This window comes from Choloepus didactylus (genome assembly GCF_015220235.1).
Source record: "Choloepus didactylus isolate mChoDid1 chromosome 25 unlocalized genomic scaffold, mChoDid1.pri SUPER_25_unloc2, whole genome shotgun sequence".
In the NCBI taxonomy this organism is placed as follows: Eukaryota; Metazoa; Chordata; class Mammalia; order Pilosa; family Megalonychidae; genus Choloepus; species Choloepus didactylus.
The window spans coordinates 5786296-5858384 of record NW_023637607.1 but is presented as its reverse complement, the minus strand read 5'-3'; the positions used below and the strand labels follow the sequence as shown (position 1 = coordinate 5858384).

At 37.6% G+C, this 72089-nt stretch overlaps 1 protein-coding gene across 1 annotated transcript; it reads left to right on the top strand.

Annotated features, from left to right (window-relative positions):
• Positions 1-12029: 12029 nt before the first annotated feature.
• Positions 12030-62026, top strand: LOC119525555 (vomeronasal type-2 receptor 116-like). Its single transcript, XM_037824327.1, is given in 8 exon segments — positions 12030-12064; positions 47251-47542; positions 47933-48419; positions 48422-48737; positions 49056-49092; positions 49489-49720; positions 58918-59780; positions 61931-62026. Coding segments are annotated over 8 exon segments (2358 nt in total).
• Positions 62027-72089: the final 10063 nt, after the last annotated feature.

The following is a 72089-nucleotide window of genomic DNA, read 5'->3' as shown; positions in this document are numbered from 1 at the left end:
TGCTACAGATTTGCTCTCTGTCCTACAGGTATAATTAGGGATCTTCTTGCCCAGCCCTGATTGCCAATTGATGGTACTCTTCACTGTCCTCTGCTTACTGTGTAGGGCATTATAGGGATCATATCCCAGAGAAATATTGGGTAAAAGATGAGGTTCCTTTTGATCTCTTTCATAGCAAAAACCAAGGCCAGAACTTACTGGTAGTTCTTGGTCAGAAACTTGAACAGTGGGCACAGGGATATTTAGACAAAAGTCCCAAACCATGATTATCTTCAAATCCAATACAATAACCCAGTCAGCTCATTCTATCTGTGCCAACAGTTGGCTCTCCTGAGGCCTTAGAATTGTAGCTAATATAAGTAACATAACTTGGGCTAAGGAAGGCCATGAGAGAATTGTACATACATGGAGAAAAATGACACTATTTACAAAGGAAAGTGTAATGAATGGAAAAGCAGACAACCACCATGGAGTGATTTGTTATTTGTTCTTTGATTCAGGGACCAAAATGCTTTTTTTATATTGGCACATTATTAACTGCTCTGTAGAATGCCAGTAATGTTAACCTGAATATGAAGATTACAGATTTCTCCACATAAACCATGGAGGCAAGAAGGCAGTGGTTTGATACATTTAAGATACTGAAAGAGAAAAACTCTCAACCAAGAATTCTATATCTGGCAAAACTGTCCCACAAAAATGAGGGAGAGTTTAAAATATTTTCAGACATTGAGAGTTTGTGAACAAGAAACATGCTCTACAAGAAATTCTGTATGGATTGCTACAGGCTAATAGAAAAAGACAACAGAAAGATATTTGGAGATAACTGTAGAAATAAAGATTCTCAGGAAGAGTAAAAGGAGTAAGAGAAAAAATATGATATGATGCATAAAATCCAAAACAAAATGTTAGATGAAATATATTAAAGATCTTGTCATAGGAGGTGGTTTCCCAGACCTTACATTCATAGCATGGGCTTTGAAAGAAATACATAAATAGGATCTCCTCAAAACTGGACATTTTTGTGCACTGAAGGACTTCATCAAGAAAGTATATTTGCAGCCTACAAAATTGAAGACAATATTTGGAAACCACATATCAGATACTGGTTTAGTATCCAGAATAAATAAAGAGAAACTTCATCTCAACAACAAAAAGAAAAATTAAAAACAGGCCAAAGACATGGACATTTTTCTGAAGAGGAAATACAAATGGCTCAAAAACATATGAAAAGATGCTAAAGTTCACTGGGAATTAGGGAAATGCAAATCAAAATCACAATGAGATATCATCCCACACCTACTAGAATGGCCATTATAAAAAAAAAAAACAGAAAAATAGTGCTGGAGAGGACATAAAGAAAGAGGCACACTTATTCACTATTGGTAGGAATGTAGAATGGTGCAACCACTCTGGAAGGCAGAGTGGTGGTTCCTTAGGAAGCTAAGTATAGAATTGCCATACAATCCAGCAATTCCATTACTAGGTATATATGTCAGAGGAACTGAAAGCTCAGACATGAACAGACCTTTGTAATCCAATATTTATAGTGGCATTGTTCATGCTTGCCAAGAGATGGAAACAGCCCAAATGTCCATCGATGGATGAGTAGATAAATAAACTATGGTATATACATATGGTGAAAAAGTACACATTTGTAAGACAAAATTAAATCATGTAACATATAAGAATGTGGATGAACCATGAGGATATTATGTTAAGTGAAATTAACCAGAAACAAAAGGACAAATACTTTATGGTCTCGCTAATATGAACTAACATTAATGAGCAAACTTTGAGAATTAAAGCTGAGAACACAGTTTACCAGGAAATAGAAAGGGGGTAAAAAATCTTTCATTTGATGCAGAAGGAGTACAGAATGTTCAGCATTGATTGTATAGATCCAGAAATGAATAGCACAATACTTTTATATTATGGACCTCAAAGTGGTCAATGATGGTGATTAAATGTACAAATATATGGATATTTTTACATGAGGGAGAACAAATAAATGTCAACTTTATAAGGTGTTGAAAATGAGATGGTATTCGGGAAAAATATGATCATTGCAAACTAGAATCTATGGTTAACAGTAACATTGTATTATGCTTCCATTAACTGTAACAAAGGCAATATACCAAAGCTAAATATCTATGAGAGGAGTATATAAGGCAGCAATATGGGGTTCTTGGCGGTAGTGGTGTTGTCTGACCTTTTATTGTATTTTTCATTTCATTTCTTTTCTTTTTCTTTTCTTCTTTTTCCCTTATTCCTCTTTCTTTACACAAGAAATGGAAATGCCCTCATATAGACTGTGGTGGTGAAAGCATAACTTTGTGACTATACCTAGAAGCATTGATTGTTTAATAGAATGGAATGTATGGGTGTGAATAAACTGCTGAAAAAATAAAGTGTGCTTGTTCCACAGGAAGCTAAGTATGAGGTTACCATATGGTCCTGCTACCTTGTTATTGGGTATATACTTGGAAGAACTGAGAGCAGGGACACAGATGGACATTTGCACACTGGTGTATATGGTAGTGTTATTCATGATTCAAAATAGACAGAGGTGGCCTAAGGATACATTGACTTATGAATGGAATGGTGAACTGGGATTTATATAAAAAATGGAATATTGGGTGGCCACAAGAAGGAATGAAGTTGTGAGGTATGCAACTAGGTGAATGGACCTTGAGGACAGCATGTTAAGTGAAATGAACCAGAAGTGAAAAGACAAACATAATGCCTCACTAGTATGGACTAACTATAATGTACAAACTCTGAGAATGGAATCTGAGAATATAGGTTATCAAGAGACAGTTTATTGTAAAGATTCCTACATTGTAAGCTCTTAAAGCAGTCACATCTATTCTGGAGTTGTAAAGTTTATCTCTAAATTCTGAGATTCTGAGCTCTTTGTGTAAGTTCCATGGAACTTTGGGTATCTGTGTGATACATGAGACTCAGAACTACAGTTCTACAGCTATGAAAGTCAGTATTAATCCATTCAGCAAATGTTAAAAAAGCTGAAAAAGACTTCAGATTTCAATTAGATCCCATTGGATCTACATATGTTTTTATGGAAATACAGTTTTTAATCAATATAGCAATCAAAAACAACTATCAAAATAAACTGAACTTTGAACCACTATATTTAAAAAAGTTGTCAAGTTTTAAAAAATAATGGAATATATTTAATCATATTGCAAAAATAGGCTACTTATTTTCATTTGTTCCATTAATAACTGCAAAGAAGAGGCTAAGCATGCTTATAATTGTGCCTAGGATTCTTCTCCTGAATCCCTCTTAGTTGCTCAGATGTGGCCCTCTCTCTCTAGCTAAGCCAACTTGGGTGAAATCACTGCCCTCCTTCCTCCCCCCCTACATGGTATCTGACACCCAGGGTTGTAAATCTCCCTGGCAATGCAGAATATGACTCCCAGGGAGGAGTCTAGACCCAGCATCATGGGATGGAGAACAGCTTCTTGACCAAAAGAGGGATGTGAAATGAAGTGTAATAAAGTTTCAGTGGCTGAGAAATTCCAAATGGAGTCAAGAGGTCACTCTTGTGGGAACTCTTATGCACTATATAGATAACTCTTTTTGGTTTTAATGAATTGGAATAGTTAGTAGTAAATATCTGAAACTATCAAACTACAACCCAGTAGCCTTGAGTCTTGAAGATGATTGTATATCAATTTAGCTTACAAGGGGTGACAGTGTGATTGTGAAAGCCTTGTGAATCACATTCCCCTTTATCCAGTGTATGGATGGATAAGTAGAAAATGGGGGCAAAAACTAAAGGAAAAATAGGGTGGGGGGACAATTTGGGTGTTCTTTTTTTACTCTTTTTTATTCTTATTTTCATTTTTTCTGGCACAAGGAAAATGTTAAAAGATTAATTGGGGTGATGAATGAACAATTATATGATGATAATGTGAACAATTGATTGTATACTTTGGTTGATTGTATGGTGTGTGAATAAATCTTAATTTTAAAAATGAGGGATAGATTAAAATATTTTCAGACAAACAGACACTGGGAGAGGTTGTGAATAAGAGTCCAACACTACAAGAAATACTAAAGGGAATGCTACAGGTTGATAGGAAAAGACAGGAGAATGAGGTTTGGAGAAGAGTGTAGAAATGATTATTAGGAAGGGTAAAGTAGAGAGAGAGAAAAGTAAGATATGACATATAAAATCCAATGGACAAAGTTGTAGAAGAAAATACTGCCCTTACAGTAATAACTCTAAATGTTAAGGGATTAAACACCCCAATAAAAAGACATAGACTGGCAGAATGGATTAAAAAGCAGGACCCACCTCTATGCTGTTTGCAAGAAACTCACCTTAGACACAGGGACAAAAATAGGCTGAAAGTGAGAGTTTGGAAAAAGATATTTCATGCAAAGAACAACCATAAAAAACAGGAGTAGCTATATTAATATCAGACAAATTAGACTCCAAAAGTAAAACAATTAAAAGAAACAAAGAAGGACACTATATATTAATAAAAGCATCAATCCATCAAGTAGTAATAAGAACCATAAATATTTATGCACCAAGCCAGAAGGCCCTAAATACATGAGGCTAACACTGAGGGCACTGAATTGAGAAGTAGATACCTCTACAATAACGGAGATTTCAATGCAGCACTCTCATCAATGGATAGAATATCAAGAAAGTGGACCAATAAAGAAATGGAGAGGTTGCATTGCATGATAAGTGAATAAGACCTGACAGACATTTATAGAGCACAAAACCCCAAAACAGCAGGTACACATTTTTCTCAAGGGCTCATGGAACATTCTCTAGGATAGACCACATGTTGGGTCACAAATCATGTCTCAACAAATTTAAAAATATTGATGTTACACAAAACACTTTCTTGAATCATAACGGAATGAAGTTGGAAATAAATAACAAGCAAAAGGCCATAAAATTCACAAATATATGGAACCTAAACAACACACTCTTAGAAAACCACTGGATAAAGGAAGAAATTACAAGAGAAATTAGTAAATATATTGAGGCAAATGAAAATGAAAACACAACATATCAAAACTTATGGGATGCAGCAAAGGTAGTGCTGAAAGGGAAACTTATAGACCTAAATACCTATATTAAAAGCAAAGAGAGAATAAAAGTCAATGATTTAACTGTTCATCTTGAGGAACTAGAGAAAGAACAGCAAACTAACCCAAAGTAAATAGAAGGAAAGAACTAACAAAGTTTAGAAGAGAAATAAATGAAATTGAGAACAGGAAAACAATAGAGAGAATCAACAAAACCAGAAGTTGGTTCTTTCAGAAAATAAAAAAAAAAAATGCTGGAAATTTAGCTAGGCTAACAAAAAAAGACAGAGAGAGAGACAGCAGATGGAAATAAATACAATCAGAATGGGAAAGGAGATATAACTACTGACCCTGCAGAAATAAAGGAAATAATGAGTAGATACTATGAGCAACTATATGCCAATATACTAGACAACATAGATGAAATGGGCAACTTCCCAGAAAAGCATAAACAAGCAACATTGACTTGAGAAGAAATAGACAACCTCAATCAATCACAAGTAAAGATATTGTGTCAGTCATCAAAAAGCTCTGAATAAACCAAAACTCAGGACCAGGTGGCCTCACATGTGAATTCTATCAAGCATTAAAGAAAGAGTTACTACCAATCCTGCTCAAACTCTTCAAAAAAGTTGAAGAGGAGGGAAAGCTACCTAACTCATTCTATGTTGGTTTCATCACCCTAATCCAAAGTCAGACAAAGATACTACAAAAAAAATTATAGACCAATCACTTTAATGAATATAGATACAAAAATGGTCAACAAAATTCTTGCAAATTGAATCCACCAGCAGATTAAAAGAATTATACACCACGACCAGTTGGGATTTATCCCAGGTATGTAAGGCTAGTTCAACAGAAGAAAATAAACTTATGTAATATGCCACATCAATAAATCAAAGCAGATGAACCACATGATCCTCTCAATTGATGCAGAAAAGGCATTTGACAAAATCCAAAATCTTTTCTTGATGAAAACCCTTCAAAGGATAGGAATAGAAGGGAACTTTCTCAATGTGATAAAGGCAATTTATAAGAAAACCACAGCTAACATCATACTCAATGGGGAAAGACTGAAAGCTTTCCATCTAAGATCAGGAAAAAGACAGGGACACCCACTGTCACCAATGTTAATCAACATTGTGCTGGAAGTTCTAACTAGTGCAATTATGCAAGTAAAGGAAATAAAAGGCATCCAAATTAGAGAGGAAGAAATAAAACTTTCACTGTTACAGATGTCATGATTCTGTATGCAAAAAATCCAGAAAAATCTGCAGCAAAGCTAATAGAACTAATCAATGAATACAGCAAAATGGCAGGATACAAGATCAACATGTAAAAATCCATAGTGTTCCTATACACAAGTAATGTGCAACAAGAGGAAGAAATCAAGAAAAAACGTCATTTACAAAGCAACTGTAAGAATCAAGTATTTAGGAATAAACAACCAAGGCCACAAAAGACATACACAGAGAAAACTACAAGAAACTGCTAAAACAAATCAAACAGAGCCTTAAAAAATGGAAGAACATACAGTGTTCATGGATTCGAAGAGTGAATATAGTTGATATCAATTCTACCTAAACTGATTTATAGATTCAATGCAATACCAATTAAAATCCCAACAACCTACTTTAAGAAATAGAAAATACTAATAACCAAATTTATTTGGAAGGGCAAAGTGCCCCAAATAGCCAAAAATATCTTGAGAAACAGGAACAAAGTGGGAGGTCTCACACTACCTGACTTTGAAACATATTACAAAGCTACAGTGGTCAAAACAGCATGGTACTGGCATAAGGAGAGATATACCAACCAATGGAATTGAATTGAGTGTTCAGAAATAGACCCTCACATCTATGGACAATTGATCTTTGATAAGGCAGTCAAGCCAAAGCAACTGGAACAGAGCAGCCTCTTCAGTAAATGGTGTTAGAGAACTGGATATCCAATTCCAAACTAATGAAAGAGGACTCCTGTCTTACACCTTATACAAAAATTAACTCAAAATGGATCAAAGACCTAATCAGTAGTTCCAAGACCATAAGAGTCTTAGAGGAAAATGTAGGGCAATATTTTAAAGATATTGTGATAGGAGGTGGTTTCCTAGACCTTACACCCAAAGCATGAGGGACCAAAGAAGAAATAGATAAATGGAATCTCCTCAAAATTAAACACTTTTGTACATCAAAGGACTTTATCAGAAAAGTAAAATGGCAGCCTATGCAATGGGAAACAATATTTGGAAACCACATATCAGATAAGGACTTAATATCCTGAATATATAAAGGGATCCTAAACTCAACAACAGGAAGACAAACAACTGAATTTAGTAATGGGCAAAAGACATGGACAGACACTTTTCTGAAAAGGAAATACGAATGGCTCAAAATCACGGAAGAAGGCTCAACTTCACTTGCTACCCTGGAAATGCAAATCAAAACCACAGAGAGATACCATCTCACACCTACCAGAATGGCCATTATCTATAAAACAGAAAAATACAAGTGCTGGAAAGGATGTGGAGAAAGAGGCATGCTTATTCACTGTTTCTGGGAATGTAGAATGATGCAGCCACTCTGGAAGGCAGTGTGGTGTCTCCTCAGGAAGCTAAGTGTAGAGATGCCATATGATCAACTAATCCATTACTAGGTATATTCTCAGAGGAACTGAAAGCTAAGACATGAATGGACATTTGTAAACTGATGTTTATAGTGGCATTATTCATGTCTGCCAAGACATGGAAATAGCCCAAATATTCATCAGTAGACCAGTGGACAAACTGCTGTATACACACAGGATGGAATGTTATGCCACTGTAAGACAGAACAAAGTCACAGAACATATAATGTGGATGAACCTTGAGGACATTATGTTGAGTGATGTTAGCCAGAAACCAAAGGACAAATACTGTATGGTCCCACTAATATGAACTAACATTAATCAGCAAACTTTGAGAGTTTAAAACTGATAACACAGGTTACCAGGATATAGAAAGAGGGTAAAGATTAGGCATATGATGCTGAAGGACTACAGAATGTTCAACAGGAATGATTGTATAAATCCAGAATAGATAGCATAATACTGTGTGATGGTAGGACAATATTGTAATTACACTGAACAAAGATGTCTGTGAGTAAAGCTGAAAGAGGAGGACTAGGGATATGTATGACACCAGAAGTAAAGATAGATGATAAAGACTAGAACTGTGTAACTTAGCAAACACTAGAGTGGTCAATGATTGTGACTAACCGTACAAATATAAAAATGTTTTTACATGTGGGAGAACAAATGAATGTCAACCATGCAAAGTGCTGAAAAAGGGATAGTATTGGGGAAAAAAGTAATCAAAGCAAACTGGAGTCTATGGTCAACAGTAACATCATAATATGCTTCCATTAAATGTAACAAAAACAATATAACAAAGCTAAATGTGTATGAGGGGGCATATAAGGGAGGGATATGGGATTCTTGATAGGGCTGCTGTCTGACATTATTATAATGTATTGTATGATATTTATTTTTTATTATATTCTTTATTATTATTTAAAACAATTTTTCATAGTAATCAATATGTTCAAGTGCTGTCTGTGGTGATAAATGTGCAACTATATTATGATATCTTGAGCAATTGATTGTACACTGTGGATGATTGTATGGTATGTGAACACATCTCTATAAAATTATAGGAGAAAATATGTTGGAATTAAAGTGCTGGAGAAAACACGGAGAGAGGAATGTACCTATTTACTGTTGGTGGGGAGGTAGAATGGTGTAGCCTATCTGGAGCACAGTGTTGTGGTTCCACAAGAAACTAAGTATGTCGGTGCCGTAAGAACCAGCAAGTATATGGGGTATATACTTGGAAGATCTGAGAGCAGGGACATGAATGGAAATTTGCACAGTGGTGTTTATGGAGGCAGTATCCATGAATTGCCATGGATGGAGGTGGCCTACGGGTACATTGACTGATGAACAAAATGGTGAACTCTGGTGTATACATACAATGGAATAATGAGCAACTGCAAGAAGAAGTGAAGCTGGGAGACACACAATGAGATGAAGGGATCCTGTAGGCATCATTTTGAGTGAAGCACACCAGAAATGAAAAGACAAACATTACAATGGCTCACCAATATGGACTAACTACAATGTGTAAACTCAGAATTGAATCTTAAAGCACAGTTTATCAAGGGTATGCTTATTATAATACTGTGTGATGGTAGAACAATATTGTAAGTACACTGAACAAAGATGTCTGTGAGTAAAGCTGAAAGAGGAGGGCTAGGGGCATGTATGACACTAGAGGTAAAGATAGATAATAAAGACTGGGACTGTGTAACTTAGTGAAAACAAGAGTGGTCAATGATTGTGACTAAATTTACAAATGTACAAATATAAAAATGTTTTTACATGTGAGAGAACAAATGAATGTCCCTAGATTGTAAGCTCTTACAGCAGTCACATCTATTCCTGAATTGTAATGGCTATCATCAAATTCTGAGATGCTGATCCCTTTTTGTATAACCTGCTTGGTCTCTGGAACTTTGGGTATCTGTGTGATATCTGAAACTCAGAGCTAGAGCTCAGCAGATATGAATGTTAGTATTAGCACATACAGCAACTGTTAAAGCTAAAGAAGAGTTCAGAAGTCAATTAGAGATATGAATGAAGTGGATATGGTTATGACCAAAGCAAATAAGGCCAAAGAGTAAAGGATGATACTGACTGTGAGTCACTGGCCTTCATGTGAGACCAAGGGTGGAGATGTTTGTTTGGTTCAGGATCTATATTTTCTCAAGTACACTAAATAATTTAACTTATATGTTCAGTTTATTCAAACACCATAATTACATGGAACTTTGAATAGGAAGTGAGATCTTTTAGGTTTGTGCAGGCTAGTAATTTGGACAGAGAATTTGGACAGAGAATAAAAACATATATGCAGGGTCTCACTGCGGAGCTCAGGGAAAATACAGAAATGTCGGACTTCCCCACATGGGTTGTGGTTGATGTTCTCAGAAACATTGAGGGCTGATAGTTTGGTATGCTGAGCCCTCTATCTTGGGTCTTGCCCTTATGAAGCTTGTTACTGCAGAGGAGAGGCTAAGCCTGCTTATGATTGTGCCTAGGAGACTCTCCCAGAGAGCCATTTTGTTGCTCAGATGTTGTCCTCTCTCTCTAGCTAAGCCAACTCACCAGGTGAACTCACTGCCCTACCTACTATGTGGGACCTGACTCCCAGGGATGTAAATCTCCCTGGAAACACAGGATATGATTCCTGGGGAAAATCCTGGGCCCAGCATTGTGGGGGAAGTGAAATGAAAAAAATTAAGTTTCAGTGGTTGAAAGATTTCAAATGAAGTTGAGAGATCACACTGGAGGGCATTCTTATGCACTATATAGATACCTATTTTTGGTTTTTAGTGTATTTGTATAGCTAGAAGTAAATGCCTGAAACTAACAAACTGCAATGGTCGTATAACCAGGTAGATTACATGGGGTGATATTGTGATTATGAAAACCTTGTGGATCACACTCCCTTTGTCCAGTGTATGGATGGATGAGTAGAAAAATGAGGAGAAAAACTAAATGAAAAATCGGGTGGGATGGGGGGATGATTTGGGTGTTTCTTTTTTACCTTTATTTTTTTTCCTATTTTTATTCTTCCTGGTGTAAGGAAAATGTTCAAAAATAAATTGGGGTGATGTATGCACAACTATATGATGGTACTGTGAACAGTTGATTGTACACCATGAATGACTGTATGGTATATGAATATATCTCAATAAACTGAACTTATTTAAAAAATAACAATTTATAGATGGCTATTAATGTTTCCCAATAATTTTTCTCAGGAAAAATATGGGAAAATCCCAGTGGTAACAAATTTAATATCTGAAGTGAATTTTTGAATACTTCACAGAGGCAATCAAATATTTAGCATGAATCAAAGGTGTCCTCAACTGAGATACAGAGAAAAGGAAAATTTGCTCACAAAAAATTATATCAAAAGTTATTTTTAAAGGGAAAACAAATGATAGGGTATTTGCCTTATGTGTTACCAAAATCATATAAAATTACATCAGTTAAACCAGTTTGTTTCTGTAGGGAATTAAGAAAGTAGGTGAAATTAAGAGGCCAGAAGGTAAAGGAATTTACTTCATGTTTATATGTGGTTGCCCACCTCCAGGGTATTATGGGGCAACCATCCCCCCAGATACTCAGAAGCATATACAAAGATGTTGTTTCTTTTAAATTTTTGTAACAAACTTTTTATTTCAGAATCATATTAGATTTCCCAATAACTTGTAAAGATGGTACAGTGTTCCATACACACTTTTTCACCCAGTTTCAGTTGTCATTTTTCATTTTAAAATGAGATATTTTGAATTAGCAGGTATCAAATGAATAGTTCAATAGTCAATGGTTAGGACCTTTGATGTGCTTTTGGGAAAAAAAATTGATTTCTACTTCACAATTCCAAATAGTCAAAGGTAAGTTACAAGTGATGTAAGTATATGTTATTACTGTCCTTTTCATGACCACTACACAATATCATGATAGGACTAAACCTACCTGGACTTCAAAGTTTCTTGAAACTTTCATTGCCAAACTGAGAAAAACTAAGTTTGATTTCTAAGAATGAAAAGAAGAGCGGTTAGAGAGAGATTTACTTTTCAAGGCTTGAAAGTATTTGACATAAAGAGATGAAAAAATTCTCATTTTCCATATCAAATTCCTACTGCATCAAGTATCTCAAAATGAAATAGGAAAATGTCCCCTTCCAAAGTTTGGAGACCCCAGAACACTGAATATCTTTAATAAGGGTGGTTGTCTCCAAAAATTCTAAGCATTTCTCAACAAGGACTTGTATCATCTCTGTAGACTATTCCCTACATAAGTCAAGGTCTCTGTTTTTTATATAAAATGAAGACCCATCACCATAACTCATGGGCAAGAACATTCTTAATATGATGCTGGAGTGGTAAGTACACTTGCCTCATTTTTAGACTATTGATGTATGTTGGCCTACCTGGAGAGCCTTCCACAGTTTACTGGCCCAATTCAGAGCAATTTTGATTCAGTAGGTCTGGGGTGGGGCTTGGGAATGTTTATTTCTAAAAAGTTCCCAAACATTTCCTTCTTGGATAATGAGTGGCCCTGCTTCTTTACAAAGAACAACTTAAACCCATTTCACTCCTCCTACCTCCTAACTAAAAGTCAAGAAAACCATTCATCAAATTTCCTGTTTCTTGACATCAGCCATTATGAAAAAGCTTTACTTTCATATTATATATAAGAATATGCATATCTATTAATTTATTATATAAACATAAAAATATTATTTTTGCAACATTGAGATGATCTAAAAGTTATATTTAATTTTTGCTCAGTAATAGACTGAACTGTTTTCCATATTGATATATAATATTTGATATTTGAAGGTGTTTGAGTTTATCATAATTTCTTTCAACAGAATCCTGTTACTAAACACTTAGGTTGGGGAAATTTATAATATTGTAAATAATATTCTGATGAACATCTTCGTCCCTGCATCTTTGCTCATTTTGGGGGTTATGTTCTTTGGAGAAGCCATAAGAAAAGGAATTGCTAGAGTGTATGCATATTTTGACTTCTGAGAAATATTTCCAAATTATCTTCCAAAATTTCTACTCTATTTTATATCACCATTAGTAATGAAAGACAGTAGCTATTTACACATCCTTTCTCATTCAGAGGTTATTACTATTGTTTTTAATATTTGAAAATGGTTGAAGAATGCATTTATTTGAGTCTGGATATATTTTTACACAGACTAGAGTTGGGTATTTAATCATGTCCCCCCAAAAAAGGCATATTCAGGTCCCAATCCCTGGTCCTATGGGTATGAACTCAACTGGAAATAGGACCTTTGAAGACATTGTTAGTTAAGTTGTGCCCAATCTGTATGAAGGTAGTAATTAGTCCAATATGTTTGAAGGCCTTAGATACAAAGGAAATTGGACTCATGGAGGAACCCATGGGGAGCAGCCAGGAACTGGAAGTCAACAGAACTTGGAGGAAGGAGAAGACATCACTATGTGCATTGCCAGGTGACAGAAATCCAGAATCCACAAAGATTGCTGGCCAACCAGAAGATAATGATCCTGGGAGAAAGCACATTTTCTCACCCCTGAAACCATGAAACTGTGAGCCAATAAAATCCTTGTTAGGCCAACCCATCGTGTGGTATTTGTTTTAACATCTGGGAAACTAATACAGGTTAGTTGTATTCCTCTTTGTCCATTTTTTTTGGAATCTTCAATGTGCTCTTTTTTATTTGTAAGAGTTCATAAAACACATTAAACCTATAAACTTTACTTTTTATGTTTGACAGATGTAATTTCTTTGTTATATTATTTTATCAAGAGGTTTGGGACAAAGGAAGTCTTTGATTTTTATGGAATCAAATTTTGCCCATATTTACCTCTATGGCTTATGGATTTCATGCCATGCTTACAAAACCCATGTTTAGAAACTTGAAGATCCATTTCTTTAATTTGAGTTTTAATCTGGAATAGAGTTGTAATTGTAGTACTTTACAATGGGAAATTACCACAATATGAAAACCAGGAAAATTACATACAATAAAGAGATGGACCAAAAAGGGTCACTGAAATCATAATAGGAAATAGAATCTGTGAGTATATGCCAGGTTACAGGAAATTTGAAGACCTGAATTAAATGAGAAACAAAAAGGTAGTTTATGGAAAAAGCAAATAAATTGGAAAGTCCACAAAACAATGTGAAAAAGATGAAAAAGTAATCACCATAATCTTACTCTTCTTTAGGAATAAGGGAATCAAGACCTTAAGAGTTGAGCAATTTCAATTAATTGGGATTCCAGCATGTGTTTTTGTTCCTCTATCATGCTGCTTTTGCATACTGCTTCATCTTTTGCAAAGCAAATACAAATCTGTAACATCTTTTGAGTAAAACAATAACCTTTCTTGGTAAGTAGTCAAATATCAGCTTTCCAAATTGTATATATGATGAAGCTTAGCCATAAAACCCACATTTTTTTTTTATCATCATTTTATTGAGATATATTCACATACCACGCAGTCATACAAAACAAATTGTACTTTCGATTGTTTACAGTACCATTACATAGTTGTACATTCATCACCTAAATCAATCCCTGACACCTTCATTAGCACACACACAAAAATAACAAGAATAATAATTAGAGTGAAAAAGAGCAATTGAAGTAAAAAAGAACACTGGGTACCTTTGTCTGTTTGTTTCCTTCCCCTACTTTTCTACACATCCATCCATAAACTAGACAAAGTGGTGTTTGGTCCTTATGGCTTTCCCAATCCCATTGTCACCCCTCATAAGCTACATTTTTATACAACTGTCTTCGAGATTCATGGGTTCTGGGTTGTAGTTTGATAGTTTCAGGTATCCACCACCAGCTACCCCAATTCTTTAGAACCTAAAAAGGGTTGTCTAAAGTGTGCATAAGAGTGCCCACCAGAGTGACCTCTCGGCTCCTTTTGGAATCTCTCTGCCACTGATGCTTATTTCATTTCCTTTCACATCCCCCTTTTGGTCAAGAAGATGTTCTCCGTCCCACGGTGCCAGGTCTACATTCCTCCCTGGGAGTCATATTCCACGTTGCCAGGGAGATTCACTTCCCTGGGTGTCTGATCCCACGTAGGGGGGAGGGCAGTGATTTCACCTTTCAAGTTGGCTTAGCCAGAGAGAGAGGGCCACATCTGAGCAACAAAGAGGCATTCAGGAGGAGACTCTTAGGCACAAATACAGGGAGGCCTAGCCTCTCCTTTGCAGCAACCGTCTTCCCAAGGGTAAAACTTATGGTAGAGGGCTCAACCCATCAAACCACCAGTCCCCTATGTCTGTGGTCATGTTAGCAACCATGGAGGTGGGGTAGGCGAATACCCCTGCATTCTCCACAGGCTCCTCAAGGGGGCACTACATCTTTTTTTTTTTTTTTTCCCTTGTTTGTCTTTTTTCTTTTTTTCTTTTTTTTTTTTTTTAACTTTCCCTTCTTTTTTCAAATCACCTGTATGAAAAAAAAAGTTAAAAAGAAAACAAACATACAATAAAAGAGCATTTCAAAGAGACCATAGCAAGGGAGTAAGAAAAAGACAACTAACCTAAGATAACTGCTTAACTTCCAACATGTTCCTACTTTACCCCAAGAAAGTTACATAATATAGCAACATTTCAGTGAACTTGTTCCTACTACAGCCATCAGAAATTAACAGACCATAGTCATTTCTGGGCATCCCCAGAACGTTAAATAGCTTATCTGTTCTTCTTGGATTATTGTTCCCCCTTCCTTAATTGCTCTCTACTGCTAGTTCCCCTACATTCTACATTATAAACCATTTGTTTTACATTTTTCAAAGTTCACATTAGTGGTAGCATATAATATTTCTCTTTTTGTGCCTGGCTTATTTCACTCAGCATTATGTCTTCAAGGTTCATCCATGTTGTCATATGTTTCACCAGATCGTTCCTTCTTACTGCCGCGTAGTATTCCATCGTGTGTATATACCACATTTTATTTATCCACTCATCTGTTGAAGGACATTTGGGTTGTTTCCATCTCTTGGCAATTGTGAATAATGCTGCTATGAACATTGGCGTGCAGATATCTGTTCGTGTCACTGCTTTCCGATCTTCCGGGTATATACCGAGGAGTGCAATCGCTGGATCGAATGGTAGCTCTATATCTAGTTTTCTAAGGAACTGCCAGACTGACTTCCAGAGTGGCTGAACCATTATACAGTCCCACCAACAGTGAATAAGAGTTCCAATTTCTCCACATCCCCTCCAGCATTTGTAGTTTCCTGTTTGTTTAATGGCAGCCATTCTAACCGGTGTTAGATGGTATCTCATTGTGGTCTTAATTTGCATCTCTCTAATAGCTAGTGAAGCTGAACATTTTTTCATGTGTTTCTTGGCCATTTGTATTTCCTCTTCAGAGAACTGTCTTTTCATATCTTTTGCCCATTTTATAATTGGGCTGTCTGTACTATTGTCATTGAGTTGTAGGATTTCTTTGTATATGCAAGATATCAGTCTTTTGTCAGATACATGGTTTCCAAAAATTTTTTCCCATTGAGTTGGCTGCCTCTTTACCTTTTTGAGAAATTCCTTTGAGGTGCAGAAACTTCTAAGCTTGAGGAGTTCCCATTTATCTATTTTCTCTTTTGTTGCTTCTGCTTTGGGTGTAAAGTCTAGGAAGTGGCCGCCTAATACAAGGTCTTGAAGATGTTTTCCTACATTATCTTCTAGGAGTTTTATGGTACTTTCTTTTATATTGAGATCTTTGGTCCATTTTGAGTTAATTTTTGTGTAGGGGGTGAGGTAGGGGTCCTCTTTCATTCTTTTGGATATGGATATCCAACTCTCCCAGCCCCATTTGTTGAAAAGACCATTATGGCTCAGTTCGGTGACTTTGGGGGCCTTATCAAAGATCAGTCGGCCATAGATCTGAGGGTCTATCTCTGAATTCTCAATTCGATTCCATTGATCTATATGTCTATCTTTGTGCCAGTACCATGCTGTTTTGGCAACTGTGGCTTTATAATAAGCTTCAAAGTCAGGGAGTGTAAGTCCTCCCACTTCGTTTTTCTTTTTTAGAGTGTCTTTAGCAATTCGAGGCATCTTCCCTTTCCAAATAAATTTGATAACTAGCTTTTCCAAGTCTGCAAAGTAGGTTGTTGGAATTTTGATTGGGATTGCATTGAATCTGTAGATGAGTTTGGGTAGAATTGACATCTTAATGACATTTAGCCTTCCTATCCATGAACATGGAATATTTTTCCATCTTTTAAGGTCCCCTTCTATTTCTTTTAGTAGAGTTATGTAGTTTTCTTTGTATAGGTCTTTTACATCTTTGGTTAAGTTGATTCCTAGGTACTTGATTTTTTTAGTTGCTATTGAAAATGGTATCTTTTTCTTGAGTGTCTCTTCAGTTTGTTCATTTCTAGCATATAGAAACATTACTGACTTATGTGCATTAATCTTGTATCCCGCTACTTTGCTAAATTTGTTTATTAGCTCTAGTAGGTGTATCGTTGATTTCTCAGGGTTTTCTAGATATAAGATCATATCATCTGCAAACAATGACAGTTTTACTTCTTCTTTTCCAATTTGGATGCCTTTTATTTCTTTGTCTTGCCGGATTGCCCTGGCTAGCACTTCCAGCACAATGTTGAATAACAGTGGTGACAGCGGGCATCCTTGTCTTGTTCCTGATCTTAGAGGGAAGGCTTTCAGTCTCTCACCATTGAGTACTATGCTGGCTGTGGGTTTTTCATATATGCTCTTTATCATGTTGAGGAAGTTTCCTTCAATTCCTACCTTTTGAAGTGTTTTTATCAAAAAGGGATGTTGGATTTTGTCAAATGCTTTTTCAGCATCTATTGAGATGATCAATTGATTTTTCCCTTTCGAGTTTTTAATGTGTTGTAATACATTGATTGTTTTTCTGATGTTGAACCATCCTTGCATGCCTGGAATGAACCCCACTTGGTCATGGTGTATGATTTTTTTAATGTGTCTTTGGATTCGATTTGCAAGTATTTTGTTGAGGATTTTTGCATCTATATTCATTAGGGAGATTGGCCGGTAGTTTTCCTTTTTTGTAGCATCTTTGCCTGGTTTTGGTATTAGATTGATGTTAGCTTCATAAAATGAGTTAGGTAGTGTTCCATTTTTTTCAATGTTTTGAAAGAGTTTGAGTAAGATTGGTGTCAGTTCTTTCTGGAAAGTTTGGTAGAATTCCCCTGTGAAGCCATCTGGCCCTGGGCATTTATTTGTGGGAAGATTTTTGATGACTGATTGGATCTCTTTGCTTGTGATGGGTTGGTTGAGGTCTTCTATTTCTTCTCTGGTCAGTCTAGGTTGTTCATATGTTTCCAGGAAATTGTCCATTTCTTCTACATTATCCAGTTTGTTGCCATACAGTTGTTCATAATATCCTCTTATAATTTTTTTAATTTCTTCAGGATCTGCAGTTATGTCACCTTTTTCATTCATTATTTTGTTTATATGGGTCTTCTCTCTTTTTGATTTTGTCAGTCTAGCTAGGGGCTTGTCAATCTTGTTGATCTTCTCAAAGAACCAACTTTTGGTGATATTTATCCTTTCTATTGTTTTTTTGTTCTCTATGTCATTTATTTCTGCTTTAATCCTTGTTATTTCTTTTCTTCTACTTGGTTTAGGATTGGTTTGCTGTTCATTTTCTAGCTTCTTCAGCTGATCCATTAGTTCTTTGATTTTGGCTCTTTCTTCCTTTTTAATATATGCGTTTAGTGCTATAAATTTCCCCCTTAGCACTGCTTTTGCTGCATCCCATAGGTTTTGGTATGTTGTGTTCTCATTTTCATTCGTCTCTATATATTTAGCAATTTCTCTTGCTATTTCTTCTTTAACCCACTGATTGTTTAGGAGTGTGTTGTTTAACCTCCAGGTATTTGTGAATTTTCTAAGTCTCTGATGGTTATTGACTTCTAATTGTATTCCATTGTGGTCAGAGAATGTGCTTTGAATAATTTCAATCTTTTTAAATTTATTGAGGCTTGTTTTATGTCCCAGCATATGATCTATTCTGGAGAAAGTTCCGTGAGCACTAGAAAAGTATGTGTATCCTGGTGATTTGGGATGTAATGTCCTGTAGATGTCTGTTAAATCTAATTCATTTATCAGATTGTTTAGGTTTTCAATTTCCTTATTGGTCTTCTGTCTGGTTGATCTATCTATAGGAGAGAGTGATGTGTTGAAGTCTCCCACAATTATTGTGGAAACATCAATTGCTTCCTTTAGTTTTGCCAATGTTTCTCTCATGTATTTTGTGGCACCTTGATTGGGTGCATAGACATTTACGATTGTTATTTCTTCTTGCTGAATTGCCCCTTTTATTAGTATGTAGTGGCCTTCTTTGTCTCTCAAGACATCCCTGCATTTGAAGTCTATTTTATCTGAGATTAATATTGCTACACCTGCTTTCTTTTGGCTGTAGCTTGCATGAAATATTTTTTTCCATCCTTTCACTTTCAATTTCTTTGTGTCCCTGTGTCTAAGATGAATCTCTTGTATGCAACATATTGATGGTTCATTTTTTTTGATCCATTCTGTGAATCTATATCTTTTAATTGGGGAGTTTAATCCATTTACATTCAACGTTAAAACCGTGAAGGCATTTCTTGAATCGGCCATCTTATCCTTTGGATTATGTTTGCCATATTTTTCCCTCTCTCTATTAATATCCTTTATTGTACCCATACCGAATCTCTTTAGTACTGAACCTTTCTCCAAGTCTCTCTGTCCTGTCTTTGTTTCTCTGTCTGTAGGGCTCCCTTTAGTATCTCCAGTAGGGCAGGTCTCTTGTTAGCAAATTCTCTCAGCATTTCTTTGTCTGTGAAAAATTTAAGCTCTCCCTCAAATTTGAAGGAGAGCTTTGCTGGATAAAGTATTCTTGGCTGGAAATTCCTCTCTCTCAGAATTTTAAATATATCGTGCCACTGCCTTCTCGCCTCCATGGTGGCTGCTGAGTAGTCACTACTTAGTCTTATGCTGTTTCCTTTGTATGTGGTGAATTGCTTTTCTCTTGCTGCTTTCAGAACTTGCTCCTTCTCTTCTATGTTTGACAGTGTGATCAGTATATGTCTCGGAGTGGGTTTTTTTGGATTTATTCTATTTGGAGTTCACTGAGCATTTATGATTTGTGTATTTATGTTGTTTAGAAGATTTGGGAAGTTTTCCCCAACAATTTCTTTGAATACTCTTCCTAGACCTTTACCCTTTTCTTCCCCTTCTGGGACACCAATGAGTCTTATATTTGGACGTTTCATATTATCTATCATATCCCTGAGGTCCATTTCGAGTTTTTCAATTTTTTTCCCCATTCTTTCTTTTATGCTTTCATTTTCCATTCTGTCATCTTCCAGGTCACTGATTCGTTGTTCAACTTCCTCTAGTCTTGTACTATGAGTGTCCAGAATCTTTTAATTTGGTCAACAGTTTCTTTAATTTCCATAAGATCATCCATTTTTTTATTTAGTCTTGCAATGTCTTCTTTATGCTCTTCTAGGGTCTTCTTGATTTCCTTCATATCCCGTACTAGGGTCTCATTGTTCATCTTTAGTTCTTTGAGTAGCTGCTCTAGGTGTGTCTCTTCTGGTCTTTTGATTTGGGTGCTTGGGCTTGGGTTATCCATATCGTCTGGTTTTTTCATATGCTTTATAATTTTCTGTTGTTTTTGGCCTCGTGGCATTTGCTGACCTTGATAGGGTTCTTTTAGGGTTTGTAGACCAGTTGAAGTCCTTATCTCTAATTTATCAGATCTACAGCTTCATGGAGTACACTTTCTCTAACTAACCAGCAGGTGGCGTCCACGAGCCACCTGTTCTCCACAAGCCAGATCTCCCCTGCTTAGCCTTTTTGGTGAGTGGGGGAGTGAGTCTTGTGGGGCCCAATTGGTGTCCCAAGCTTGCGTGTGTAGTTGTTGTTGCCTGCCCTGTATGTGGGGCGTGTTTCTGGGCAGTCGGGGAGGGGGGGTGTCCCTAACAATCAAATCTCCCTGATGATCCTAGAGTTTTAAAGCTACTGCAATAGTCTAATCCTTCAGTTCAGTCCTGCCACAGTTTGTCTCTGCCACTGACCCACAAGTCTTTGGTATTGGCGTATGGCTCGTGAGACTTGCAAGTGGGCCCCTCTTCCAGGCTGTGCACCCCGGGTCCTCTGTTGAGGGATGACTGTGCTATGTCACAGGTGAGTGCCGTCCCCCCAGGGCAGTTCTGGGCTGCTGGGCTGTGTTGGGAGGCTCCCAGTCTGCTCAAATGATGGCTGAATGGGGCTCTGTTAATTCACACTGCTCCCCCTTCCCAGCTCTGGGACATTCAGCTGAGGTTGCAGGGAAGGCTAATGTCCACGCCCAGTTTTGTGGTGTGTGCCTGTTATTTGAAGCACTTCCGTCACACTGGGTTGTCTGGGGCAGCTCTGGGCTATGGGGCTGGCGATGGGCAGGAGTGTTTCCTGTCCACCAGGATGGTGGCTGTGAGCGGACACCCCCCTTTTCTTGGGAAGTTGTGTTGTTTAGTGAATTTTCTCAGCCACTGGATTATTGCCTTTTGTCTCAGAGCTCTCTTAGTTCTGCTCTTGACTTGACGTGCCCAAATTTCAATTCTTTGAAGCTTTCTGTATTGAGCTTCTTAGAGTAATTGTTTTAGAAAAAGCAAAAAGGATTTAAAAAAAAAAAAAAAAAAAAAAAAAACGGCCCTCCTCAGAGATCTAATGGGTTATTGAAATGCTAATAGACAAAGCAACCAGGGCCATTAAGGAAAGGTGCCCAGGGCAGAGAGATCAGCCTTGCTTCGGGATTTGCATATGCGCCTCAAGGCCTGATCTCCGCCCTTTCCCTTTCTGTGTTCACCAGAACTCCAAAAATCCTCTGCTTTTACTTTGGAGCTTCTCGTGTTGTTTTCCTTCTATGCCCGTCTCCTCTCTGCTGGGCTGGCTGCTCTCAGAGTCTCTGGTGTCTGGCCTCAGTCTATCTATGGTTGGAGTTTGAATCAGTAGAATGAGTTTCCGATAAGAGCAGCCACTGCAATTCTCCCTTCTCCTTCCTGGAGCTGACAGCTCCTCCTCCCCCGGGACTGAGCCTGGCAGGGAGGGGCGCGGGTCCCCTGGCCGCAAAAACTTACAGATTTCGCTGATCTCAGCAGTTCCACGTTTTCATGAGTGTTGTATGAAGTATGCCCAAAGACAGATTGCTCTGTGGTGTCCAGTCCACGCAGTTCCTGGCTTTTTACCTACTTTCCTGGAGGAGTAACTAAAACATACAGCTCACCAGTCTGCCATCTTGCCCCGCCCCCAAAACCCACATTTTAATTCACTTTGGACATATAGGAGGATACTATTTTTCTCAATTCTTTATTTTTAGAGCAGTAGTATGTTTACAGAAAAATTATTCAGAAAGTACAATGTTCCCATATAACAATGCTCCCAATGCACACACAGTTTTCCTTACTATTAACATTTTTAATTAGTGCAATGCATGCATCACAATTGATGAACCATAATATTAGAATTATATTACTGGAAAAGTCCATAGTGTGCATTAAGATTCACTTACATTCTATGGGTTTTCTTGGTATTGCTATTTTAATTTTTTGTTTGTTTTAATATTTTTGAATTTTAAATTTTTCTGTGTGACATACATACAACATGTTTTCCCATTTTAATCAATTTCAATTGTAAAATTCAGTGATGTTAACTATATTCACAATTTTGTGCAACCGTCACCATGAACTGCTACCAAAACTTTTTATTTTTAATTTAATTTATTTAATTAGTTTAAACAAACCTTTGAATTTTTTGAAGTTTTTTGTTTGTAATAGAAGTTTAGCCAGAAGTTAGGCAAAACAAAAAAATAAAGGTATTCAAATTGAAAAGTAAGAAGTAAAACTTTCTCTATTTGCAGATAATATAATCCTATATAGAGAAAATTCTGAAAAATGTACTATAAACCTTCTAGAATGAATGAACAGATTCAGCAATGTGATAGGGTACAATATCACATGCAAAATTCAGTAGTGTTTTTATAAACTAATAATGAAATAACTAAAGTGAAATAAGGAAAAAATATTGTATTTTCAAAAAAAAAAAAACTAAAAGAATCAATTATCTAGAAATAAATTTAACCAAGGATGAAAAGGACTTGTATCCAGAAAACAACAAAACATGACTGAAAGAAATTAAAGATGATCAAAACAAATGGCAGGATATTCCATGTTTTTGGATTGGAAGACAAACTACTGTTAAGATGTCAATTTTTACACAAAATGGTTTACACATTCATCACAATCCCAATTGATCTTCCAGCAGCATTTGCAGGTAGATATCCAGTTCTTGTATCCCCAGTTGTTGAAAAGATTATTTGCTCCTAAATAATTTAGTCTAAAATCAATTGTCTACAGATGTATGGGTTTATTTCTGAACTCTCAATTCTATTCTATTGATCTATATATCTATCATTCTACCATTACCAAAATTATGATTACTGTATCTGTGTAATAAGTGTTTAAATTAGGAATTGGGAGTCATCCAATTTTATTCTCTGTTTTCAATTGTTGTATCATTTTGGGCCTTTTTGCAATTCCATATGTATTTGAAGATCACCATTTCCATTTCTGAAAAATAAAATACAGAATATTGATTGAGATTTCATTGAATGAATAGACTGCTTTGGAGTATAGTAATGTCTTAATTCTATGAAGTCTTCTAAATCTTAAGCATGGGATATCATATAATAATTTCCATAAAAGAGAATAACAATAGGAAACTACTCTTTTTATGCAGTCAGATAAAGACCCTGGGAAATTTAAGCTGGGATAGAAAGGATAATCATAAGTTACCAACATGAAAAGTGTAAAAAATATCTGAAGCTCATGGAAAAATCATGCAAAAGATCCTGGTGAGAAATATCTTGGTGGGGATGGAAAACTGAAATAAAACCCATCTGTTTGAAATGTAGTAGTGAAGTGGGAGAGGCATTAAAGACAAGGCTTGAAAGGTGGGCAGGGTCTTACTGGTTATGTTAGCAATTAAATTTATCCCAAGAGAAATGGGGAAGCACATTAATACTTTATCAGGAGAATCATGTGATCTAATTGACATTTCTGAAAGATTATTCTAGCTGCTGCATGAAGAATTGATTGGGAAGGGTCCAGATTAGATGTAGGGAATCCCAGAAAGAAGCTGTTGCAGATGTTCAGGTGAAGATGATGGTGGCTTGGGCTATGGAAATAAATGTATTAATTCATGAGAAATTGATAATAGGTTGGATGTCTGAGTATTAAGACCCTGGGATGAAGCCCGGGGAGGACTCAAGGATGACTTAAGTCCTGGTTTAAGTAGCAGGGATAATGACACTATTTTAAGATTTGGGATCTATTCAAAGGAAAAGAAGTTCTACACTGGGACCAGATCCTAAGTTTTTAATGCTGGCCTAGGAGGTATATATTTCATCTGAAAGTCATTAAGTCATGGCCTTCATCTGGATGCCTTGTATGGCTTAAAGCAGAATGAGCTCAGGACTTAGTGGTCAAGGTAAAAGGAAAGCAAACTGGGTGATTGGAAGGCTGGTGTAGAGAAAAAAATTGTCTGTAATTCAGCAGCTCCTTCAGGGTTCTAGCTTCAGTAGAAGGCCAAAATACATGATTCTGAAACATGGATGGGAACAGCATTATCCAGAGCAGCAGGGGAGGAGAGGGGAGAAGGATTAAGCAACAGAATAATAGGACAAATGATTTATTCCCACTTCAAGGAGAGAAAGCATGATTGACAGAGAAGTGAAACAAATTCCTAGTCTGTGTCACTTCTAGCATTTAAGGTGAACACCATCACATGACTGTCTTCTTCTACAGTACCTTAGTAATCTTGTGTTTCTGTCAATTCACTAGCTCCTGAACCCAATGCCAACTTTTTTCTATTTTTCATTTTGTTATCCTTTGACACTTTGTAAGTAATGTGATCTCTGTTTGTTGCAAAAAAAAAATAAAAACTTCAGTCTTCAAAGTCAACACAAAGTATCTCTGGGTGGACTGGTTTTATGTACTCTATTTAACACACATTGGACACTTCTAGAGTGAAAAAATTCTAGCGTACATTTTGGAAATATCTCCCCCACTATTTCTTGAAATTTGGATTTTCTGTTATTCACTCTATTGTTTCCTTCTGAAACTTCTTTTAGTAGCTGGAATCACTCAAGATAACCTCTATAACTCATTTCTTTTGTATTTTTCACTGATTTCTCTCTCTGTTCTGTGTTCTTGGTAAATTCCACAGTACTATATCCCAATTGCCAATACCCTGATGATGCTGTTTAATCCAGGTCTAAGAATTAGTTCTGCATATTTAAATTATTTAATTTATTTCAATTAGTCTATACATTGTTTTCATGAATTATAATTTTTCTTTTCTTTATCATATCCATCTGCTCTTGATTTGTATATGCCTTTTGATTTCATAATATTTAGTTCTTTTTTACATACAATATTCTTCCTTGAGGAGCTTAAACATACTTAATTTACATTCTTTTTGAGATTCACCTGCTAGTTCTATGCTTTCCTGAGTGAGTTTTCATCTCCCATTTGTTAACTTTTTGGCTCTCTTTATTGTTAATAAATTTCATCATGTGCACTGGAATTTTAACATGCTATCTTAATTTGAATTAAAGGGCTCTTCTCTCTCTTTCTAGGTGTGAGAAACAAGCACTATTCCTAAAAGGAATAAATGGTCACCCAATTGTGGAAAAGAAAAGAATTTATTCACAATCTTGCAAGAATGGGCACCCAACCAAAATGTGGGGCATTGGTACTCAGAACAATAGACCCAGCAGTATTTATTCCCTACACTTAACAGCAAGTCCCTCCCCTGTTTCTTCAGTGGCTGGATACTCCAGAGGTTACATTCTATTTGACAAGCCTAACTAGCCCACACAAATTTGAAACAAGTAGCCCACTCAAATTGGAAACATTTGAAATAAGTTTCCCAGAGCTAATTTGCAACATTTGAAAGGTTTGGAACAAATATCCACCCCTGACTATAATGGTTATGCCCAGGCCTCTTTAGAGCCAGTCTGGGCTAGTTTGGTAACAAGTTATGAGGCTATTTTGGGAACCTCTAACCTTGAGTCTCTACCTTGCAAGGATAGTAGATAGTGGGTGGATAAACAGGGGGACCAACTGTGGACTGCAGTTTGTCTTTTTAACCTTCTGCCAATTCCTTTACTGCCCCACCCCACCAAGCAAACCTATCCTGTGTGAAAGCTAAACTTAATCTTATTCTCATGTAGGGATAACCCCAGTCTGCTTCAACCAGCCCCCAGGAACCTCTAATCCAGAACTGGGACTTCCATAAACATTCAAGAATAGTTTCTGAAACTCTAAGCTCACACACTTAAATCACTAGCTCATAGCAGATTCAAAAGACCTCAAGATTTAGGTCTTCTCATCAAATTCTGAGATCTACCACCTGTCAGACCAAATGCAATGTTCCACATCCACACAACCTTTTCACAGTCCATGCATGGAGTCCTGATCCCTCATCCCACCCTCATCCACCTACACCTCCACTAGCATATTTAGGACCCAGCAATTATTTCTCATTAGGAAAGTAGAAAAAGCAAAATTTCAGCCACCAAACCAGGAATTAAGAAGAGAAAAATTCAGCTATTTAGGAGGTCTTTTTGGAATCACCGGGAATTAGATAAGGAGACATTGTCCCTTGAAATGCCACTGTGGAAGGTCCACCTAGAACTGATTCTAGTTCCCTTTTGAAATCTTGCTCCAATTTGAAACCCTTGTTTCAAAAACATCCCCCTAATCTTCAATGTAATATTCATCCCCAAGTACTATTGTTTCTATGTCCTCAAATACTGAAATAACTTCAGCAGTACCTATGACTGAAATAAAACCACACTAGAGCACAGTGTGCTCTAGTGTGTAGGATCTTCATGCTACCTGGGAGAGAATGAAGACTGTGTTGTCAACTTATGCTGTCTGGTTGTTTCTTCTGTTACATGAGCTCTTCCACCCTTAGCCTCAGGGAACACTGACTGCCCCTAACCAGAGGACATAAGCTCAATTGTGGGAAGCCATAAATTTCTGTCTTATTCCCAAAATATAAATTCATTGCCTTGACCATTGACTAACTTGTGTGTGTGCATTGCATGACGGACACATCTTTCCATTCACTGCAAGTTAGTTGTCATAGCCCTTTATTTTTTACTCCAGAGCCATAGAAATCTGTTGCTATTTCCCATATCATAGATGTTATGGGTGGTGGAGAGTATATAGGTTGCTTTCCACTACTGTTGTCTGCCTTACAGTGAGAAAAGAAGACCATTGTCCACATAACCCCATGCTCCCATAAAAGCACAAGCACTAGAGGAAATCAGTCTGTAGGTGTAGAAATGGATCAGCACAATTTGCTGATCTATGGTTTTAGCATGCTTTACAAGGACTCAGGAGTAGAGAAGGGTGGCAAATTTTAGGAATTCAAAATGAACCTTTATTTCTGCTTTGACCTTAAACTACTGATTTGTAGTTTTTCAATTTAATGTGATTGTTGCTTACCCAGACAGTGACACAATGGCTTGTGGATGTTTCTGATAACAAGAATAGTATTCAGACCTACATCTGCCATACAGGGCATATTGTGTGTATATCCTAGGACCTAGGTGTGTAAGGCTGCCCCTCTCTATGTTCAGTAGTGGAGGGCATGATGCCAGGATGTTCTTTGGTAAACTCTGACTGGCATGAGCCCTTCTTGACACAGAATGGCTGATGCAATAAATGCCAGTTCATTGAATCTGCCTGGAGAGGAGTGGTCCCTGGAGACTTGCTATCCATAGACTTGGATGAAATCATAGCACCTAGGGTGAGGAGGACGGTCTTCAAACTTATTTTTCAACTTTTGTTTTTCACCTGGGCTTAGGACCTCAGATGCAAAGCCCCAGGGCAGAAAGTTTTCCAAATTCCCCTATTGTCTGAGAGGAGATGGGGAAAAAAAGAGGTCATTAGAGCCATCAGGGCTGCTTCTCTAGTTCACAACAATATCATAGACACATATATCGATGTATATATCTGCTTGAGGCTGCAGGTTCCATTTCAGCTCTGCCTGCCCCATGCCTTGCACACAATTAAGGCTTTGCTGAAATTTGTGGAGCTACCTGTGAGATGCTTCAATTGATTTTTATTTTCCTGCTCTTGCAGCTTCCTCTCTCTGTAGGTAATTTAGATTATCCTAGCTGCTTCTTCAGAATGAAACCCAGTGTATTTAAGGATGGAGATCTGGTTATTGATGGATTTTTCCCCTTTAAACAGTTATAATAGACAACAGGATCACTAATCCAATCAAGGAAGTCTATATCCAACAGTAAATGCCTTTTTCATTTTATTTTCTGCCTTAATATTATGAATGCTGCCTAGGCAATTTGAAGATGGCTTGATCAACATACTCCGTATCACTTGCCCTCCCCTTCCCATGTGCACCACACTCATCCCATAATGCCCATAATTTATTTTTTCTCCTCCCACTGGATTTTTTTCTTTCAAAGGGGAATAAGAGTATTACATTTTTCTTCCTTTCAGTTCCCAAGACTTTCTCTTTTCCAGTGCTGAAATCTAAAAGAAACAACCTTCTCCACAAAACTCCACTGTCCTTGCCTCTCCTCTTGCCTAAGATGCCACAATCAGTGGATCTAGTGATATCCCTTAGAAAGACAATTCACTGGTGCTAGGATTGTGCTAAGAGATTACAGAAAAATATATCTTCCCCCAAATCAAGGGACTGCTAATCCCTCTTTCCTCAAGTATATAATTACTAATATTCCTACAAAGATTCCACTGGTATTGAGAATCCCACTTGCATGGCCAGATTTTCTACTGTAGACATCTGGTTACTCTTTGAAATATCTCTATATCATAGTCAGCCAGGGATTCTCCATGCCTGGTTCAGCTGCAAGCCAGGCCAGGAGTAGGAAATGGATAATCTGTGAGATATTTCCCACTCCAATTTGATTCTGATTCACTTGGACTTTTAAACTACCTCTGTTTTTAGATTTCTCTAATGCCAATTCTGTATCTGGTGGTCTAATTAATAAGTTGATGGAGTAAAATATCAGGGGATTCCAGCTGATAGTTTCTGAGTTTCTGCTTGTGGGAGAAGAGGGGATTCACTGAATGACTGCTAACTGCTTTTTTGAAAGGGCCAAAGGCACATATTTTGCTAGTAGCAGTGCACATTTGTGACTGGGGATGGCAGGGTTAGGAATTTTTGGCTTCTTCCTGTTATAGAAGGAGTCTGTACCTATTTTTTATAACTTTTTATTTCCTGATGTTTGTCTGGTTATCTTTTTCATTCTTTGATACTCCTCCAATGTTTCTCTGCTTATTTTCTTTCCATAGCTTTCCAAAATGCATTTGCAATGTTGTTATCAATTTCTGTAATGCACACACTTTATCCTGACAGCTGCTGCTGAATGTTGTCTCAGCAGTGTCAGGGCTGCAGGAGTGGAGTGTGGTTGATTCAGAGACATTCTTTTCTGAATCTCCTGGAGCAGAAGGCAAGTTTGACTCACAAGTTCCAGTTTGCTTTAAGGACCATGTAAGGTAGAGGGAAAGAGTTGTACTGTCATAGAAGGATAAACTAAATGCTTTTATTCCTGTCCTCTGCTCTCCACTCAAACCACCTCAGGGAAACATGCACCTTAGTAGATCTGCTCTTTTGAGACAGGTAGATACAAACCCTGTCTGACACTTAATAGACATACTTGTAATTTTATAAGGCTTTCTTATCTGGGCTGACTTATCCACTAGGCTCAGAAGGCAGAGTGCCCAGGGCTCACAAGATTTTAGGGGATCAAGAAAACATTTTCATGTCCTTTAAAATCAGAAGAAAAAATGATTTTTTGGTCAAAGAAAATGTTTTTATATATAATGTTAATATATTTGTCCTTTTACCAACTCAGTCATGAAATAAAATGTTTAATGTTTATTTATGGAAAAAAAAGCTGATGCAGGTAAAAGTGTCTTGTGCCCTGAAAGATATAATGAAGCCTTGATCATATGCTTTACTTTTCTGTGCACAAATATGAGTATATTACAAGGGTGAGATCATTTTAACTCCATTCCTCTTTAACCTGGTTTTCCTATAAAACAAGATGTCATAAAAATGTTTCAAATAAATAAATTTCTAACATGGCAATTCTTGTGCCTACCTAATATTATAATATTAGGGCTAACATAATTTTAATCCAACACCAATTTTTGTAATTTTATTGGTTTTAATATTTTATTACTATAATTAAGAGTATAATGAGCAGGTCTTTATTCTCTACACTGAAAAACACAAATGAAATCTTTGGAGAAAATGGTTGCATGCAAGGCTATGTATATTTTACAGACTTTTTAAGCATATTGTGAAAGAACCCTCCAGAAATACACTAATTGATACTTTTACTCTCCATGAAGCAGAGTATCTATTTCATTCATGTTTTTTAAATAATTGGACAATTTGATACATAAAAATGATCGCACATTAGCTATATTTGCATTTATTTTATTAATAGGTGGATTGATATTTTCCTGTGCTAATTAATCTTAGGAATATATTTTTTGATGGTTTGCCTTTTATGCCTTTGCCAGTTTTCTTTTTGATTATAGGCCTTTTCATTTTTAAAAAACTTTTTCCTTATAGAAAATAACAGGTATTTGGTTATTAAAAATTTTATTTTATCAGGCTGCTGATTCTTTTAAATATATTTGCACAAAGCATGTTTAAAAGCAAAAACAACATGAAATTTCATGTAGAGTAAAACCTAATCTTTTCTCATATTCTTATTTTTGCTATGCCTCCCCAACATACAATTGGACAAATAAATGTGTTAAATCTTGCACTTTGTTTTTCTCTCTAAACTGGAAAATTTTGGCCTCAGGTATGAAGTAGTTTACCTTGATTTAATATTACAAAATGATTTACCTTCACCACTAATTAAACAATTCATTATTCCTCTACTGGATTTCAATACTGTCTTTATGATGCTTGAAACATTTACATATACACAGATCATTTCTCTAGTTTCTATTCTTTCCTAGTGATATACCCATCTTCTCTGGTGCCATTACCACTCTATTTGAAATATTGTGGCTAATTAATAGCAGCAATTATTTGTTCTGCTAAGTCAAATTCTCCCTTTATTTTCCTGAACCTTCAATGTGTCAAAATACCTCTAAAGCTGTTTTACCACTATCTTAAAAAAAAACTCCCTGAAACTTCTTTTAACCTTTTATTGTTAAAATACATACAACTCAAAATTTTCCATTTTAAGCACTTTCAAGTGTACAGCTGAGCGGTATTAATGACATTCATAATATTTTGCCACCCAACATTTCATCACCTCAAACAGAAACTCTGCACACACTAAGTGTGCCGGTTTGAAAGTATTGTGTCCCCCAAATGCCATTTTCTTTGTAGTCTTGTGGGGGCAGATGTTTTGGTGCTGGTTAGATTTGCTTGAAATGTGCCCCAACCAGCTGTGGGTGATGATATTGATGAGATGTTTCCATGGAGGCATGGCCCCGCCCATTCAGGGTGGGCCTTGATCGGTGGAGCTATATAAATGAGCTGACTCGGGGGCAGGGGGAGGGGGAGGAAAGGGAGTGCAGCTGGGAGTGATGTTTTGAAGAGGAGCAAGCTTGCTAGAGAGGAGCATCCTGGGAGAAAGCCGTTTTAAGGCCGGAGCTTTGGAGCAGACGCCGGCTGCCTTCCCAGCTAGCAGAGGTTTTCCGGACACCACTGGCCGTCCTCTGGTGAAGGGGCCCAGTTGCTGATGTGTTGCCGTGGACGCTTTGTGACCTTAAGACTGTAACTGTGTAGTGAAATAAACCCCCATTTCATAAAAGCCTATCCATCTCTGGTGTTTTGCATTCTGCAGCATTAGCAAACTAGAACACTAAGCAATAATTCCCTCTTCCCTGTACCCTGGTAACCTATAATCTACTATCTGTGTTAACTGTCATAGAACTTTTTGTAGACTATTTACATCTTTGCAATATTGGTTTTAATGTTTTTAAGTTCATCAATAGAGCTTTATAGTCTTGGCCACAAGAGGCAGAGCAATTTTTATGTCTATTGTTATGCATAATTCCCATAAAGATTTCATAAGTTATTGGTGTCATATTGAAAAACCATTGACAATTGTATGTTTGGTTGACTACCTCCTTATTAATTTCAATTCCTTTTCACATTTTCTCTTGGGCTTCTCATGTGGACAGTCTTATTCCCAGCAAAATACCAGACCTGTTCCTTCCTTTCCACTTTTTTTGGCTTTTATTTATTGCATAATCTGAGAGGCTGGCAATTCCAGTAAGCACTAATTAATTCTGGCACCAACAGTACTTATTTTTAATCTTGATTTTAATGGAAATACCTCATGTTCAGGGATTCTTTAAGTTATTTTCATCCCACAGTACCTGACAGAGATGACACTGTGCATCAACAAATTTGGATAACAGTGTTGGTACATTGAGATCTGGAAGAGGGAGAGGATCCAACTGGGCAAATTAACCCCTGGGTAGGGAAGCTTCTACCATGTCTGACCCTCACCTATATCCCATTGTGATTCAGTCTTTGCATTAAGCAAAGTCTGCGTTCTCACTTTGAGAGGGTTTTTGTTTTTGTGTTTAATCATAATGAGGGAAGTCCCCTCTCCTAAACTAGTATACTCAGTTAGAAATAGATGTTGAATTTTATGAAATGCTTTACCTAATTAAATAAGCATATTTTTTTATCCTTGCAGAAATGTTAGGGCCAATAGTAGACAATGATCTAATTTGCTAGTAGTCTCTTTATGATGGCTTTTCATTCACATTTTCTACATCCTCTTGGTCAAGCTTATGGTGTTTCATCTTTTTCTATAATTTGGAGGAGTTTCCCAGTGGAGTCAAAACTAATCCTTCAGTTTTAGAAACAACTCATCCATGAATCTATCCAGGCTGTATATTTGGAATTCTATTTCTTATAAAATTCTCTGTAGGGGGGCAGGGCAAGATGGTGGATTGATGAGGTGTATGTTTTAGTTACTCCTCCAGGGAAGTAGGTAGAAAGCCAGGAACTGTGTGGACTGCACACTGCAGAGCAATCTGACTTTGGGCACACTTCATACAACACTCATGAAAACATGCAACTGCTGAGATCAGTGAAATCTGTAAGTTTTTGTGGCCAGGGGACCCGCGCCACTCCCTGCCAGGCTCAGTCCCGTGGGAGGAGGGGCCGTCAGCGCTAGGAAGGAGAAGGGAGAACTTCAGTGGCAGCTCTTATCGGAAACTCATTCTACTGATCCAAACTCCAACCATAGATAGACTGAGACCAGACACCAGAGAATCTGAGAGCAGCCAGCCCAGCAGAGAGGAGACAGGCATAGCAAAAAACAGCAAGACAAACTCAAAAATAAAAGCAGATTCTTTTTGGAGTTCTGGTGAACATAGAAAGGGAAAGGACAGAGCTCAGGCCTGCAGGCTCATTTGCAAAACCTGAAGAAAAACTGATCTCTCTGCCCCCTGGATCTTTCTTTAATAGCCCTAATTGCTTTGTCTCTTAGCATTTCAATAATGCATTAGATCTGCCCTGAGGGCCCTTTTTTTTCTTTTTTCTTTTTATCTTTTTTTCATTTTCTAAAACAATTACTCTAAGAAGCCCAATACAGAAAGCCTTAAAGACTTACAATTTGGGCAGGCCAAGGGAAGAGCAGAACTGAGGGCTCTGAGACAAAAGGCAATAATCCAGTGGCTGAGAAAATTCACTAAACACTACAACTTCCCAAGAAATGGGGGGTGTCCTCTCACAGCCATCATCCTGGTGGACACGAAACTCTCCTGCCCATCACTGGCCCGATAGCCTAGAGCTGCCCCAGACAACCAAGGGTGACGGAAGTGCTTACAATAACATGCATACACCACAAAATTGAGTGTGGACATTACCCTTCCTTGCACCCTCAGCAGGTTGTCCCAGACTTGGGAAGATGGAGCAGTGGGAATTAACAAGCCCCATTCAGACATCATTTCAGCAGACTGGGAGCCTCCCTACACAGACCTGCAGCCCAGAACCACCATGGGAGGGGGCAGCACTCACTGTGACATAGCACAGTCATCCCTCAACAGAGGACTAGGGGGTGCAAGGCCTGGAAGAGGGACACACTCACAAGTCTCAGGGGCCACACGCCAATACCAAGGACTTGTGGGTCAGTGGCAGAGACAAACTGTGGCAGGACTGAAATGAAGGATTAGACTATTGCAGCAGCTTTAAAACTCCAGGATCACCAGGGAGATTTGGTTAGAGCCGCGCCCCTCCCTGTCCACCCAGACGTATGCCCCTTATACAGGGCAGGCAACACCAACTACACACGCAAGCTTGGTACACCAACTGGACCCCACAAGACTTACTCCCCCACTCACCACAGAGGCAAAGCAGGGAGAACTGGCTTGAGGAGAACAGGTAGCTCATGGACACCACCTGCTGATTAGTCACAGAAAGTGTACTCTACAAAGCTGTAGACCTGACAAATTAGAGATAGGAATTTCAAATCGTCCACAAATCCTAAAAGAACCCTATCAAGTTAAGCAAATGCCAAGAGGCCAAAAACAACAGAAAAATTTAAAGCATATGAAAAAACCAGACAATATGGATAACCCAAGCCCAAGCACCCAAATCAAAACATCACAAGAAATACAGTACTTAGAGCAACTAATTAAAGAACTAAAGATGAACGATGAGACCATGGCATGGGATATAAAGGACATCAAGAAGAGCATGGAACAGGATATAAACAACATCAAGAAGACCCTAGAAGAGCATAAAGAAGACATTGCAAAACTAAATAAAAAAATAGATGATCTTATGGAAATTAAAGAAACTGTTCACCAAATTAAAAACATTCTGGATACTCATAGTACAAGACTAGAGGAAGTTGAACAATGAATCAGTGACCTGGAAGATGACAGAATGGAAAATGAAAGCACAAAAGAAAGAATGGGGAAAAAATTGAAAAAAATCAAAATGGACCTCAGGGATATGATAGTGTGCCGGTTTGAGTGTATTGTGTCCCCCAAATGCCATTATCTTTGTGGTCTTGTGTGGGGCAGAGGTTTTGGTGCTGGTTGGATTTGCTTGGAGTGTGCCCCACCCAGCTGTGGGAGATGATTCTGATGAGATGTTCCCATGGAGGCATGGCCCCGCCCATTTGGGGTGGGCCTTGATCGGTGGAGCTATATAAATGAGCTGACTCGGGGGGGAGGAAACGAGTGCAGCTGGGAGTGATGTTTTGAAGAGAAGCAAGCTTGCTAGAAAGGAACATCCTGGGAGAAAGCCATTTTGAGGCTGGAGCTTTGGAGCAGACACCAGCTGCCTTCCTAGCTAACAGGTTTTCCGGACACCACTGGCTGTCCTCTGGTGAAAGTACCCGATTGCTGAGGTGTTACCTTGGATGCTTTGTGGCCTTAAGACTGTAACTGTGTAGTGAAATAAACCCCCGTTTTATGAAAGCCTATCCATCTCTGGTGTTTTGCATTCTGCAGCATTAGCAAACTAGGACAGATAGATAATATAAAACATCCAAATGTAAGACTCATTGGTGTTCCAGAAGGAGAAGAAAGGATAAAGGTCTAGGAAGAGTATTCAAAGAAATTCTTGGGGAAAACTTCCCAAATCATCTAAACAACATAAATACACAAATCATAAATGCCCAGTGAACTCCAAATAGAATAAATCCAAATAAACCCACTCCGAGACATATTCTGATCACACTGTCAAATATGTAAGAGAAGGAGCAAGTTCTGAAAGCAGCAAGACAAAAGCAATTCACCACATACAAAGGAAACAGCATAAGACTAAGTAGTGACTACTCAGCAGCCACCATGGAGGTGAGAAGGCAGTGGCACACAATATATTTAAAATTCTGAGTGAGAAAAATTTCCAACCAAGAATACTTTGTCCAGCAAAGCTCTCCTTCAAATTTGAGGGAGAGCTTAAATTTTTCACAGACAAACAAATGCTGAGAGAATTTGCTAACAAGAGACCTGCCCTACTGGAGATGCTAAAGGGAGTGCTACAGACAGTGAAACAAAGAAAGAAGAGAGAGACTTGGAGAAAGGTTCAGTACTAAAGAGATTTGGTATGGGTACATTAAAAGATATTAATAGAGAGAGGGAAAAATATATATGACAAATGTAAACCAAAGGATAAGATGGATGATTCAAGAAATGCCTTCATGGTTATAATGTTGAATGTAAGTGGATTAAACTCCCCAATTAAAATGTACAGATTTGCAGAGTGGATCAAATAAAGAACCATCAATATGCTGCATACAAGAGACTCATCTTAGACACAGGCACACAAAGAAATTGAAAGTGAAAGGATGGAAAAAATATTTCATGCCAGCTACAGCCAAAAGAAAGCAGGGGTAGCAATATTAATCTCAGATAAAATAGACTTTAAATGCACGGGTGTTTTGAGAGACAAAGAAGGTCACTACATACTAATAAAAGGGGCAATTCAGCAAGAAGAAATAGCAATCATAAATGTTTATGTAACCAATCAAGGTGCCACAAAATACATGAGAGAAACACTGGCAAAATTAAGGAAGCAATTGATGTTTCCACAATAATTGTGGGAGACTTCAACACATCACTCTCTCCTATAGATCAAAAAGACAGAAGACAAATAAGGAAATTGAAAACCTAAACCATCTGATAAATGAATTGGATTTAACAGACATATATAGAACAATACAACCCAAGTCACCAGGATACACGTACTTCCCTAGAGCTCACGGGACTTTCTCCAGAATAGATCACATGCTGGGACATAAAACAAGGCTCAATAAATTCAAAAAGATTGAAATTATTCAAAGCACATTCTCTGACCACAATGGAATACAATTAGAAGTCAATAACCCTAAGAGACTTAGAAAATTCACAAATACCTGGAGGTTAAACAACACACTCCTAAACAATCAGTGGGTTAAAGAAGAAATAGCAAGAGAAATTGCTAAATATATAGAGATGAATGAAAATGAGAACACAGCACACCAAAACCTATGGGATGCAGCAAAAGCAGTACTGAGGGGGAAATTTATAGCACTAAATGCATATATTAAAAAGGAAGAAAGAGCCCAAATCAAAGAACTAATGGATCAACTGAAGAAACTAGAAAATGAACAGCAAACCAATCCTAAACCAAGTAGAAGAAAAGAAATAAAAAGGATTAAAGCAGAAATAAATCACATAGAGAACAAAAAAAAACAATCGAGAGGATAAATAACAACAAAAGTTGGTTCTTTGAGAAGATCAACAAGATTGACAAGGCCCTAGCTAGACTGACAAAATCAAAAAGAGAGAAGACCCATATAAACAAAATAATGAATGAGAAATCTGACATTACTGCAGATCCCGAGGAAATTTAAAAAAATTATAAGAGGGTACTATGAAAAACTGTATGGCAGCAAACTGGATAATGTAGAGGAAATGGACAATTTCCTGGAAACACATGAATAACCTAGACTGACCAGAGAAGAAACAAAAGACCTCAACCAACCCATCACAATCAAAGAGATCCAATCAGTCATCAAAAAGCTTCCCACAAATAAATGCCCATGGCCAGATGGCTTCACAGGGGAATTCTACCAAACCTTCAAAAAAGAATAGACACCAATCTTACTTAAACTCTTTCAAAACATTGAAGAAAATGGAACACTACCTAACTCATTGTATGAAGCTAACATCAACCTAATACCAAAACTAGGCAAAGATGCTACAAGAAAGGAAAACTACTGGCCAATCTCCCTAATGAATATAGATGCAAAAATCCTCAACAAAATACTTGCAAATTGAATCCAAAGACACATTAAAAAAATCATACACCATGACCAAGAGGGGTTCATTCCAGGCATGCAAGGATGGTTCAACATAAGAAAATAAATCAATGTATTACAACACATTAACAAATCAAAACGGAAAAATCAAACGATCATCTCAATAGATGCTGAACAAGCATTTGACAAAATCCAACATCCTTTTTGATAAAAACACTTCAAAAGGTAGGAATTGAAGGAAACTTCCTCAATATGATAAAGAGCATATATGAAAAACCCACAGCCAGCATAGTACTCAATGGTGAGAAACTGAAAGCCTTCCCTCTAACATTAGGACTGAGACAAGTATGCCCACTGTCACCACTGTTATTCAACATTGTGCTGGAAGTGCTAGCCAGGACAATCCGGCAAGACAAAGAAATAAAAGGCATCCAAATTGGAAAAGAAGAAGTAAAACTGTCATTGTTTGCAGATGATATGATCTTATATCTGGAAAACCCTGAGAAATCGATGATACAGCTACTAGAGCTAATAAATTTAGCAAAGTAGCAGGATACAAGATTAATGCACATAAGTCAGTAATGTTTCTATATGCTAGAAATGAACAAACTGAAGAGACACTCAAGAAAAAGATACCATTTTCAATAGCAACTAAAAAAATCAAGTACCTAGGAATAAACTTAAGCAAAGATGTAAAAGACCTATACAAAGAAAACTACATAACTCTACTAAAAGAAATAGAAGGAGACCTTAAAAGATGGAAAAATATTCCATGTTCATGGATAGGAAGGCTAAATGTCATTAAGATGTCAATTCTACCCAAACTCATAAAATCGTATCGTCTGCAAACAATGACAGTTTTACTTCTTCTTTTCCAATTTGGATGCCTTTTATTTCTTGGTCTTGCTGGATTGTCCTGGCTAGCACTTCCAGCACAATGTTGAATAACAGTGCTGATAGCAGGCATCCTAGTCTTGTTCCTGAACTTAGAGGGAAGGCTTTCAGTCTCTCAACATTGAGTACTATGCTGGCTGTGGGTTTTTCATATATGTTCTTTATCATATTGAGGAAGTTTCCTTCAATTCCTAACTTTTGAAATGTTTTTATCAAAAATGGATGTTGGATTTTGTCAAATGCTTTTTCAGCATCTATTGAGATGATTATTTGATTTTTCCCATTCAAATTGTTAATGCGTTGTAATACATTGATTGATTTTCTTATGTTGAACCATCCTTGCATGCCTGGAATGAACCCCACTTGGTCATGGTGCATGATTTTTTAATGTGTCTTTGGAGTTGATTTGCAAGTATTTTGTTGAGGATTTTTGCATCTATTTTCATTAGGGAGATTGGCTGGTAGTTTTCCTTTTTTGTAGCATCTTTGCCTGGTTTTGGTATTAGATTGATGTTATCTTCATAAAATGAGTTAGATAGTGTTCCATTTTCTTCAACGTTTTGAAAGAGTTTAAGTAAGATTGGTGTCAGTTCTTTCTGTAAAGTTTTGTAGAATTCCCCTGTGAAGCCATCTGGCCCTGGGCATTTATTTGTGGGAAGCTTTTTGATGACTGATTGGATCTCTTTGCTTGTGATGGGTTGGTTGAGGTCTTCTATTTCTTCTCTGGTCAGTCTAGGTTGTTCATATGTTTCCAGGAAATTGTCCATTTCCTCTACATTATCCAGTTTGTTGCCATACACCTGTTCATAGTATCCTCTTATAATTTGTTTTTAATTTCTTTGGGATCTGCAGCTATGTCACCTTTTCATTCATTATTTTGTTATATGGGTCTTCTCCCTTTTTGATTTTGTTGGTCTAGCAAGGGGCTTGTCAATCTTGTTGATCTTCCTAAAGAACCAACTTTTGTTGTTATTTATCCTCTCGATTGTTTTGTTTTTTTTTTGTTGTTGTTCTCTATGCCATTTATTTCTGCTTTAATCCTTGTTATTTCTTTACATCTACTTGCTTTGGGATTGGTTTGCTGTTCATTTTCTAGCTTCTTCAGTTGATCCATTAGTTCTTTGATTTGGGCTCTTTCTTCCTTTTTAATATATGCATTTAGTGCTATAAATTTCCCCCTCAGTACTGCTTTTGCTGCATCCCATAGGTTTTGGTGTGCTGTGTTCTCATTTTCATTCATCTCTATATATTTAGCAATTTCTCTTGCTATTTCTTCTTTAACCCACTGATTGTTTAGGAGTGTGTTGTTTAACCTCCAGGTATTTGTGAATTTTCTAAGTCTCTTAGGGTTATTGACTTCTAATTGTATTCCATTGTGGTCAGAGAATGTGCTTTGAATAATTTCAATCTTTTTGAATTTATTGAGCCTTGTTTTATGTCCCAGCATGTGATCTATTCTGCAGAAAGTTCCGTGAGCACTAGAGAAGTATGTGTATCCTGGTGATTCGGGATGTCATGTTCTATATATGTCTGTTAAATCTAATTCATTTATCAGATGGTTTAGGTTTTCAGTTTCCTTATTGGTCTTCTGTCTGGTTGATCTAGCTATAAGAGAGAGTGATGTGTTGAAGTCTCCCACAATTATTTTGGGAACATCAATTGCTTCCTTAATTTTGCCAGTGTTTCTCTCATGTATTTTGTGGCACCTTGATTGGGTGCATAAACATTTATGATTGTTGTTTCTTCTTGTTGAATTGCGCCTTTTATTACTATGTAGTGGCCTTCTTTGCCTCTCAAAACATCCCTGCATTTAAAGTCTATTTTATCTGAGATTAATATTGCTACCTGTTCTAGTTTGCTAATGCTGTGAGGAATGCAAAACACCAGAGATGGATTGGCTTTTATAAAAAGGGGGTTTATTTGGCTATACAGTTACAGTCTTAAGGCCATAAAGTGTCCAAGGTAACACATCAGTAATCAAGTACCTTCACTGGAGGATGGCAAATGGTGTCCGGAAAACCTCTGTTAGCTGGGAAGGCACGTTGTTGGTGTCTGCTCCAAACTTCTGGTTTCAAAATGGCTTTCTCCCAGGACATTCCTCTCTAGCAAGCTTGCTCTTCTTCAAAACATCACTCACAGCTGCACTCCGTTCAGTCTCTTTGAGTCAGCATGTTTTATATGGCTCCACTGATCAAGGCCCACCCTGAATGGGTGGGGTCACGCCTCCATGGGAGTATCCCACCAAAGTCACCACCCACAGCTGGGTGGGGCACATTCCAAGCAAATCTAACCAGCACCAAAACGTCTGTCCCACAAGACCACAAAGATAATGGCATTTGGGGGACACAATACATTCAAACCGGCACATTCCACCCCCTGGACCCCAAAATGACATTATCTTTCCAAATACAAAATACATTCATTTCATCACAATATCACAAAAACTTAAACCATTTCAGTAACAAAAGTTAAGTACAAAATCCCATCAAAATCAAATATAGGTGTGGTCAGTCCTAAGGCATAATTCTCCTTTAGCTGTGGATCTGTGGACTTAGAACAAGTTATATGCTTCCAATATACAAAGGAGGGACATTCATAGGATAAACATTCCCATTGCCATAAGGAGAAACAGTAAGGGAAACAGGGTTAACAGGACCAAAACAGTTCCTAAAACCTGCAGGACAAACTCCATTAGATTTCAAAGTCTGAGAGTCATTAACAGAACAATGTTGCATCCTTGGGGCTTGAGACAGCGGGAGCCTAACCCTTCCTAAGGGCCTTTTCGGCAGCCCTTTCCTCTCCAAATGCTTAGGTGAGTGCTCCAACATTTCCACACATTGGGGAGACCACCTTCTCGGCCCCACCCTCCTCAAACCTCGGGGCAGCTCCCGGATTCCCTTCCATCTCCGGGGCACACGCTCAACCCCTTCAGAACAGTGTGGTGGCAGCCAGGCTCTCCCCAATTCCCTGGGAATGTGCTCCACCCTCTTTGGGACCTCGGGTGGCAAAACTCTTCCAGAGCATCGAGGTGGAATGCCCACCCTCGACCTCCGGGGCAAACTCACCCTTTCCATGCGTGTGGGCTGCTCCACTCTCCCAGCCCAAGGCCTCTTGACTCCAAACCTCAACCTCCATGGCCCTGTCTTTGAAGAAATTTTTCCTGCAATTTGTTCCTTGTCTGTCTCCTCCAGTCCAGACTGGCAATGGCTCTGTCTATAAAGGTCTCGCAAAAGTTCTGTTGGCTTTGCATGAAGCATGCAGGGGTCAAAGCCATCAGACAATAGGACTTTCCACAAATCCTTTCTGGATAATTCCATCTCCAATCTTGGCTTGTACTGAAATGGTGGCTGGGTTCCATGTTTGGTTACATCCTCACGTTGGGCTGTAGTTTCTGGAATTCCACCCCCTGGAAGCTTGTAATTTTCCAAGCCATCAGCTTCTGGTTTCTTTGAACCCAAGAGTTCAGTTCTAAGTTTATCTCTCTCTGCTTGCATTTTACTATAAACTGCAAGGAGAAGCCAGGATACATCCTCCACATGTAGTCTGGAGATCTCCTCAGCTAAGTATTCCAGGTTGTTGCTTCCAGATTCTTCCTTCCATCTGACACCAGGACTCAATTTTGCCAAATTCTCTGCCACTTTAAAACAAGGATCACCTTTCTTCCAGTTTGCAACAACACATTCATCATTTCTGCTTAAGTCCTCATCAGAAGTATCTTTAGAGTCCATATTTCCATAAACAGTCTCTTTAAAGCAGTTTTGGCCTTTTCTATCAAGCTCCTCACAATTCTTCCAGAAACTTCCCCTTATCCACTTAAAAAGCCGTTCCAACATGTTTGGTATTTGCAAAGTCAGCAGCAAAAGCACCCCACTTCTCTGGTACCAAAATCTGTTCTAGTTTGCTAATGCTGTGAGGAATGCAAAACACCAGAGATGGATTGGCTTTTATAAAAAGGGGGTTTATTTGGCTATACAGTTACAGTCTTAAGGCCATAAAGTGTCCAAGGTAACACATCAGTAATCAAGTACCTTCACTGGAGGATGGCAAATGGTGTCCGGAAAACCTCTGTTAGCTGGGAAGGCACGTTGTTGGTGTCTGCTCCAAACTTCTGGTTTCAAAATGGCTTTCTCCCAGGACATTCCTCTCTAGCAAGCTTGCTCTTCTTCAAAACATCACTCACAGCTGCACTCCGTTCAGTCTCTTTGAGTCAGCATGTTTTATATGGCTCCACTGATCAAGGCCCACCCTGAATGGGTGGGGTCACGCCTCCATGGGAGTATCCCACCAAAGTCACCACCCACAGCTGGGTGGGGCACATTCCAAGCAAATCTAACCAGCACCAAAACGTCTGTCCCACAAGACCACAAAGATAATGGCATTTGGGGGACACAATACATTCAAACCGGCACACTACCCCTGCTTTCTTTTGGCTATAGCTTGAATGAAATATTTTTTCCATCCTTTCACTTTCAATTGATTTGTGTCCCTGTGTCTAAGATGAGTCTCTTGTATGCAACATATTGATGGTTCATTGTTTTTAACCCATTCTGTGAATCTATATCTTTTAATTGGGGAGTTTAATCCATTTACATTCAATGTTATAACCATGAAGGCATTTCTTGAATCAGCCATCTTATCCTTTGGTTTATGTTTGTCATATATATTTTCCCCTCTCTCTATTAATATCCTTTAATGTACCCATACCAAATCTCTTTAGTACTGAACCTTTCTCCAAGTCTCTCTCTTCTTTCTTTGTTTCACTGTCTGTAGCACTCCCTTTAGTATCCCCAGTAGGGCAGGTCTCTTGTTAGCAAATTCTCTCAGCATTTGTTTGTCTGTGAAAAATTTAAGCTCTCCCTCAAATTTGAAGGAGAGCTTTGCTGGATAAAGTATTCTTGGTTGGAAATTTTTCTCACTCAGAATTTTAAATGTATCATGCCACTGCCTTCTCACCTCCATGGTGGCTGCTGAGTAGTCACTATTTAGTCTTATGCTGTTTCCTTTGTATGTGGTGAATTACTTTTCTCTTGCTGCTTTCAGAACTTGCTCCTTCTCTTACGTATTTGACAGTGTGATCAGAATATGTCTCGGAGTGGGTTTCTTTGGATTTATTCTATTTGGAGTTCACTGGGCATTTATGATTAGTGTATTTATGTTGTTTAGAAGATTTGGGAAGTTTTCTCCAACAATTTCTTTGAATACTCTTCCTAGACCTTTACCCTTTTCTTCCCCTTCTGGAACACCAATGAGTCTTATATTCAGACATTTTATATTCTCTATCATATCCCTGAGGTCCATTTCAATTTTTTTGATTTTTCTCCCCATTCTTTCTTGTGTGCTTTCATTTTCCTTTCTGTCATCTTCCAGGTCACTGATACATTGTTCAACTTCCTCTAGTCTTGTCCTATGAGTATCCAGAAGCTTTTTAATTTGGTCAACAGTTTCTTTAATTTCCATAAGATCATCTATTTTTTTATTTAGTCTTGCAATGTCTTCTTTATGCTCTTCTAAGGACTTCTTGGTATGCTTTGTATCCTGTACTATGTTCTCATTGTTCATCTTTAGTTCTTTGATTAGTTGCTCTAGGTGCTGTGTCTCTTCTGATATTTTGATTTGGGTGCTTGGGCTTTGGTTATCCATATCGTCTGGTTTTTTCATATGCTTTGTAATTTTCTGTTATTTTTGGCCTCTTGGCATTTGCTTAACTTGATAGGGTTCTTTTAGGATTTGTAGACCAATTGAAATCCTTATCTCTAATTTATCAGATCTACAGCTTCATGGAGTACACTTTCTCTAACTAACCAGCAGGTGACATCCATGAGCCACCTGTTCTCCACAAGCCAGTTCTCCCCTGCTTTGCCTTTGTGGTGAGTGGGGGAGTGAGTCTTGTGGGGTCCAATTGGTGTACCAAGCTTGCGTGTGTATTTGGTGTTGCCTGCCCTGTATAAGGGGCATGTGTCTGAGTGGTCAGGGAGGGGAGGCAGCTCTAACCATCAAATCTCCCTGGTGTTCCTGAAGTTTTAAAGCTGCTGTAATAGTCTAATCCTTCATTTCAGTCCTGCCACAGTTTGTCTCTGCCACTGACCCACAAGTCCTTGGTATTGCTGTATGGCTCCTGAGACCTGTGAGTGTGTCCCTCTTAAAGGCTGTGCACCCCCTGGTCCTCTGTTGAGGGATGACTGTGCTATGTCACAGGTGAGTGCCATCCCCCCAAGGCAGTTCTGGGCTGCTGGGCTGGGTAGGGAGTCTCCCAGTCTGCTGAAATTATGGCTGAATGGGGCTTTGTTAATTCACACTGCTCCACCTTCCCAACTCTGGGACAACCATCTGAGGGTGCAAGGAAGGCTAATGTCCCAGTTTTGTGGTGTGTGTGCGTTATTTGAAGCACTTCCATCACACTGGGTTGTCTGGGGCAGCTCTGGGCTATGGGGCTGGCAACAGGCAGGAGTGTTTCCTGTCCACCAGGATGATGGCTGTGAGAGGACACCCCCCTTTTCTTGGGAAGTTGTGGTGTTTAGTGCATTTTCTCAGCCACTGGATTATTGTCTTTTGTCTCAGAGCTCTCTTAGTTCTGCTCTTTTCTTGACCTGCCCAAATTGCAAGTCTTTGAGGCTTTCGGTATTGGGCTTCTTAGAGTAATTGTTTTAGAAGCAGAAAGAAAAGATTAAAAAAAGCCCTCCTCGCAGATCTAATGCATTATTGAAATGCTAAGAGACTAAGAAATTAGGGCTATTAAGGAAAGATCCAGTGGGCAAAGAGATCAGTTTTTCTTCGGGATTTGCATATGAGCCTCAATGCCTGAGCTCTGCCCTTCCCCTTTCTATGTTCACCAGAACTCCAAAAATCCTCCACTTTTATTTTGGAGTTTTTCTTGCTGTTTTTTGCTATGCCTGTCTCCTCTCCGCTGGGCTGGCTGCTCTCAGATTCTCTGGTGTCTTGTCTCAGTCTATCTATGGTTGGAGTTTGGATCAGTAGAATGAGTTTCCGGTAAGAGCTGCCACTGCAGTTCTCCATTCTCCTTCCCAGTGCTGATGGCCCCTCCTCCCACGGGACTGAGCCTGGCAGGGAGGGGCATGTCCCCTGGCCACAAAGACTTACGGACTTCACTGATCTCAGCAGTTCAGTGTGTTCATGAGTGTTGTATGAAGTATGCCCAAAGTCAAATTGCTCTGTGGTGTCCAGTCCACATAGTTCCTGGCTTTCTACCTACTTTCCTGGAGGAGTAACTAAAACATACAGCTCACCAATCCACCATCTTACCCCACCTCCTTTTAGGCATAATTATAAGTAGGGTTAGCTTCTCCTTTCCAGGAATAAGTGTCATAAGGGCAAGCCCAAGATTGAAGGTTTGTCCTATAAAATTGGTAGTCCCCAATGCTTGTGAGAATGTCAGGAATTACCCAGGTGGGAAAGTTTAGTATTTCCACAAATTTTCCCAGCTCCTCAAGGGGGCTTTGAAAATACTTTTTTATTCTCTGTGCAAATACCTCTGGGATATATTGGGGCATCACACTAACCTACACAAACCAATAAGATCTCACTCCCTATTCAAGTTTCCATGTTAATTATGGTGTTCAAATAAACTGACCATACAATTTAAATTGGATTCTGTACTACAGAAAATATAAACTTTGCACCAAATAAACATCTCTTCCTTTGGTCTCACACAGAAGTTGAAGTTTTAAAACACATTCAAAAACAAAACAAAAAAGTAAAGAATAAAAAAACACAGTCAATATATCCTTTTACCATTTAGTCTGATTTGCCTAAGTCCTAACCAAATCAGCTTCATTCATATCTTTAATGGAAGTCTGATCTCTGTTTCAGCTTTTTAACAGTTGCTGTGTGGGGTAATGCTGACTTTCATAAATGCAGAACTCTACCTCTGAGTCTCAGGTGTCACACAGGTACCTGAAGTTCCAGGGAATGACCAGGTTATACACAAAGAACTCAGCATGGGAGGTGATTTCTTTTCATAAAGAAAGTGGAACTGTGCACAGATCTACAGGAAAGATAAAAAGAATAAGGGTCATTTGGAGGAAAGACTGCTGAAGATGTTGACTAATTTTCAATGTAATTGTTATAATTTCAGATTCAGAAATGGATAATAGACTTAGACTTTACTATGCTCTTCCCCTTAGATTTGTAAAGTGTTTCCAGTACTTTGAAATATAGGATAACCTCCTTCATAATGTTTTTGCTTCTCCAAATGTCCCTGCCTTGCATTAGTCCTCATTCACTGGGGCTTTGTGATTCCCCAAGTTTGAATTTTGATAATGGCTGATCCACAAGTTTGATGGGGTAGAGGCTTAGGCTATTTGATTGTCATTCTTCTGGTGGAAACTTCTCACCCCACAGATGTTAGGCCTCTGCATGCCATATCAAATTCTGCCTTTGCTGTTGAACTGAACTGTTAAGGAGATATGCCCTTCTGTTGGAATAACTCTATCTTCAACTTTGTGTTAATATTGCTACCTTTCTACAAAGAAGTTAATAACATGTTAATATAAAACAGCATTTTGGCTCCTGAATCAATGAACAAATTACAAATCCCACTATAATGGTGGTCCACTTTTCCATTCTTGACACTTTCCTTTATACATAGCTTCATCTTCACCCATGTATGTAGAATTCATACAGGGCCTTACAGATACTAAGTTATATTACTTGCATTAGCTAAAATTCTAAGGCCTCAGGGAAGCCAACTCTTAATATAGATGGAAAGAGTTGACTCTGCTTTCATCCTTAATTTGATCATTGCATTTGATTGGAAAATAATTATGGTTTAAGTCTTTTGCCTAAATATCCCTGTGCCCTCTATGCAGGTTTCTGACCAAGAACTACCAGTATGTTCTGGCCTTGGTTTTTGCCATTGACGAGATCAACAGGAACCCCCATCTTTTACCCAACATTTCTCTGGGATATGAGCTCTACAATGTCCTACATAGTGAACAGAAGACATTGGAGAGTACCATCAATTGGCAATCAGGGCTGGGCAAGAACATCCCTAATTACACTTGTAGACCAAAGAGAAAATCTGTAGCAGTCCTTACAGGAACATCATATGAAATGTCTGTCCAGATTGGGACATTGCTGTAACTATACAAAGTACCACAGGTGAGCCTCATTGGAGGAGAGGGGATATGAAATCATGTCTCTTTGGTGCCATTTTCAGGTGTCTTTTAAAAAGATGAAGTGAGGTAATTGTGTTTATGCATCTCTCAAAGGGTACAGCCTTTGTACAGAAAGTTAGTAGGATGTACAAATGTTCACTTTTGGAATAGAAAGAAGTGTCAGGGTTAAGGAGACAAAGGAGTTTCCTGGATCTCTGAGACTGATCAATTCTTTTCCAGAAAGATCTCAGGGATCAGGGGATGTTTATAAAACAGAAAGAGTAAATCATCCTTTCAACCACTTCCCACCATTGCTTAATATTCATCAGGACTGAAGTTGTGCTTCTCACCAATCCTCTTCCTCATATTGGTTCATTTTTTACCTCTTCTTTAGCTTTCCTATGACCTTTTTGATCCTAACCTGAGTGATGATATCCAGATTCCATTTCTCTATCAGATGGCCCCCAGGGACACATCTCTGGTCCTTGGCATGGTCTCACTGATGTTGCATTTCAGCTGGACCTGGGTGGGGTTGGTCATCTCAGAAGACAAGAGAGGTGTTCAGTTTCTCTGGGACTTGAGAGGGGAGATGGACAGGAATGGAGTCTGTGCAGCCTTTGTGGAAATGATTATCATCACTAAGATGTCATATTCCTCACAGTACTGGCAGTATTATATACAGATGAAGGAATCATCAGTGAATGTGGTTGTCATTTATGGTGACACTGACTCACTACTAGGTTTTAACTTTCATAGATATCACTATTTAATAGTATGGAAAGTCTGGGTCACCACCTCACAATGGGACTTTATCAACAGTGAAAGAAACTTTTTATTTGACTCTTTCCATGGGACCCTTATTTTTTCACACCACCATGGTGAGATACCTGGTTTCAAACTTTTATCCAGACAGCTAACCCTTCCAAATACCCAGAAGACTTTTACCTCACTAAATTCTGGTTTATCTGTTTTAATTGCTTGATTTCTAAATCTGACTGTAAAACCCTGGAGAAATGTCCACCCAATGCCTCCTTGGCATGGTTGCCTTTTTGGGACTTTGACCAGGTCATGACTGAAGAAAGTTATAATGTGTATAATGCAGTGGATGCTGTGGCATGGACCCTTCATGAAATGCTTCTTCAGCAAGCAGAAATGCTCTCAGTGAGAAATGGAGATGGGCTGGGTTTTGACCCCTGGAGGTAATATCGCTTTGATAGCACATGTATTTCAGAAAGTGTTACAAATGTGGATTTCTTGGGGTTTCACATATGCTCAAGCCAAGTAGTTCAGGGTTCTCTCTCCAAAAGCACAGGAGTTTATGTACTTGATTCACTGTCTAGGAAGTAAATCTAGTCCTAGGTATAAAGTTCATCAAAAGATGCTGCCAGTGGCAGTGAGGAAATGCATTATGAATCAAGGTCAATGATTTGTGTTACTAATAACCTCAACATCCTGCCCACTTAATGTTTTAAATAGGGAATATCTAGTCTTCTTCTATGGCTCTTAAATGATATCAGGGAGAGAACTAGTTCTTTAAGTGACTATATAAACTGGGTACTGTAGTGGAAACTTTACACAAAGGATCTCATTTAATTCTGCAACCAATTCAGGTATACATAAACTTGCTTTGCAAAATTATGCTCTGGGAGAATTCTGATAGTAAAGGAGTATGTTTAGATTTTATTCTTCCATTATGATTTGTCTGCATCCTACAATCTCATTGTTTTGATTACCTTGTCTTTGGAGTTTTCTCCTGAAACTGAGTGATATTTTATAAATGCTATGATGTTTAAGCCCTCCATACTTTCCTTCATTTGACTTCATTGGATGCTAATAACAAAGTTGCATTATGAGGAATGGATTACAGAGAATCAGTGATGTTCTGCAATATGGGTGTTCTGCCCTCAATACTGGGGCACACTTCCTCACAGAGTGATACATTTCTTTTAGCTGCACCCATTTCTGGGGAACATCAAATTTAACAATCCTGCTGGTGACCCACTGAATTTGGATGAGGAAAGGAAATTGGATGCCATTTATGACATTCTCAATTTTTGGAATGTTCCAGAAAGTTTTGCACTTAGAGTGAAAGTAGGACAATTTGTCTTGGATACATCACATGATCAACAATTGTCTATATCTGAGGATTTGATAGAGTGGGCCATAGGATTTTCAGAGGTAGGTAGGACCCAATCACCATGCTTTATGTTACACATAAATAACCAAAATCTTATCATGGGGGGTTTCTACCTCCTTACTGCTCAGTAATTGGCCATATCTGAGCATTTAACAACTCACTTTTCAAGTTGAAGAATTTTCTTACCCACTGTTCAATGGAGGGAAAATGAACACATTTATTCAAATATATTTCTAAATTTTGATATATTTCACACCATACAATAAACATGACATAGTATGTGCAAGGATCTGGAAGACAATTGCAGAGTCAAAAATCTTGATTTAGTAATTTAATTTTTTAATCAATAATATTTCCCATTGAAATGACACTCTCTGTCTTGAAATAGTTTGAATCATTACTTTAGAACATTGCAGGTAATATCATCTCTTGGAAACCCTTTTTTGATCCCATCACAGTAACCTAAGTTTCACCTCTATCTTGGAATTTAATACACTTTTATTACCTGCTTTCCATCTTGTTTGAAAACATTTTTAGATTATATTGAAGGCATGGATTTTAAGCATCCTCAGCTTCCCAGTGCCTAACCCCATTCTTGATACAGAACACATGCTCAGAAACGCAATTGTTTAAGAAATGGGTAACTCTATGGTGTACAACATGATGAAAATAGAGCATACCCCCAATAACTAGGTTCCAGTTACTTCTCTTTTCTAGTTCACAGTTAAGTATAGGTGGCAAAACATAGAGACATTTCATGTTTATCCTTAAAGGCTGCATTAAAGGTGCACACATGGCCATATGGACCAGTAACTACATTGGGAGAAGGATGTTCATTAAATTCTTCATAGAGGCAGTAGCATAGTATTTTGTAACATAAATGAAGGCTGGAATAAATTTTTGGTAGAATGATTAGAAATGGCAAAAAAAAAAAGGCAAATAACTACTGCATGAAATATTCAGATTCAGAGAACTGTAGAACAAAGATCCAATGTAACAGGATCAACAAAGAATATTGGGAATGGGGACTGGAACATGATATAAAAAGGGGGCAGAAAATCAATAATTAAGATTTTTTTCATGCTATTATATATATTTACTCACATTCATAATATTTTATTTAGTGGGGATTTTCTAATTTTCTTTTTGTGATTAATATATAGTTTATTTGCACAAAATACCATTGTTTCAGATTTTTGAAATATGTCAAGATTGATGATATAGTCTAGCATTCAGTCAATTAGGGAAAATTATTCATGTACACATTGGGTATAAGGTAAGTTACAGTTTATGTTCCATGTGTACATATAAAGAACACTGTATTCACCAACTTCAATTTCCACATTTTTGGAGATTAAGAAATACACCTCTCAATAGTCCATAGTTTAATGTAGATAATATAATAGGAATTATAAAATGTTTGAAATCAAAAATATCACATAACAAGTTTTATGGGATGGGTGTAAAAGCTGTCCTTAGAGAAAAATGTATAATCCTAGGTTATATATATTTGAGTATTATTTAGTAGGTATATTTAAATGTAAAAAATCTTAAGTTCCTGCAGCCTAGAGCCTTTTCATACAGAATCCCAGGAGCTAGTGGCTCACTCTTTCCAAACAGAGAGACTGCAGCAAGTCTGATACCCACCATGGTTCCCAGCTCCCTTACTCCATGCCCCTAAGGCCTGCAACTCACCTTTCAAGCTGCAGCAGTCTGGGAGGGAAAGGAAGGGCTTCCCATCAGGGAAAAAGGAGAACATGGAACAGTCCTGATTCAACTGGCAAGCCCCTGGGTCTCACATTGAGCTTTCCCACACAGAAGACCAGAGCACTTGTGGTCCCATTATTTCCACAAATAAAGAAGCTGTGGCAAGTGATAGAGCTCTACCATGGCTCCTGGCACCCATTCTCCATACCCAAGGCCAGCAGCTTCAGGTCCATCTAGACACAATCAAGTTATGTGCTGCAATCTGGGAGATATGGGGGCTGTGAGGAGTATAGTGCCAATATGCACCATCTACTAGGAAGGCTTGGAATGTACAGTCTTGGAAGCTGCTTTCCTGACCCTCCCTCTAAGACACTTTGGAATGTGTCTGCACCCTTTGAGTAGAACCATGGCCCTGGTTTGGCTGGGACACACTAACAAACCAAGTGCCAAAGACCTTCAACAAAAACCCAATCAACAACAAAATCTTAGAAAGGAAGAGAATCCAACTTTCAGGTTAATCTTATGAAGATAATCATATGCCCAGCAACCAACAACATAGAATCAATAAACCAAAATTTGGTTATTTGAGATCAATAAAACTGACAAACCCTTAGCTAGACTTCCAAAGGTAAAAAGAGTGAAGATGCAAATAAATAAAATCAGAAATGAGAGTGGGTCAATACCATGTACCACAAAGAAATAAAAAGTTCATAACAAGGTGCTATGAACAACTGTATACCAACAAACAAGACAACTTAGGTGAAGTAGACAATTTCCTAGAAACAAACAATCTACACTGACTTGAGAAGAAACAGAAGACCTCAACAAACCAATCACAAGTAAAGAGATTTAATCAGTCAACAAAAACTCCCATCAAAGAAAAAAGATCAGCACCACATGATGTCAAAGGGTAATTTTACCAAGCATTCTAAGACAATTAAGAAGGAAAACTACCTAACTCATTCTATGAAGTCATCATCATCCTAATACCAAAGTATGATAAAGATTCTACAAGAAACCTATAGACCAATCTAATGAATATAGATGCAAAAATCCTCAACAAAATACTTGCAAATTGAATACAACAGCACATTGAAAGAATAATACAACATGACCAAGTGGCTTGTATCCCAGGTATGCAAGAATGGTTCAGGGGAAAATCATTTATGGTAATACACCACATTAATGAATCAAGAAAGGAAAACTACATGGACATCTCAACTGATACAGAAAAGGCATTTGACAAATGCCTTTTGAAATCCTTTCTTGATTAAAACAATTCAAATGGTAGGAATTGAAGGAAACTTCCTCTACATGATAATGGGCATATATGAAAAACACACATCTAACATCATACTCAATGGTGTGAGCCTGAAAGCTTTCCCTCTAAGGTCAGGAACACGACAAGGATGCCCACTGTCACCAGTTTTACTGCATTGGGCTAGAAGTTCTAGCTAAAGCAATTAGACACAAAAAAAGAAATAAAAGTCATCCAAATTGGAAAGAATGAAGTAAAACTTTCATTATTTGTAGATGACAGGATGCTGTATTTAGAAAGTCCTGAAAAATCCACAGCAAAGCTATTAGACCTAATAAAGGAATTCAGCAAAGTGTGGGGATACAATTCATCCAAAGTATACAATGAAAAATCAGTAGGGTTTCTACACACCAGTAATGAGCTACCTGATAAGTATTCAAGAAAAAAATTCCATTCACAATAGCAACTAAAAGAATCAAATATCTAGGAATAAACTTAACCAAGGAGGTAAGGGATCTGTACACAGAAAGCTACAGAACATTGCCAAAAGAAATCAAAGAAGATCTAAATAAATAGAAAGACATTCTGTGTTCATGCACTGTGTAGGGCTAAATGTCATTAAGAAGTCAATTCTTCTCAAATTGATCAACAAATTCAATGCAATAACAATCAAAATTCAAATAATCTTCTTTAAAGAAATGAAAAAGCTTGTTATCAAATTTATTTGGAAAAGTAAGGGGCCTCCATTTGCCAAAAACACCTTAAAAAAGAATGAAGTGGGAGGACTAAAGCTTCCTGACTTTAAAGGAGATTATAAACCCACAGTGGTCAAAACAGCATGGTACAGGCATAAAGATAGACATACTGATCAAAGGAATTGAATTGAGAGTTCAGAAATAGACCCTCAGGTATTTGGTCGATTGATTTCTGACAAGACTCCCAAATTCACTCTACTGGGATAGTACAGTCTCTCCAACAAATTGTGTAGGGAGAATTGGATATCCATATCCCCCCCAAAACAAACTGAAAGAGGACCCCTATCATACACCCTATGTAAAAGTTAACTCAAAACACACCAAAGACCTAAATATAAGAGTCAGTATTTTAAAACTCTAAGAGGAAAATATAGGGAAACTTCTTCAAGACCTAGTGATAGAAGCTAGCTTCTTAGACCTTAAATCCAAAGCACATGCAATGAAAGAAAAAGTAGATATATGGACCTTCCTCAAAATTTGATGCTTCACTGCATCAAAGGCCTTTCTCAGAGAGTGAAAAGGCCACTGACACAATGGGAGAAAATATTTGGAAACCACATATCTGATAAATGTTTGATATCCAAAATATATGAAGAAATCCTACATCTCAACAATGAAAAGACATATGACCCAATTTAAAAATGGGCAAAAATATAAGCTTCAGTGGCAGAGAGATTCTAAAAGGAGCCAAGAAGTCACTCTGGTGGGCACTCTTACGCACAATTTAGACAACCCTTTTTAGGTTCTAATGAATGGGGTGGCTGGTGGTAGATACCTGAAACTATCAAACTACAACCCAGAACTCATGAATCTTGAAGACAATTGTATAAAAATGTGGCTTAGGAGGGGGGACAGTGGGATTGAGGGGGCCATGGAGATCACACTCCCCTTTGTCTAGTTTGTGGATGGAGGAGTGGAAAGGTGGGGGAAGGAAACAAACAAACAGACAAGGGTGCTCAGTGTTCTTTTTTACTTTAGTTGCTCTTTTTCACTTTGATTATTATTCTGGTTATTTTTGTGTGTGTGGTAATGAGGATGTCAGGGATTGATTTTGATGATGAATGTACAACTATGTAACGGTACTGTGAACAATCAAATGTACGATTTGTTTTGTATGACTGCGTGGTATGTGAATGTATCTCAATAAAATGAATATTTTTTTAAATGGGCAAAAATATATGAATAGACATTTTTCCAAATAGAAAATACAGATGGCTAAAAAGCACCTGAAAAGATGCTTATCTTCACTAGCTTTTAGGGAAATGCAAATCAAAACCACAATGAGACATTGTTTCAAACCCCCTAGAATGGCCACTATTAAACAAACAGGAAACTACAAGTGTTAGAGATCATGTGCAGAAATAGGACCCCATACTTGGGGTCAATAGCAGGGAGGGGTAAGGGGTATGGGGTGTTTTGGGTTTCTACTACATTTTTATTTTTATTTTTGCAGTAATGAAAACATTCACAGTTGATGGTGATGAATGCACAAATATGTGACGGCACGGTTAGACGTTGTATACTTTGGATGGATTGTATGGTGTGTGAATTTATCTCAATAAAACTGCAGTTAAAAAAAGTAGCATAAATAATTTGGTGCCAGTACATTTGAAAACTTAAATGAAATTCACAAATTCCCAGAAATAAAAGTTACCAAACTGTCCCAAAGAAAAAAACTAGAAATCTGGAAGTATTGAATACCTAGGTTAAAACATTCTCATGATTTTTATTGTAACCAATGGCTTCACAGGAGCATTCTATCAACTTTCAAGGGAAAAATAATCCAATTTACTCAAACTCTTCCAGATAATAGGAAAAAAAATGGGAAATTTTCTCAATTCATTTTTTAGGAAGAGCTTTACATTGGTACAAAAATCAAGGAAGGTCATTACAAGGAAGGAGATGTACAGGCCACTTTCTATTTTGAGCATAAACTCACATATGCTCAGTAAAAATGCCACATTCCAAATCCAGCTATATTTTATAAAGGGGTTACATCATGATAATTTTTGTTTTATGCTATGTAATTCAGTATGTGATCCCCTGGAATAGGAGTAATAATCATCAAGAAAAATGTGGGAAAACATTTAATAAAATTCAATACCCATTCAAAAAAACAAACAATACTCATAAATCAACCCTTATCAAATTAGGAATAGATGGGAACCATCTTAATCCCATAAGGATAATTACAGAAAACCAGAGCAAGAAACTTTACTGTCCAATATTTAAAGCATTTCTGGGCTGAATAATCAAGAATGAGATAAAATGTTCAATGTTACCACTTCTAGTAGACATTACACAGGAAGTCCTGTCCAGTGCAATGTTGGTAGGAAAAGAAGAGAAAGATAATTATCAGAAAGAATGAAATAGAACTGACTTTATTGGCAGTGATATTATTGTGTAAGTATAAGATGTGGAAGAGTTTATAAGCTGAGTTTAGTGGTCTGAATATAAGATTAATATACAAACATTCAAATGTATATAGTCAATCATAATGCATACCAAATGATATTTAAAAGATGAAATTTATAAAATCTTGACAGTGTGAAATGCCTATGAGTAAAACTAAAGAAAGTTTGGAAAGACTTCTGCTCATAAAGTTATATTAGAGCATTGAGACAAATTTTAAGAAGCCTGAAATAAACCATGTCCCTGCATGAAAAGGCATGGTATTTTAAAGATGTCAGTACTCTCCAAATTGATCTACTGATTCAATGTAATTGCTATCAAAATTTTAAATTTTTATTGACAATAAAAATTTATAAATTTCATATGAAAATGAAAAAAGCAAAGGTATAATAAACTTGAAGAAAAAGGATGGAGCAGGATACTTATTCTACCTGTTCCAAGTTTTTAGTCACAGTAATGTGGTTTCTGAATAAGGATAAAAAGGAAAATAAAAGAACCAAATGGCAAATCCAGACACAAACTGTTCACATACGGATTCATCAGTATCAGGTATATTGTAGGTCTAAAAGTAAAATGTAAAAAATCTTAAATGAACACAATGGAGAAAATACATTTTCAACACAGGAGGCAAAAAGTTCTTAAACAAGACAAATACAGATTCAACCATAAATAAAAATTATAATAAATGTAATATATTAAAGTTACTATTTTCTGTTCATTAGTAAAATGTAAAGCCACCAAGAAGAATAAAAATTTTAACATATGCGGTCGCAGTTGACTCGTCTGGGGGAGGGTGGCGGCCGGTTGCTAAATCCTAGGCTCTCAGGATTGCTCCGAGGGTACCGGCGGCGGGGGCTCTTTCCCGGAGGCGAGGGCGAGGCGGGGGACTTGGCCAGGTCCCCGGCGGGAGGCGTGCAAAGTATGGAGGGCGGCGAGAAAGGAACAGACGGAACACGGTTCTTTTAGGGTGAAGAAACCAAGAGAGAGAGAGCTTTATTAGGGGAGAGTACAAGCTTATATCGGGCGGTTTAGAGGGTGGGGTAGCTGTAGGGGTTAAAGGCTTGGATTGGTTCTGAGAGGGCGCGGAGGTTGATTGAAAAGGGGCGAGAGTTGCTCCCGTAACGGTGTCTGGCAACAATGTATGCGCACCGGTGGTGATGGGAGTTGCGCTGGCAACGGGGAGTGTCCGGGCAAGATAAGGGGGTGGGGAAAAGGCGGTTCCCTCCGGCAAGCCTCCCCTAACATTGGTATTTTGGGTGAGGAAATGGGGCCTGCCTCCGGCCTCACTTTCCCAGGCCCGGGGGGCTGTAGAGGGCGCTGTCGCCCGTGCCCACTACCCTCCCCAGGGGTGGATCCGGTCCCCCAGCCCAGGCCCGCCAAGTTGAAGCACGTAATCAGTGTCCCGCAAACATAGATTTTCCCAATAAGAAATCACAACTAGAATATATAGAGAGCTCTTAAAAAACAACAAGACAGGCAGGAAATCCTTTAGGGAAAAAAAGGGAGATGACTTGTGCACGGTCTCTTCAAGCAAAAACAGCTCCAAATGCACAATTCAAATACGAGGAAGTGCTCACATTAATTTGTCACAAGGGCAATTACAAATAAAAATATTAGTTAAATAGCTCAAAATATCCCCCATGATAGCTAAAATTCAACAGAATTATTTTGTCAAGTGTTGGAGAGAATATGGAACAACTGGAACTCTCATATTGCTTGAGGGAGTGTAAATTGGTATAACTATTTGGAAACTCTTATGGTATTACTTGCAAAGTTGAATATTTGCATAGTATATGACCCAGCAATATTTGTACTTATTGTATAAACATGCTCATTGCAACATTATTTGTAATGAACAAAACCCATAAACAATCCATCACCAGTAAAATGGATAAATAAAAGACGATGTGTTAATATAATTGAATTCTATCCAGCAATATAAGTGAATGGATTATATCACTTCATACCCACAAAATAACTTTATTTTTTAAATGTAAAATAACAAGCATTGGAAAGGATGTAAAGAAATTGAAACTCTAGTGCATTTTTGGTGGGGTTGTAAAAAACTGCAGCCACTGTGGAAAGCAGTATGGCAGTTCCTTAAAAAGTTAAATATAAAATTGCCATTTGACCTGGAAATTCCACTTTTAGGCATGTACCCAATCAAAGTGAAAACAGGTTTTCAAACATAATTGTGCATGATGTTTATAGGAGTATTATTCCCAAAAGGCAACAGGTAGAAATAACCCCAATTATCCATCAACAAATGAATGGATAAACAAAATGTGGTACATACACACAATGGAATATCTTTTGGCAATGAGTAAAAATGAATTTCTGAGATGTGCTGCTTCTTTAAAGAACCTTGTAAACATTATGCTTATTAAATAAGCAAGATGCAAAATAAGAGATATTGTATAATATCACTTATAAGAGCTATCTAAAAATTACAAATCCCCAGACACAGAAAGTAGAGGTTTCTAGGGGATAGAGGCAGAGAGAAGGGGAAATGTCTGTTTGGTGAATATGGTGGGTTTGTAAAAAGAAAATAAGAAAAATATATATTCAAAAGGTGAATGAACTGTAGCTACATCCAGTGGCATGGATGAGTCTCACAAACATAATATTGGGTAAAATACCAAAGCAGAATTAATTTATAGGGTTAGAAATCAGGAAGGTAGTTTCTTTGGGGATGTGCCAGGGCTGATGATTTTAAGGGGTTAGGAAAGGGGCTTCTGAGGAGCTGTTTATGTTCTATTCCTTGACTTGTGTGGTGTTACATGTGTTCATTTCCTCAAATTCATTAATCAGTACACTTATGATTTGTTCCCTTTTATGAGTATATGTTATACACAAATAAATATTTCCAAAGAAAAGAAAGCTCAATACTGAATGATAAATGCAATTGTTATCCAATGAAGGTCAAAAAGTCTAAAAAAAAAAAAAGGCTAGAGGTCTAAGAGAAAGTTTGGGGGATGAAAACCAAGCAGATTGAAACACAGATTTAATTAAAACTGGACAGAATTTGGCTAAAATTGTCCAATGTGACTTGTTTGGGGGTTTTGCAAGAGATAATTATTGGGCTGATAACACTTTGCATTTCTCCCCAGGTACAGATCAGTGTGTGAAATGTCCAGATCATCAGTATGCAAACAGTGAGAGGACTCACTGCCTCCAAAAGGCTGTGAACTTCCTGGCTTATGGAGATCCTTTGGGGATGGCTCTGGTCTGCACAGCTCTTTGCCTCTCTTTCTTCACTGCTGTTATTCTCTGGGTCTTTGTGAAGCACCGAGACACTCTCATAGTCAAGGCCAACAACAGAGCTCTCAGCTACATCCTGCTCATCTCCCTCCTGTGCTTCCTCTGCTCCTTACTCTTTGTAGGTCGTCCTAACACAGCCACCTGCATCCTTTGACAAATCACATTTGGAATTGTGTTTACTGTGGCTGTTTCCACTGTCTTGGCCAAAACAATCACTGTGGTTCTGGCATTCAAGGTCACTGTGCCAATGAGAAAGATGAGGCAGTGGTTGATGTCAGGGGCACCCAAATCTGTTATTCCCATCTGCCCCCTAATCCAGATGACTCTCTGTGGAAAATGGCTGGGAACCTCTCCCCCATTCATTGACAAAGATGCACACTCTGAGCATGGCTATATCATCATTGAGTGCAACAAGGGCTCCACTATTGCTTTCTATTGTGAACTAGGGTATCTGGGCTGCTTGGCCCTCAGGAGCGTCAGTGTAGCTTTCATGGCCAGGAACCTGCCTGACACCTTTAATGAAGCCAAGTTCTTGACCTTCAGCATGTTGGTGTTCTGCAGTGTTTGGGTCACTTTCCTCCCTGTCTACCACAGCACCAAGGGGAAGTTCATGGTGGCTGTGGAGATCTCCATCTTGGCCTCCAGTGCAGGATTACTAGGCTGCATTTTTGCCCTAAAGTATTATATTATTTTGTTAAGGCCAGATATGAACATCCAGCATGGATTATGGTATTAAGCATATTCTAGGCGCAATAAGTCTTAAGTTTTAACTCATCTGTTTCCTACAATATAGAAAGTTCAGTAAGGCTTCCTAAGTTTTAACTCATATGTTTCCTACAATATATAGAGGGCAAGAATAATATCTCCACCATACTTGCAGTCAGATATTAGATAACAACATATAATATAATTCATCTTCTTCAGTGAACAGGCAACTCTCATTTTTTTCTCTAAGTGTGTCAGGAGCACTAAAATCCTCATCCATCCAACTGTTCAAATTTAAATTCATTTTTGATTCTTTAGTTTTTTAGTTTCTCACATTAAAACACTAATGAATGCTGATATTCTAGCTTACTTGTGTGTGTAATAACCACTGTTATTTAGTCTTCCACTTTGTTTCTGCTCTTCTTTTATTCTTATTTTCTGAAAAACAAAATAGTTTCCTCTCTTTCATCTGGCTGTGGTTATCTTAATGATCCAAGAGTATATATGGAATATTCCTTATTTTCCCACAGACTTCCATTGCCAAATAATAAATATAATAAATTCCTACCTATAAATGTCTCTGTTTCTGGACCCTTTATATAATTCATTGATTTTCTTCATCTGGAATTAACACAATGTTGTTTTAATATGCTTAAATTGATGGTATGTTTTGTTTGATTGCTTGTAACACATTTCCTTCCTCCTTATTGCATCCATTTCAGTCCTTGAGGGAGAGAATAATCTCAGGATGTCTGTGCCATTCAAAAGCAGCCTGATTAGTAATGCTATTTAATAAGGACCACATGAAAGAGAAGTATCTTGTCTTCTCCTCTCTAGGTCCTCTATAGTCCATCTCTGACTATATTATGAAAGCAGGAAGGTTTATGTGTGGACCATTAGATTAGCTTCTCACAGAATCACCCTCTGAAATGTGGTTTATTTAATGTCATCTCCTGATTTCACAAAATAGTCATGAATAAACATTCCTTTTTATTAGTTATAAAACTGCTATGAAGAGCATTTTTCCTTTTGCCACTCAGAGTCTTATGTAAAAGGAAGCTTCCTCCACAAGAAATTTATTGTAGAGTTGATTTCTAAGAATGCCTGCCATTTTTTCTGAGTAAATAATATGTTCTTTTTTTACATAATAAGAATCACGTAACTTACTAATGCCAAGAAACTCAGAATCAAATTTGAGGCTCAGCCACAGCAAAAAGTGTACCCTTTTTGATCAACATATTTGAACCATACACTATTCCTTGGTACTGATTTTCTCTTTCTCTTTTATTAACCATGAATGCATCTTTTCTTGTAAATAAATAAATAAAGATATACTTTATTGTCAATGAAGTCAAATCCTTTTTTGGAGATGCAGCATTCTGCCCAATGGACTTACCTGGATGATGATGATGATTAAGATCCATTAGTTGTAGGAGGCACCCAGGGCTCTGGGTGTACTTGGGCCACCTGCACATTGCACTGTTGGGATCCCCTGCAACATGATTCAAATCTAGCACCAATGCTTATCTACTTGTCAGTGAAAACCCAGAGGAAGACAGTTGTCAGCTGAGCTGTTGACAATGCAGCCATTGGAGTTAGTGAACTTGAAAGATGTATAGACTTCACCCAGAAAGAGTGGGCTCTGCTGGATGCATCCCAGAAAATGCTCTTCAGAGATGTGATGGTGGAGAATATCAGCCATCTGCTTTCAGTGGGAAATCAGATCTGCAAATCTAATGTAGCCTCCAAGTTGGATCAAGTAGAGAAACTGAGGAAAGAAGGAATTGGATTTTTCCAAAGCCAGAATTCAGGCAGTGAAGGTGGTCATAAAAAAAAAACAGGAAATGCTCTCCATGGAACATATCTGCAGGAAAGACACATTTATAATCATATCATTTATAAGCATCATGTTGGTGAGCCCTAGTCTTCCAAATAGATGCCTGGAAGTGGAATAAATTAGTAATTCAGTGCAATCACTTAACTGTAGGTTGGTTTAAGTGCTAATCCAGAAAAAGTCTGTGATAGTTTGAATTTATGGAAGATTAATTTCAATGAAAAAGGATAACCTGGGTTTTAATGAAAATATAATTATATAAGTATGGCTCATATACCAAATCTTTGAAATATTATAATGTCTTCAAAACTGAAGAAGAGTGAAGTTTAGATGTTACAAAAGAGAAGATCTCTGCATGCAGGAGAATAACATGGTATGTAACTAATATAGGAAAGATTTTAATTGGAGACTGGCACTGAATGATTAGTCTAGAATTCAAATGTATATGAATTGATATTTATGAACAAACCTTTTATAGTCTCTCATTTACTTCCCAGAAGCCAAAGTCTAATACTCAAGAGAATGGAATTATTTGTAGTTAATTGCCAGATTTTACTCAACCTGTGTTAAATCACAAGGGAAAGAAAACCTACTTCAGAAATCTATTTGGAAAACCCCTTAATGACCAGTCATCTTTTAATCAACAAAACATTTTCACACTAGAAGTAAATCATATGAATGTCTTCTAATTGGTAAATTCTTTGTTAAAACTCTGTCCTTACACATTACAATGGAACTTACATTGGAGAAAAACCATATGAATATCATTTATGTTTCCCACACTCAATTCTGGCATCAGAGAACTTGAGAGACCTCACACTGGAGAGAAACCTTATGAATGTCACCTATATGGGAAAGCTTTCACTCAATATGATGTTGTTAGAGAACATGAGAGAATTCACACTGGAGAGAAACCTTATGAATGTCATCTATGTGGGAAAGACTTCAATCATTTCTCTAACTTGAGTCAACATGAGAGAACTCACACTGGAAAGAAACTATATAAATGCCATCTGTGTGGGAAAGCCTTCACTCATTGTTCTTCCCTTAGAGCTCATGAGAGAACTCACACTGGAGAGAAACCTTATGAATGCCATCTATGTGGGAATGCCTTCGGTCATTTCTCTAACTTGAAACAGCATGAGAATACTCACACTGGAAAGAAACCATATGAATGCCATCTATGTGGGAAAGTCTTCACTCACTGTTCTTCCCTTAGAAGACATGAGAGCACTCACTGGAGAGAAACTTATGAATGTCAACTATGTGAGAAGGTCTTCACCCATTATCCTAGCCTTAGAGTACATAATAACACTCACATGTGAGATAAACCCTGTGAATGTCTTCTGTGTGGGAAAACTGTCACAATATGTTCATCTGAGACAATATGAGAGAACTGGCACTGGAGAGAAACCTTATGAATCTCATCAATGTTGGAAAGTCTTCACCCATTCTTCTGGATTTAGAAAACATGACAAAATGTCCAGGGGGAAGATACCACAAGAATATCATCTACATGGAAAACTTAGTTTATTTTGTAAACTTAGACAACATGAGAGAACTCGAATTGAGTGAAAACTTGTGAATGGTTTATGTGAAAGGCTTCAGCCAATGTTCACTTATTAGATTAAATGAGAGAATGCATACCATAAATGATTTGAATATTGAAGGGATTTCAACCCTTGAGTTATCCTTTAAACATACCAGACAACTTACACACTGAAGAAACACCATTTGTCATCAATCTGGTAGAGATTTAAATCATTCTTTGTACATCAATGTAAGCCAATTCATACCAGAGAGAATGAATATCAATGTCACCTTTGTGGCAAAGATTTTAGTAAGAAGGTCTGATGATATACAATGTGAGAGAATTCATGTTATACATTTAATGAAAGTTAGAGGGTTTTCATTCACTGCTCCTATTGACAGACAAATCTTTACCAGATGAAGGAGCTTCTTGAGGAATTTCCAGATACTTCATGCTGGAGATGTTATCCATGAAAAATCACACAAAAAATCTTTATACACCTACACTTGTAGGGCAATTGAGAATTCACACTTTATAAAATTTATCAGTATCATGAATGCAGGCATGAAATCAGGGATCACTGATTCCTTTAGCATTAATTTTCATATGCAGAGGAAAGAAAAATCCTAAAATCCATTTAGAAACATCTGCCACTTGATTTCATACCAGAAAATTCAAAGTGGAGAATGAAATACTTTATGTTGTCCATTAGCACAAAATTCAGCAGAAACTGAAGGTTTTGAACAAGCCTTACTGTTGATGTTCTGTAGGATAACAGTACAAAGTGTGAAGTGAAATGGGTATACTGAGTTTTGAATTTGTATACAGTATTGTGAAGTGAGGTTAATTCATTAGATCAGTTCTTGCATATATATAAGCAACAAATATTGTTGCTGAAAATCTAATGTTTGCCATATTATAATTTTCTTTTTATGCAGTTCTAATCACAAAGATTTGAATCAATCAGAAAGTAACTTGGAATGTTAACTCAAAAATCTAGAACACAACATTATTATTCTTTACTATTGCCTTAGTTGTGGGCAGCCAACTCAGCACCCGGCAGTCGGCCTAGTGGCACGGTCCCTGGGCCTTCAGTACATGTTGTGGTGACCGTTCCGCAAGGTGGAGCGTCGAGTGGCACCTACAACTCCTGCCTAAAAGGAATTTGTTTCTTATGCTGTTTCTTATATGTTTCTTATATTCATACTGCTTCTTTTTCTCATTTGGTGACTTTTGGGCTCTGTGGTGGTGGAATGCTCCCACACCTAGCTACATTAATGAGCCAGCAGCTTACCCTGCATTAGCTTCAGCATAGTGAAAATGCCTGCTCCTTTCTTAGAAGACAATAGGTCACCCTTTCTGCTCAAAATCCCCCTTCCCAAGCTTTGAAAGAGTTAGCTAGAAGAAATAAAAAGGTAATGATTAACAGACTCTAAAACATGAACACAAAAAAATAGTTATAGATTGCTTGGTACTCAATAATAGGAACTGCTATGCCTGTCCTCAAACACTGTGTCTTGCTATGCTTCAAGGAATCTGTCCCTGCAAACCCATTGATCACTGTGTAAGAATAAATAATGTCTGAAATTTAGCCAAACTATTCTGGTATTGTATGCCTAAATGCTAGCATGTATGTTATAGAAAATTATAAAAATAAAGCTCTGATGCTCTGTTTGGTCGGAGATTTCATCTTCGTACCCGGACACAACAAGGTGTCTGTCTCGTTTTTTCACCAACTCCAGCCCCCCTATCAGGACCCTGACCATTGCTGAGGGTTAGGCCAGCCCTCGGCACTTAGTATTATAATATATATGTTCATGGCAAGGATGAGTGCAAACATTGATAAATGAAAACACTTTAGAACTACAGTGTGCTGGTTTGAGTCTCTTATGCACCCCATAAAAAGCCATGTTTGTAATGCAATCTTGGGGCAAACTTGTGGGTGGGAACTTTTGATTAGGATTTTTTCATTGAGTTATGACCCTGCCCATTCAACATGGGTCTTGATTGGTTTACTGGATTTCTTAAGAGACCTAAGAGACAGACACATATGTCAGACACTTGGAGATGCAGACAGAAAGCCTTTTGGAGATGCTAAGCTAAGAGATGAAGCCTAGAGTTTGCCCTGAAGAAGCTAAGAAGACCCCCAGACACTTAGAAATGCCCTGAGAGAATAAGCATGGATGCACAGGAGCTGAGAGAGAGAATCTAACAGAGACAAGCCCAGAGACATTTTGGAGAAATCCACTTGGAAAGCAGAACCCCAGAGCAAATGTTCAGCAACCAAGTGCCTCTCCAGCTGACAAAGGTGTTCCATTTCCCAGAACTTTCTTCAGTGATGGTATCCTCTTGTTGATGCCTTAGTTTTAACACTTTTATGACCTTAGAACACTAAACTTGTAACCTAATAAATCTCCCTTATAAAAGCTAATCCATTACTGTTATTTTGCATTTAACATCAGATTTAGCAAACCAGAACATAGGGATTTTTGTTATGTAAATTCTCCTCTTTTAAAATACTTAATGTTTTCATAGTTTAGTAAGAAATTAAAAAACAAAATATTTAAATTACACAAAACATGTCATGGGGACTTGTGGTTTCATTGGCCAGAAAATTCCCAAGTTCAGAATCTGTCAGTGTCATTCCATATATTAGTATTTTATTGCAGAAAGTCTTTTGCCAACAACACAGATCACACCAAACAAGGAACAGAATGTATTTTGTAGTCATAGGGAGTGTTCAATTTACAGAATGCCAATGATCAGAGTGTCTAATTTTCAGGATGGAGACATCTGCATCCCCTCCAAATTAGAATCAGGGTGCCTTTCTGGTAATACCACTGCAGCCTACCCATGGTGAATGCATTCCAGTGAGAAAATAGAACAGGTCTATTGAGATTGGTATTTTGAACTTGTGGCCTAAATAGGGAAATCCCTGGTCCTCCATTCCTCAAAGTCTAATATTTCCCATCATGTGTTCCAGTGCCTTGTTTTCCTTACACTGCAATATTTAGTGCCAAACTACCTTTAGGTAGAGTCACCACACAGTTCCTGATGGAATTTTTGTAGCTGTTATTTGAGTTGTCCACTCTAGTATCCTCTCACCCCAACTCTGTTGGGTGGGAGTGTGCCTTTTATTGGGTCACTTGTGCTGTAAATGAGGTACAAAGAACTGATTGGTGTCTACATGAATATCTGAACACTTTACACAGGTGTTTCTCCACAGCTACAACAGTGGTTTCATCTGCCATATCATGTATGAGAATTACTGCCTCTTACCCATAGTATGTGCCAACAAACACTTTTGTCTATGACAAAACTCATCTCATCATCTCACTACTCTCCCCCCATGTGGGGCATGACTCCCAGGGGTGTAATTCTCCCTGGCAACATGACTTCCTGGAATGAGACTGGCCCTGGCATTGTGGGATTGAGAATGCCTTCTTGACCAAAAGGGGGAAAAGAAACAAAACAAAGTTTCAGTGGCTAAGAGATTTCAAATAGAGTTGAGATGTCACTCTGGAAATTATTTTTATGCATTATACAGATATTCCTTTTATCTTCTAGTGTATTAGAATAGCTAGAAGGAAATATCTGAATCTGTTGTACTCTAATTCATTACACTTGATTCTTGATTGTATAACTATATAACTATACACACACATATTTACATATATACATATATAAACATATGTACATATATAGATATATAATGGTAAGGGATATGATTATGGGATGTTGTTTTGAGTGTTCTTTTTTATTTTTTTCTTCATTTGGAATAATGAAAATATTCCAAAATTGATTGTGGTAATGAATGCACAACTATAAGATGATATTGTGAGACACTGATTTTATACTTTGAATGGATTATATTATATATGAATATATCTCAATAAAATTGCATTTCAAAAAAAAGATTCATTAGTTTACTCAAAAGGTTTATATTCAAATAAACTTTTTCAACATCTGTATCTCTGGATTTCTCAAAAATGTCCTAAATCTGGGTTATAGCCCTGGACCTTCCATGATCTTTGAAAGGTAACTTAATCTGTTTTTTTCATTTTTTATTGTGAAATATAACATACATACATAAAAGTGATAACTGTCAAAGTGCAATTTAACAAGTAGATAGCAAATTTCAAAGAATATTATGGATTACAGTTCCATAGTTTTAGTTATGCCCTTATTGTGAAATACAACATATATATAAAAAGATGATAACTTTCAATGTACAATTTAGTGAGTAGCTACAGAGCAATTTTCAATGAATGTATGGGTCAAAATTCCACCATTTCAGTTATTTCCTTGTTTTAAAATATAACATATATACAGAAAAGTGATAACTTTATAAGTAAAACAATAGGTGGTTACATAGAAAATTTCAATGAATGTTATGGGTTACAGTACCATAGTTTCAGTTATTCCTTATTGTGAAATATAACATATATACAGAAAAGTGATAACTTTCCAAGTACAGTTTAACAAGTAGCTATAGAGCAAATCTCAAAGAATGTTATGGGTTACAATTTCGCTATTTCAGGTCTTTCCTTCTAGCTATTTGAATACCCTAGCAACTAAGAAAAAAAAATTACAGAAAGATTCAGTATTTGTAATCCTTTGTTAAATTCTATCTTATCTGTTGCTACCCCTACCTCTGGTTTAATCACTTTCCCAATCTTCAAGGATGCCTAGGCAGTGACGACCATAATTTGTTCATGTTGAAAAGGGGTGTTGACAGTACGAAAAATGGGGACACATCTTGTTGATGTTCTTGGAGAGGCTGTTGCCTCTGGGTTTGGGAACTTATCTGGTATAGGAACACTATGGAGGATTTAAGATGCTGAAAAATAAACTTAGTGAGTAAAAGAATTATAGAGTCTCAGATAGGGACCAATGTATTCTTTAGGATTTGGGGAAATACTGTGGATTTGAGCTTGTCATACTGTGGCCATTTGGAATATCCAGTTGAAGCCTGCATATGAGTAACGTCCGGGACAGCCTGTCAACTCTATTTGAAATCTCTTAGCTACTGAACCCTTACTTGGTTGCCTTTCTTTCCCTCCTCTTGACAAAAAAAGGCATTCTCAATCCCTCCATGCTAGGCTCAGCCTTATTCCTGGGAACTGTGTCCCATGTCATCAAGGAGACTCAATAGCCTGGGAGTCCTGTCCCACATTGGTGGAGGGGGCAATGAATTTATTTGTGGAGTTGGGTTTAGAGAGAGAAAGGCCACATCTGAGCAAAAAAGAACAGGTTCTTTGAACCTGTTTTTGACTTTAGACAAAATTATAGGTGGAGTTAGCCTCCCCTTTACAGCTGTAAATTTCACAAGAGAAAGCCTCAAGATTGAGGGGCTTGACTTATAAAGAAAGGGTCCTAATTTCACATTTTGTATGATCTGTCCAAGATAAACAATCAATATCTCACATTATTTTCACTTAGATGTACAATCATCACTACTCTCCATTTTAAACAATTCTCATGAACCAAAACACGCCAAAGATCTTATCAGTCCTTATTTATTTATCCCTAGTATTTGTGTGGTACTAGAAAAGTATTCCTATAAATTATAGACCCTAGGATGAAAAAAATACTTTTTCCATATACCATTCTGTTGTTAACTCCTTGTACCAATGTCATACCTTAGAAGTAGAACATGAATGCACTTATTTATATTTGGAGTGCTAATCTGTGGGATACATGCCTTTAAACAACCCCCTTCAATCATGATCTCCTTCAATGTGGCTCTGGTACTTATAATCCAATTACCAATCATCACAGCTATCCAATCCCATTCATTTAAATTCACCTCCTTAACATATCTGAATGAATATATTAGGTGGTCATTCCCCCTTCACTAGCTTCTGTCTGTCTCTAGATCTCCTATATTCTATATTATAAGACACTGATTTTACATTGTTCAAGAAGCGATAATATTCAATATCTCTCCTTTTGTGTCTGACTTATTTCACTCAGCATTATGTCTTCAAGGTTCATCCATGTTGTCATATGTTTCACAACCTTGTTCCTTCTTACTGCCATCGTGTGTATGTATCACATTTTGCTTATTCACTAACCTGTTGAAGGATACTTGGATTGTTTCCATCTCTTGGCAATTGTGAACAATGCCTCTATGAACACTCTGTGCAAATGTCTGTTCATGTCACTATTTTCATATTTTCTGGGTATACACTGAGAAGTGAAATTGCTGGATTGTACAGTAACTCAATATTTAGTTTTCTGAGGAACTGCCAAACTTCCTTCCACAGTGACTATAGCATTATACATTCCCACAAGCAATGAATAAGACTTCCAGTTCCTCCACATCCTCTCCAGCATTTTTTTCTCCTGTTTGTTTAGTGGCAGCCATTGTTTTTGGTGTGAGATAATATCTCATTGTGGTTTTCATTTGCATTTCCCTAATAGCTAGTGAAGATGAATATTTTTTCACGTGGTTTCTTTAGCCATTTGGATTTCCTCTTCAGGAAAATGTTTTTTGATATCTTTTGCCCATTTTCTAATTGGGCTGTAAATACATTCGTCATTGAGTTGCAAGGTATCAGTCTCTTATCAGATATGTGGTTTCCAAATATTTTCTTCCAGGGAGTTGGCTACTTCTTCACCTTTTTGAGAAAGTTTTTTTGAGGCATAGAAGCTTTTGATTTTGAGGAGTTTCCATGTATCTATTTTTTTCTTTCATTGCTGTGCTTTGTCTGTGAGGGCTAAGAACCTACCTCCTATTACTAATTTTGGAAATGTTGCCCTATATTATCTTCTAAGTGTTTTTTGGTGCTGTCCTTTTTTTGAGGGCTTCGATCCACATGAGTTAATTTTTCGATAGGGTGTGTGGAAGGGGTCCTCTTTCATTCTGATGGATATGGATATCCTGCACCAAACCCCATTTGTTGAAGAGACTGTTCTGTCCCAGTTCAATGGATTGGACATGGTTCTTATCAAAAATCTGTTGACCATAGATATGGGGGTCTATTTGTGAAATCTCAATTCAATTCCAGTGATCAATATGTCTATCTTTGCACCAATACCATGCTGTTTTGACAACTGTGGCTTTAAAGCCAGGAAATGTAAGTCAACCCACTTCATTCTTCTTTTTTTAGAAAGTTTTTGGCAATTTGTGTCCTCTTTCCCTTCCAAATAAATTTGATAACTAGCCTTTCCAACTCTTCAAATTAGGTAGTTGGGAATTTGCCTGGAATTGCATTGAATCTATAGATCAGTTTGGGTAGAACTGATATATTAATGATGTTAAGCTATTGATGTTAAACCTTTCTATCCCTATTTAAGTCCCCTTTGATTTCTCTCAGCAATGTTTTATAATATTCTAAGTAGAGTTCCTTTACATCCTTCATTAAGTTTATTCCTAGGTACTTGATTTTTTTAGTCACTATTGTGAATGGAAAAATTTTCTTGATTGCCTTTTCAGTAGGTCATTGCTAGTGTATAGGAATATTACTGTCTTATGGGTCACTTAATCTTTTTTAATTCATTTTTATTGAGATATATTGACATACCATGTAGTCATACAAAACAAAGCATACATTCAACTATTTACAGTACCATTATAGAGTTGTATATTCATCAACAAAATTAATTTTTGACATTTTCATTATCACACACACAAAAATAAGAATAAAAATTAAAGTGAAAAAGAACAATTAAAGTAAAAAAGGACACTTGGGTGTTTTTTGTTTTTTGTTTTCCTTCCCCCATTTTTCTACTCATCCATACATAAACTGAACAAAGGGGAGTCTGGTCCTTATGGCTTTACCAATCACATTGTCACCCCTCATAAGCAATATTTCTGTATAATCATCTACAAGATTCATGGGTTCTGGGTCATAGTTTGATAGTGCCAGGTATTTACTGCTAACTATACCAATTCATTAGAACCTAAAAAGGTTTGTCTATATTTTGCATAACAGAGCCAACCAGGGTGACCCCTTGGCTCCTTTTGTAATCTCTCTGCCACTGAAGCTTATTCCATTTCCTTTCACATCCCCCTTTTGGTCAAGAAGATGTTCTCCATCCCATGATGCTGGGTCTAGATTCCTCCCCAGGAGTCATATTCCAAGATGTCAGGTAGATTTACTCCCCTGGGTGTCAAATCCCACATAGGGAGGAGGGCAGTGATTTCACCTGCCAAGTTGTCTTAGCTAGAGAGAGAGAGTGACATCTCAGCAACAAAAAGGCACTTGAGAGGAAGCTCTTAGGCACAATTATAGGCAGACCTAGCCTCTCCTTTGCAGCAACAGTCTTGCCAAGGGCAAGTCCCATGGTAGAGGGCTCAGCCCATAAAACCATTAGTCCCCTATGTCTCTGAGCACATCCACAGCCATCAAGGTGGGAAAGCCCAACACCCCTGCACTCTCCTGCAGCCCCTCAAGGGGGCACTACAGACTTCCCTCACTGTTCTTTCCCTTTTTTCCAATTAACTCCCCTTTTATTAATTAACTATATCAAAAAAAAATTTAAGTTATACAATAAAAAACATTTCAAACAAACCATAACAAGGGAGTAAGAAAAAGGCAACTAACCTAAAATAACTACTTTGCTTCCAACATGTTCCTACTGTACCCCAAGAAAATAACCTAATTTAGCAACATTTCTGTGAACTTGTTCCTACCATACCCATTGGAAATTAACAAACCATATTCATTCCTGGGCATTCCCAGAACATTAAATTTACCCACAATAGCTTATCTGTTCTTATTTGGTTATCATTCCCCCTTCATTAATTGCTCTCTATTGCTAGTTCCCCTACATTCTACATTGTAAACCATTTATTTTATGAGTGGGTTGTTTAACATCCAGGTATTTGTGAATTTTCTAAGTCTCTGATGGTTATTCACTTCTAATTGCATTCCATTGTGGTCAGAGAATGTGCTTTGAATAATTTCAATTTTTTTAATTTATTGAGGCTTGTTTTATGTCCC